The sequence below is a fragment of the Martes martes genome (genome assembly GCF_963455335.1).
Source record: "Martes martes genome assembly, chromosome: 1".
NCBI classification, from domain to species: domain Eukaryota; kingdom Metazoa; phylum Chordata; class Mammalia; order Carnivora; family Mustelidae; genus Martes; species Martes martes.
In genome coordinates, this window is record NC_137888.1 from 207394327 (window position 1) to 207455274 (window position 60948).

Below are 60948 nucleotides of genomic sequence, written 5' to 3' on the forward strand. Positions count from 1 at the left end.
TATATTCATTGGACAAACAAAAATATTCAAAATGCTTCATGAATACCATTACATGAGTAACTGATCAGAACTGGCACCTTCTTTGATGAAGGACGGAAGGATGGAAGGATGAGTAACAGCCACCCAAAGATGTCAATATCCTCATCCCCTGGAACCTGTGAATATGTTACCATAAATGCACGGGGGAGGGAAAATTTCACCACTGCCCTCTTACGGTGTCTGGCTGAAAGTCAGAATTAAGCTGACATAAGACAAATTATACAAGTTTTATTGAATTGAAACATGTACATGAAAGCCTTCACAAGAGAATGAAGACCCAGGGAAATGACCAGAGCACAGAGTTTTTGTGCCTTTTTGACAAAGATATGAATTTGTGAAAAGGCAAAGGGGTTAGGAACGGTGAATTGTGAGAAAATAACTAGGAGTTCCGTCAGAGGGAAAACTGGAGGAAGACAAGGGCTGGTTCAATGAGTGTGTTTGTACACATCCATTTCTGTGTTCATTCCCAGTCTCTGGTGATAAGGACATGATTTTCTTCCTGGCACAGGGAGGGCAGCCTTGTCAGGGGAGATTTTATGGCCTGATTTTAAGTAGAAAAAACGAGGTCAGAAAGCCCTTCCTACATGTGCTGTTTCTCAGGTGGATTCCACTCCAAATAACCAAGATGCCAAAGCGGTATATTTGGGGGTGGCATGTCCTGAGAACTTCACATGGTCAAAGGGACTTTAGAGATATGGATTAAGCTAATAATCTTGAGATGGGGAGATTATCCTGGATTATACAGGTAGGCCCGTTATAATCATGAGGGTCCTGGTAAGAGGGAAGCAGGACACGAGAAAGGAAGGTGCTATGCTGCTGGCTCTGAGGATGGGAGAGGAGACCGTGAGCACGGAATGTGGGTCACCTCTGACAGCTGGCAGTGGAAGGAAATGGATTCTCCCCTAGAGCTTCCAAAAGGAAGCAATCCAGCTGACAGCTTAATGTCAGCCCAGTGAGACTAACTAGGGATGTCTGGCTTACAGAACTACATGGGAATACATTTCTGTTGTTTTTAAGCCACGAAATTCAGGGTAATTTGTCAGCAATCAGAAACTCTTACAGGGAACCAAAGAGTTAGTACTGTCCTCCCTCCCACACTTAAGGGTCACTGCTAAGCCCATAGGGCTTTGTCTTCCAAATCCGGCCATCGGTTTAGATTGCCCCCAAATAACCAAGTAACCTATCACACCTCCTACTGGGCTATAACATCTAGGGAACTACGTCTACTGGAAGAAAAGGCACCCTTACCCTAAGTCACTGCCCTGGAAACATGCCAATCTCAACACCAGCCCTTAGGCACGCAGCTTGTATGGGATTTCTGCAAGACAGGTCGTGGGGGATGGTGGGTGGTAGGTTATCAGTAGGAATCCACACCTGAGTTTAATCTCAGCTCTGCCACTAACTAGCTCTGGGAAATGGAGCAAACAACTTAGCCCTTCTGTGCCTCTGTTTCCTAATATTCACAACCAGGATCATGCTAATAGCACTCACCTGCTAAAGTCGTTGCAAAGCTGAATCGAGTTCATTTGCCTGGTGCTTAGAATAATGCCTGGCATGTAGTAAGGGCTCTTTTCCCCTTAGATGTTGTAGAGGCTGGCCTTTGTATTTTGCCCAACTCTCCACCAAGGAAATCCTCTCTCCAAGACATAGTATCCCTCTCCAAGGAAGGTTTCATTGGTGTGTTTGTAGGCAGGGTGGAGGGGTGGTTGCATCGCGTAGGGCATGCTGCATTTTACTCCAAAAATTCCCATCTCCTCCAAGTCTTGCTTCAGAGACACCAGCTGCCACATCTCCTGGGCTTCCCCAGGGAAGATACACACCCCCATCTTCTCCAGTCTCTCAGCCTCAGACTGTTCTCAATCACCTGATCCCAGTCCTTCACGCACAGGAATCGAAGTGACCCCAGTCCCACCTACCTAGTCCATCCTGACCTACACCTTTCACACCACTTGACCCTTCTAATTACCAGGACCCACTTTCTTTTTTTTTTTAATTTTAGCCTTATTGAGGTATAATCAAGACACAAAAAAAAATTGCACACATTTAATGTATACACCTTATGAGTTTATATGTATACATACACCACACACCCATAATACCATCATCACCACAATGAAGTCGTCAAGCATATCCATCACCTCCAAAAATTTCCCTCCGTGTGTGTGTGTGTGTGTGTGTGTGTGTGTGTGTGTGTGTTTGGTGAGAACACATAACATGAGATCTATTCTTTTAACATATCTTGAAGTGCACAACACAGCATTGTTAACTATAGGTACTACATTTTATGGTAGAATTCTAGAACTTATTCACCTTATGTAACAAAACTTTATACGCTAGCCCCTGCTAACCATCAATCTATTCTCTGCTTCCGTGAGTTTGACTACTTTAGATATTTCATATAAATGCAATTGTGCAGCATTTGTCCTGTGTTTGACTTATTTCACTCAGAGTAATGTCTTCTAGTTTCATAGATATTGCCACAAATGACAGGATTCCCTTCTCTTTTAAGGCCTAATAATATTCCATTGTGTATATATACTCTACATTTTCTTTATCCATTTATCTGCAGGACCCACTTTCTCAAGGGGTAACCAAAGTTGCAAATAAGGTGACTGATCACCAGAGTAAATGTCAACCAGTACACACCAGAAGAGCCACTGATTGGTTGTTCATGTTGAAATATTTCCACACCATTTGTAAATAATCCTTGTCCAGAACTAGTTCCCACCACACTCCTGCCAGCCCAGACCCTGCCCTGAGACTCCGCCTACCTCCCCACAATTCAGCAGCTAAAATAATATCTGCTGCAGCAGAGAAGGGTCTCCAGTGTCCTCTGATTGGCCAATTCCTGCACCATACCAGCTGTTAATATTGTCCTTACAAATGGCAAATTATTCTAGACACTAGTATGTAATAAGGAAATGACAAGAAGGTGAGGAGAGAACTAGCAATCAGAGTGTTATCGGATTTCTCAGGAAAGGGAAAGAGAAGTCACCCATCCATCCAGTAATTTCAGGTCTTTGCAGAAACAAGAACATGGCTGCTGACCCCACCAGCAGGTAGGAAGGTTTGGGGAAGAGAAAAGAACACTTTATCAACCACGGTAAAGGCAGTCTGAATTTCCCAAGAAGACAAAAAAATACTTCCCTTCCAAGAAATGTTTCTAGAATCTCACCAGTCCTCCCCCAAGAAGAGGACCAATCCCTCTCCATTTGAATCTTATAACCAAAAGAATGTGGTGGAAATGGAGTTGCATGACTTCCAGGGCTGGATCTTAATGGGAGATGTAGTCTTGTTGCCTGGGGCACCCCTACTTAGAGCTCTGAATTATCATGGGGTCTGCATGCCTGAGGTCATCATGTTAGGAGGAAAGCCAAATTCCCCAAGTCTGAGGCTACGTGAAGGGATGGCAGCTCCCATCCAGTTCCCAGCTGCTCCAACCCCAGACACAGCCTGACTGCGACTGTATAAGAAACCCCAAACCAGAATCACCCACCTGAGCTTTTCCCAGATTCCCAAAACACAGAAACCATGAGAGATAAGAAAATGGTCATTGCTGTTTTAAGCCATTACATTTTGTAATGTAATTACATTTTAGGTGGGACTAGGGTAACTTCAATTCCTGTGCATAGGGGCGCCTGGGTGGCTCAGTGGGTTAAAGCCTCTGCCTTCGGCTCAGGTCATGATCCCAGGGTCCTGGGATCGAGCCCCGCATCGGGCTCTCTGCTCAGCGGGGAGCTTGCTTCCTCCTCTCTCTCTCTGCCTGCCTTTCTGCCTACTTGTGATCTCTGTCTGTCAAATAAATAAATAAAATCTTTAAAAAAAATTCCTGTGCATAAAAGACTGGGATCAACAGCTATGGATAACTGACACACAGCCTTTGGAGAATGTCCTGGAATCTTTCCTCATTCAGTTCATGTGTCTCCCTTCTGCTTCCCTGTTCCAGGACTCTGTTTTCTGCTGAGTTTATCAGAAGTTATGGCTCAAAAGACCAGAGGTAAGTGCTCAATGCCTGACTTCCCCACAGCCAGAGACCAGGAAGGGTGTAGACCAAGGGCACACCTGGAACCACTCACATCCAGCACGGAGCTAGAGCAAAGGGTCTTGTTCTGGCAGTAGAACTCAGGGATGTTGGCTCCTGTCATGCTTTTTAATTCATCATTTCATCAAATTTTAATATATTTTTTAAGTTTCATTTATTTAAGTTATCTCTACACCCAACGTGGGGCTCAAACTCATGACCCCAAGATTAAGAGTCACATACTCCTTCCCACTGTGCCAGCCAGGCGCCCCTTAATATATCTTTTAACTTTACAGTCCTTTGTCTATTCATTTGCTTTCAGTAACCACCATATGCTCAATGTGGGAATAAAACAGCAACTGACACGCACAAAGTCTCACAAAGTGAGCATTCCAGTGGCAAGACACAGAGCATGATGGTAACCATTCCATTCTGATCATAAGCAAGCCCCCCCGCAAAAAAAAAAGATGAACAAGATGACATCAGGTTAACTTTAAACCCTCTGAGATCTCACTAGATTCTGATTCAGCAGGTCTAGAGTGGGGCCTGAGATGCTGCCTTTCTAGCCAACCTCCAGGGGATGCCTTCTGAGTAGCCAGACTGTCTGCTGTGGCCCCCATCATGTTCCCAGCTCCCACTCCCCATGAACACTGCACAGTTCTCAGATTTCTCCACTGGACCCAAAGCTTGAGATACTTCCTCAGCTCAGTTCATTCCCAAGAGGGCTCAAATTAAGATTTTTCCTGTCTCCTTGTCCAAATGAAGTTATACACAGGGTTACAAAGATCATGTGTACCCATATCAGGATATACCTCCTGTGGACCCCTACGAATTCGAATTTTTATAATCCTAGCTGATACTTTCTATGTGCCAGGCACTGCCCAACACACTTCATATGTATTAATTCAATTACTCTTCACAATAACCCAGTTTACAGATGAGGGTATTGAGGCACAGAGGGGTTAAGACATTTGTGCAAAGACACACAGCTGGTAAGTGGCAGAGTCAGGATCGAACCCAGGGTCTCAACCAATTCTTTCCCCCTTTTATAAATTCTGCAGTGATCTTGAGAATAGCACAATTTCATCACCTTGAAATTTTTGTGTTAAAATTATTTAACACCAACCTCTGTCCTTTATCATGCAAAAGAATCTCACTTTTTTTGTAACTTAGGTTTGGTGTCTCTCACTTTTTAATGTACTGAGATCTCAAAGGAGACAAAGAGTGTAGGCTTCCTCATCCTCAAGAGATCCCGGTCGGAGGCCAAGTCAAATGATAACAGGACATCTCTTAACCCCAGTGGACGTTTGACCTGCCTCTTCTTCTCCCTGCAGTTCACTGTGATTGCCCCCAGCATGCTGACTGTGTCAACAGCACTTATTGTACTTGCAAACATGGATACACTTCTATGCATGGGCAGGAATTCTTCACATATCCCTTGGCTACATGCGAAGGTAAGGGATGATTTTCAAACCATCCAGAGGCAGGAGTGGAAGGAAGACAGCGTAAGGACTATCTATGGGGAGGCAAATACCAATAATGCACACTGCTAAAAAAAAAAAAAAATCTAACAACTCCACCGTGGTCAAGAAAGAAATGCTTTCATGAAATCAGTATTTCTCCTTTTTTTTTTTTTAAGAGAAAGAGCAGGAGTAGAGGGTTGGTGGAGGGGCAGAGGGAGAGGGAGGGAGAGAGAATCCCAAGCAGGCTGCATGCCCAGCAGAGCCCAACATGGGGCTCAATCTCACCATCCTGAGATCATGACCTGAGCTGAAACCAAGAGTCGGATGCTTAACTGACTGAGCCACCCAGGCACCCCATCATTTCCCTTTATTTACTTGGAAGTCCTAATACACTATTCCACCCCATTTATGACTACCTTCTCTTAACTTCATATTCAAACATGTGTTTCTCAACTATTATTTTTTTTAACTCATCAATTATTTCCCCTTTCAAGATGCATTGTTTGCCCTATCATTTCAGATGAAGGGAGTGAAAGTACCCTCACCATGATGAGTACTGAGTGACATACAGAATTGTTGAATCACCATATTGCCCACCTAGAACTAAAATAACACTGTATGTTAATTATACTGGTACTTTTTTAAAAGATCCTTCATTTCACCCTCACTTCTGCTCCTCCAGTGAAGAGATAAGATCTTTAAAATATCGTAATTTCAACCCCTCCCCATCTCCCCTGCCACACTCCCCCTTAATTTTAACTTTATCTCAAGGTTCACTGCTCACCCCTGCTTCCTCTTCCCTTCATCTCCCCCTACATTGAGGTTTCTGTACTTCCTCGTTTCACACTCGTTAATCTGTTGTTTGTTTGGAGAATTTTCTCACATGCTTTCTTCAAACTGGCCCACATAGATAATGTCTCTCTCCATGAATGCACCATCATGTATTTCTTTGGCTCTAACGAGTAGGTTCTATCCTGCCTCGGAGGGAGCTTTTCATTCCATCCTCTTATCCAAGTGACTCATCAGTGAATATCCCAGTGATCACAGAACCAACTGTCTTCAAGCTTACAGGGTCGCAAACAAAAATCCCAACGCCAATCTGAATCTCTTCCCTTCGCAGTGACTTCTGTCTCAGGCTTAGGTTTCTTGCAGACGCCCCAGGAAGAACATCCCTACTCTTCATTGGCTGGGGGTGCGACATGAAAACTGGAAGGGAGGCTGGGGAGAGAGTGCCTGGGTGATGGGAACAAGACAGCCTCCTCAAAACAGAACAGTGGTTGAACAGACAACCGAGAGCATCTGCTCTATTATATCACAACGTGAAAATTCCCAGCTCCGTGTTTGCCATACCAGATGGGGAAATCACACATCTTTGCTATCCACCTGACATTTATAAAGGGGCTACTGTGACGCTTAGGACTGGGGACACGTGGACTTCATCAAGACATTCTAACTCAATTAGTTAATCTAGCAGGTGTATTACTCTGCTTGGGCTGCTACGACAAAACACAGACCGAGTGGCTTAAACAACAGGAATTTATTTGCTCACAGTTCTGGATGCCGGGAAGCCATGATCAAGGTTCTAGCAGTTCCACTTTCCCAGGAGGCCTCTTTTCCTGGCTTGAAGATGCCTGTCTTCTTACTCTATCTTCACACGGTCTTTCCTCACTCTGTGCACATAGTGGTCAGGCAGGTGGAAAAGCTTTCTTGTCTCTTCTTCTACAGACATTAATCCTACCAGATCAAGGCCCCATTCTTACAACCTCATTTAACCTCAGTTACATCCTTAGAGGCCCTATTTCCAAATACAGCCACACCAGAAGTTAGGGTTTCAACATGTTGAAATGAGGAGATATACATATGGTTCATAACAGCAGACATACTCAATTTCCCACTTATATGCTCTCAGCACTTGCCATTCTTTTGCACACCAAATCTAAGGCTCTCTCTGTCTACTGGAGACCACTCAGTTCATGCTCAAAACAGGTGGACGTACTAGAGAGTTAATTATCCCTGCAAGCAGTTCTCTGTCGATAAATAAGATTTGGCAGATAAAAACATTGCCAGCAAAAGCCAAATTATGGAAAGACCCCAATGTCCATCAACTGTGAATGGATAAAGAAGATGTGGTGTGTGGGTGTGTGGGTGCATATGCATGCAACAGAATATTACTCAGCCATCAAAAAGAATGAAATCTTTAAAAAAAAAAGAATGAAATCTTGCCATTTGCAATGACATGGATAGAGCTAAAGTGTATTATGCTAAGCAAAATAAGCCAGTCAGGAAAAGACAAATACCATATGATTTCACTCATCTGTGGAATTTAAGAAACAAAACAGAGGAGTGCAGAGGAAGCAGGGAACAGAGAGAGGGAGGCAAACCATAAGAGACTCTTAACTACAGAGAACAAGCTGAGGGTTGCTGGAGGGGAGGTGGGTGGGGGGTGGGCTAGATGGGTGATGGGGATTAAGGAGGACATTTCTTGTAATGAGCCCTGGGTGTTGTGTGTAACTGATGAATCACTAAATACTACTCCCAAAACCAATATTACACTATGTTTTAACCAACTATGATTTAAATAAGAACTTAAGAGGAAAAAAAAAGATTTGGCAGATAAGTACCCCATCCCCCCTCACCCCCTGGGGAGTCACACTGCAGCATGTGCTCTACACTGCCTCCCAGAGGGTCCCAGGGGTATCAAGTCCCAGTTGCCCACAATGGAAACTTCCCTCTTTACTTTCTGCCTGGCTTTCCCTGCCTTATTTCACCACTTCCCTTCCAAGGTTTTCTGGGATCACCTCCCACATAAAGTACTTGAACATGAATTCTTGTCTCAGTGTCTACTTCTCAGAGAATCCAACCAAAGTCAAAGAGGAAAGAGAAGAACAAAGACAACCCACTAACTTAACTGAGTTGTCCTGGAAAACCAGGACAGATTGGGTAGAAAGAGTATGGCCTCTGGCACATATTAGATGTTCCATAAATCTTTGTCAAATTAATGGCCAAATTCCTCCTTTGTGTTCCAGATATTGATGAATGTAAACCACCCATTAGTATATATTGTGGAGCAAATGCTGCATGTCAGAATACCGATGGAGGTTTCTACTGTCACTGTAATCCTGGATACAAACTTCTCTCTGGGGCTCCACAATTCCAGAATTCCAATGAAAACACTTGTCAAAGTAAGGAAATTCTTGTCTTCTTTTTTCATTGAGTCTAACACCAGATAAGTGTGTGTGTGTGTGTGTGTGTGTGTGTGGTGTGTAGAGAGGCTAGTACATGTTTCCATTTTCTGGAGGTAAATTGATGATGGAAAGAGGATACAAAAAGAAAGAAGGAAATTTAGAGAAATAATGGGGCTAATAAGACAAGTGGACTTTGGAAATAGAGATAACAAGGTGCTGACTGAGACAGGATTCTTTGAGTTGCAAAGAAGAGCTCACTCAAGCTAACTTAAACAGAAAAGGTGAGTTCATGATAAGGATGCATGGTTGTGTCTTGGAACTCAAGAGCAAGAGCAAAACAGGGCTTCTAGAATGAACTGAAATAGGGACTCTTATCAAGACACTTCAGGCTCGGAAACTCTTTGGGTCTGCTCCTTTCTTCTTGTTCATTGCAAACTGGCTTTCTCTGCCTCTTTAGTCCACAGAACAGGAAATACACCCACTGAGAAGTCCAAATTTTACCATTGTTAATGATCAAACCACCCAAAGAGAGATCAACGGACTCTCTTTTGGACTTAATTGTAAGTTCTTTGGAAATGTACCAATTAGTCCAGTTTGAGTTATATGCCCACCCTTAGATCTGTGTTGAGGGGGAAGCACCATATTGTATAAGCATGAGCACTCTCATGGAAACCACATAGACAGGGAAATCTATGCACAAGAAATGTGGGAGATGTAACTGAGAAACACAAGGGGAAGATGGTGGGGTAGGAACATCCTGAGCTCACCTCTTTCCATGAACACACCAAGGATGCAACTACGTAGAGAGCAACTCTCTCTCTCTTTCTCTCTCTCCAAGAGTGACATGAAGACTAGCAGAGCAGCTCTTCCACAGCTAAAGAAAGAGCTAAATCCACATCAAGAAAGGTAGGAGGAGTAAAGACATGGTCAGGTCAGGAACCGAAACCCCCAGTGAGACAACCACAAACTGGAGGAATGTTACAAGTGCAAAAGTTCTCCCTGAGCCACAAAGAGTTCAAGCTCACACCCACCTGGGGACCTGCACCAGAAAGGCAAGCTCCCATAATGTCTAGTTTTGAAAATCAATAGGGCATACTGATCAATAATTACTTTAAATGTAAATGCTCTAATCAAAAGACTTAAGGTGGCCAAATTGATTTTTAAAAATCCATCTATATGCTGCCTGCAAGAGACTCACTTCAGACCTGAAGACATATATGGATTGAAAGTGAAGGGATGGACAAAGGTATTCAACCAAATGTAAACAAACAAGCAAACAAAAAGCTGGGGTAGTGATACTTACAAAGGTCGTCCTTACGTAATGATAAAGGAATCACTCGAACAAGAGGATATAACAATTGCAAATATCTATGCACCCACCATTGGAGCACCTAAATATATAAAGCAAATATTAACAGACATAAAGGGAGAAATTGACAGTAATTCAATAATAGTTGGGTACTTTAACACTCCACTTACATCAATGGATAGATCAGACAGAAAATCAGTAAGGAAATAGTGGCTTTAAGTAATCTCTGCACCCAGCATGGGACTTGAACCCGTTACCCCAAGATCAAGACTAAGGCTCCAGCCAGGAGCCTCAGACCTAAAATCTTCAGAACACAGTAAAAGCAGTTCTAAGAAGGAAGTTTATAATAATACAGGCCTACTTCAAGAGACAAGAATAATCTCAAACAATAAAACCTTAGACCTAAAGGAATAGGGAAAAAAAAAAAAGAACAAAGCCCAAAGCTAGTAGAAGGAAGGAAATAATAAAGATCAGAGAAGAAATAAACTAAACAAAGACCAAAAAAAGCAATAGAAGAAAGTCAATGAAACTAAGAGTGGGTTCTTTGAAAAGATAAACAAGAAATAAACCTGTAGTCAGGCTCATCAAGAAAAAAAGAAATTAATTCATTAAATGAGCAGATAGACCAGGTTATATAACCCACAGAGCTGTTGCGAGGACTAATTGAGGCTTAAATGAAACACTGCAAACAGGGCACTTAAGACAGTGCCTACAAATGTTTGCTAACATAGTTCATATTTCATCTGATTCTCCAAAGTGTGTATGTAAGTGTGTGTATGTATATATATATCCTTGCTCCTTGGGCAGAAGACATGAATAGACATTTCTCCAAAGAAGACTTACAATGGTCAACAGACACATGAAAAAATGCTCAACATCATTCAGCATCAGGGACGTACAAATCAAAACCACAATGAGATACCACCGCACACTAGTCAGAATGACCAGAATGGCTACAATGAACAAGTTAGGAAACAACAGACGTTGGTGAGGATACAGAGAAAGGGCAACCCTCTCACACTGTTGGTGGGAACGCAAACTGGTGCAGCCACTCTGGAAAACAGTATGGAGGTTCCTCAAAAAGTTGAATATAGAGCTACCCTACAACCCAGCAATTGCACTACTAGGTATCTACCCTAAAGATACCAATGTAGTGATCTGAAAAGGCACATGCACCCCAAAGTTTATAGCAGAAATGTCTCCCAAGACATTTCCCAAGATAAAGAAAGAGCCCAGATGTCCACTGATAGATGAATGGATAAAGAAGACGTGGTATGTATGTGTGTATACACACACACACACACACACATACACACACACACACACACACACACATATATGTGTGTGTGTATATATATATAATGGAATATCACTCAGCCATCAAACAAATGAAATCTTGCCATTTGCAACGACATGGATGGAGCTAGAGGGCATTATGCTAAGCAAAATAAGTCAATCAGAGAAAGACAATTATGTGATTTCACCCACATGTGAAATTTAAGAAACAAAACAAAGGAGCATAGGCAAAGGGAGGGAAAAATAAAACAAGATGAAATCAGAGAGGGAGACAAACCAGAAGAGACTCAACTACAGGAAACAAACTGAGGATTGCTGGAAGGGAGTGGGGTGGGGGGATGGGGTAACTGGATGATAGGTATTAAGGAGGGCACAGGAAGTAATAAGCACTGGATGTTATATAAGACTGATGAATCACTGAACTCTACCTCTGAAATTAATAATACACTATATATTAATTAACTGAATTAAAAAAAAAAAAACCTCCCTGCTCCTACTAAAAAGGCCATGGGGAAGTTCAGGCAACTGTTTAGTATCAAGATTATAATTCCCACCAATAGGTAGTGCTCCTGCAAGATTCAAGCCCAGGTTCCCATATTTCCCCAAGTCCAAGCTGGTCCTGGAGGTGCATAAGCTCCAAAAGTGAGCTGGAGTCCATATGGGGAAGGTGAGAGACAAGAGCACAAGCTGGTGGGTAGGGGTTGCTGGGCCATAAGCCCACCACTAACTCAATCAATAAATAGTTGTTGAATGAATTAATATGATTGAACCCAAAGTGAATGAGCCTTTTGCTAGGCAACAGGCCCCTCTACTGACAATGTACAAACTGGAATTCTACCTGGGTCCTGGTGTTGATCTGTTAAATGCGCTCTCTTGTACAAGGAAAAGAAATGCCTTTGGTTATTTTCCCAATTTTAAGAGCTCTTCACAGTCCTCACACATGGATTGAGTCCATCTGGAGTTAGTTGTCACCAAGGTTGGAGGTCCAAGAAAGCCCCCTTAAAAAAGTATGCAGCTTTCAGCCAAAAGTGCTGTTTTTGACAACAAATATGGTTTGCAATAACAAATGTATTCTAGACTCAGGGTTGTAAGTCAAAATTCCTGAACTCAAGATAAAAAGGACGAATGGGTAAGGAAGATGTGGTCCATTTACACTATGGAGTATTATGCCTCCATCAGAAAGGACGAATACCCAACTTTTGTAGCAACATGGACGGGACTGGAAGAGATTATGCTGAGTGAAATAAGTCAAGCAGAGAGAGTCAAGTATCATATGGTTTCACTTATTTGTGGAGCATAACAAATAACATGGAGGACATAGGGAAATGGAGAGAAGCGAGTTGAGGGAAATTGGAAGGGGAGGTGAACCATGAGAGACTATGGACTCTGCAAAACAACCTGAGGGTTTTGAAGGGGTGGGGGGTGAGAGGTTGGGGGAACCAGGTGGTGGGTATTACGGAGGCCACGGATTGCATGGAGCACTGGGTGTGGTGCAAAAACAATGAATACTGTTACGCTGAAAAGAAATAAAAAATTAAAAAAAAAAAACAGACCCTTAGCTATAGAGAACAAACCAACAGTTGCCAGAGGGGAGGCCGGTGGAGGGATGGGTGGGACAGGTGATGTTGATGAGCACCGAGTAATGTACAGAACTGTTGCATCACTATATCAGACACCTGAAACTAATATAATGCTGTGTGTTAATGATTCTGGAATTTTTTTAATTAATAAATAAAAAAATTTTTAATTAAAAAATTGTTTCACTTACTTGTGGAACATAAGAAATAACACAGAGGACATTAGGAAAAGGAAAAGAAAAGTGAATTGAGGGAAACCAGAGGAGGAGATGAAGCATGAGAGACTGTGGACTCTGAGAAACAAACTGAGGGTTTTGGAGGGGCGGGGGGTGAGGGGATGGGTGAGCCTGGTGGTGGGTATTAAGGAGGGCACGTATTGCATGGAGCCCTGGGTGTGGTGCATAAACAATGAAACTTGGAACACTGAAAAATTAAAATTAAATTAGAAAAAATAAAATAAAGTATGAGTTCAGCCCTTCTAATCACCTTTCTGTCCACCTCTCCACCCTTTTACTCTCGGTTCCAACAGTAACTTCCCTTGATGTTTTTTTACAGAAACCACTTCCTCAGCGACAACCAAAGCCATGAAGGATGTGAGCACAAGCCCAGCCCTTGAGCCGAGTCAGGTAAGAAATGTTTACAAAGCCCAAAATTAGCAAGTGGATGTGGATACTATATATTATATGTCTACTATCCATTGTATATCATCTGTGTACCATAAGTGTGTGATATGTCATATATATTATGTATTCTATGTTATGGTATGTAACATAGCTTAATATAATAGTTTTTAATTCTAATATAATAGAAATTAATTATAACACAATAATACTCTGCAATATATAATTTATATTATGTATAACTGTGAAATATACAAATGTATTTCACCTTGTTTATCACTCTATGTATACTGCTATATATCTCATAGTAGAGATAGAGTGTGTATGTACATACGGATGTGTGTGTGTGCACATGTACACACATGTGTGTATACTGCCCCCTAAAGATAGGACTGATCCCAGATCAAGAAAGAGTCTAAGTGAAATTATATTAGAGTATGCTGATCTACAACAAAGAGACCCAAATATCCAATAGCTTTAAAAAGATGGATCTTTATTACTTTCTGAGTTAACAGTCCACGCTGGTGAAAGGACTCTGCTCCATGAGGCCATTAAGGGTATCCACATTCTTTCCAAACTTCTGCTCCACCATCCCCTGGCATCTTGTCTTCAATGACATGACCCAAACCGGGTGGCTGCAATGTGGCATTTGTACCGGTGGGTAGAGGGGAGATGAGTCCAGGACAATCTGTCTAGAGCACAAAGTGAAGAGGGGAGAGTGGAGAAAAGGGATACATCTACTCGCTCGATTACATGCTAATGAGGTTATAATAATTTCCTTGGAGATATGTCTTAAAGCAACAACCCAGAAGTTGGAGGTATCACAGCCAAAACTAGATGCAAGGGAAGCTGGGACAGTGTGGTCTGTATATGGGGAACATGGTCCGGATAAAATCTAAGGAATTCATTCAATTAGTAAAAGGAGGGGGAAGGGGAATGGATATGATAGGCAGTTTAAAAACACAGACCAAGAAAGTGCCTTTTAAAACAGAGGAGCATAGAAGAAGGGAGGGGAGAATAGAAGAGGACAAAATCAGAAAGGAAGGCAAACCATAAGAGACTCTCAGCCACAGGAAACAAACCAAAGGTTGCTGGACGGGAGGGGAATGAGGGATGGGGTAACTGGGTGATAGGCATTAAGGGCAGCACATGATGTAATGAGCACTGGGTGTTGTATGAAACTGATGAATCACTAAATTCCACCTCTGAAACTAATACTACACTATATGCTAATTAATTGAATTTAAATAAAATTGAATTAAATTTTGAAAAGTGCCTGTTAGGTAGTAATCACTTAGTGTCTGTAAACTGACTCTGAATGTTAACAGAGAGAATGACCAGTGTCTCTGAGAACCTAGAGTCTAGCAGAATGGGCTCATCCTTTCCTCTCCCTATTCCCCACCCCTACCCTGCTCTACTCCAGAGGGACCATTCACATCTTGCCCTCCAAGCTCCAGGCCTCCAAGTACATGCTGTTCTCTCTGCCGGCAACTCTGTTCCCAGTTCCTCACCTGGCTGGGTTTCTTCTACCCTTCTCTGCTCAAGACTCAATCCAGGTTTCACATCCCACTGGATGGTCTCCCTAAACCCTTCCATATGAGTTTGTATCCATTTCTCCATGTTCTTCTACGGCGGTCAGAAGAGGTTCAAATCACAGCATCACAGTGACAAGTAACATGGGCAAAATGACACAACCCTCTGTATTAGGGTTCTCCAGAGAAAGAACCAACAAGAGACATAGATAAAAGAGATTTGTTATAAGGAATTCACTTATGCAATCATGGAGGCTGACATGTCCCAAGATCAGCAGTGAACAAGCTAGAGATCGAGGAGAACCAATAGGGTCATTCCAAGTTCAAACTCAGAGATCTAAGACCACAGAGAGCTGATGTTTCAGGCAAGCCTGAAAAACAACACCAAAACAAACAAACAAATAAACAAACAAAAAAACATGAAACAGTGTCTTAGCTCAAAGCAATCAACCAGTCAGGCATTCAGGAGGGAGATAATTCCCTCTTACTCAGACATCGTGTTTTGTTCAGGCCCTAGACCGACAGGATAAGGCCCACTCAAATTGGAAAGGGCAATCTGGTTTACTCCATCTACCCATTCAAATGTTCATTTCATCCAGAAACTCTCTCACAGACACACCCAGAATCATGTTTGACCAACTATGTCTGGGTACCCTCTGGCCCAGCCAAGTTGACACATAAAATTCACCATCACACTCTGCAAGACTGATTTACTCATCTGTAAGATGGGGGTCTTCATGGCACCTTCCTCCTTGGAAGGATAGGAAGGTTAGATGAAATACTGTATGTAGAGCACTTAACACAGTGGCCTGGCCCAGAGTACACCCTCCATCCAGGTTACCCATCGTTACCTCTGGCGGACTCGCAACATTTCCATGACGTGTTGTCGCCACTTAGACAGTGAGCTTTCTGAGGGCAGGAATCAGCCCAAGCCCACAAAGGGAGTTCAACAGTGTTCATGGAAGTAGTGAACAATCATGTAATTAACAGGAACATTTCATTATGAAGGTTCACTGTCCATTTCCTCCAAAAGTTAAACATATGCTGGGTCCCGTATGACACAGCAATTCCACTCCCAGGAATACACCCTAGAGACTCAAAACATATCATTGCAAGCCCATGTTCATAGCAGCATTATTCATGGTATCCAAAAGGAAGAAACAGCCCAAATGTCCATCAGTAAATGAATAGATTTTTTAAAAAGTGGTATATCCATATGGTGGAATATTATTCATTCATAAAAAGGAATAAAGTTCTAATTCATGTTACTACATGGATAAACCTTGAAACCATCATGTTGGGTGCTAAAAGCCAGACATAAAGGTCATACAGTGTAGGATTCCATTTCTATGTGACATGTCCGAAACAGGCAAATCCATAGAGACAGAAAGCAGATTAGTGGTTTCCAGAGCCCAGGGGAAGGAAAAATGGGAAGTAATTGCTTAATGGGTTTTATCTCAGGATGATGGAAATGTTCTAGAACTACATGGAGGTTGTGGCTGCACAACACTGTGCACATATACTAAACGGCCGTTGCATTGTGTACTTTAAAGGGGGGCATTTCATGTTGTGTGACGTTCGCCTCAATTAACAAATGCATTACCAGGAAAAGGTACAAAGCCTTCATGCTGGATCAGACACTTCAATAGCAATTCTGAAGTGTAAATACTTTGGTGCCTACTATGTACGAATGAATTTAAACCAAGATGATTTCTGCTGTCATTTAGAGGACAGAGATATGGTTTCTATATTGGGCAGGAATGGAAGTTGCTTGTAAACTAGCAAACTCAGCTCAGAATTTTCACAAAGACTCAGAGCCAAAGAGCAAAACCTTGAAAAGATTTATTTGAACCCTTGTTCTGAATGTTCCTCCAGCCCTTTTGATGATTGCTCTACTTAAAACGCTTTCATGTAATAACCTTTTTTTCCCCCAAGAGCATTCATGCGACCTATGAACACTTACTGAGCACCTACATTTGCCAAGGACAGTTCTAGGTGCCATTTTGTGAGTGAGACAAAGTCCCCATCCTGTGTAGTACTTTAACATACAGGCATACCTCACGTCATTGTGGTTCATTTTCTTGTACTTGCATTGCGATTTTTACAAATTGAAGGTTTGGGGAACCCCGTATGGAACAACTTTATTGGTGCCACTTTTCCAACAGTGTTGACTCACTTCATGTCATGTCTCTGTGGCACATTTAGATAATTCTCACAGTATTTCAAGCTTTTTCATTATTGTCATATTGGTTGTGGTGATCTGTGATCAGTGATTACGACTCGCTGAAAGCTCAGGTGGCAATTAGCACTTTTTAGTAATAAGGTATTTTTTAGTTAAGGTTTGCACATTGTTTATTTTGATTGATCGGCTTTTTTTAAGTTTTTATTTTAACTCCAGTTAGTTAACATACGGTGTTATATGAGTTTTAGGTGTCCAATATAGTGACTCAACACTCTCACACATCACCCAGGGCTCATGGGTGAAATAGGTGATGGGGATTAAGGAGTGCACTTGTTGTGATGAGCGCCGGGTGATGTGAGGTTTGTACGTTTTTTGGACAGAATGCTGTTGCACTCTTACTTTTATATGTCCTGGGAAACCAAAAACTTTATTTGAATAGTTTTACCGCGATCCTCACCTTATTGTGGGAGTCTGGAACCAAACTTGCAATATCTCCGGGGTGTGTCTGTGCAACAAATCCCCTGGGGAGCTTGTTAAAGTACAGATTTGGACTCAGGACCCCAAGAGACTGCATTCCAAACGAGCTGCCAGGTGATGCTGATGCTGCCGGTCCAAGGACCACACTTTAAGTACAAGGATGTGGGGATTCGCATAAAAATCATCTTTCAAGTCGCCTATATTGCAATTATATTACACCGATATTTATAAAAATTCACCTTGGCTCTTCATTCTTCTCCCCTCTGGCTTGTCTCTTTGTTTTACTTCATAGATAAATTTCTTGACTTAAAAAGACCAGTTAGAATGTCTTTTGAGCTATAACTCTACTTCACATTTTCTCAGCTTTGGCACCATTGACACCTGAGTTTGGGTCACTTTCCAGAGGGGTCGGGGAAGTGCTGTCCTGTGTGTTACAGGGCATTGAGCGGCATCCCTGGCCCCCACCCACCAGATATCAGTAGCATCCCTCAGTGATGACAATCCAAATGTCTCCAGACATTACCAAATGTCCCTGTGGGGTCAAAATCGCCCTAATTGAGAACCACTGGTCTATTTCTGGCAACCTTACCACTTCCCCTGTCAGTAAAAGACGTTCATAATAACGAACCTTCATCTGGTGTGTAGCAGCCAAAGAGACTGTTCAATAAAGGTAGCATCTCTTAATTCATTTAATATTCCCCAAAATTCTATGGGGTCCTTTTACTGTGTCCATCCTAATTTGGGAAAACTGAAGCACAGAGCAATTGGGTGATTTTTCCAAGTTCGCACAGCTGGTCAATGGTGGATTGAAACCAGGTCCTCTGGTTCCAGAAGCTGCCTTCTCATGCTTTCTACATTCCCTCCGGGTGTGAGATCTATCAGATTGGATTTGTTTTCTTGTTCTTTGTATCTTCAAAGCTGCAACGTGTTGTTGAGACATTCGAGTCACTTCTCACTAATAGAACTCTGCTGGGAACGGGAGAGAAGGAAAAAGTCGCATCTTGGGCCACAGGTGTTCTCCAGACTTTGGAAACAGATGCTCTAGACACTGCCTTGAAATCCCCAGAGCAAAAAGTCCAGAAAATCCACAACAGTACTGTGGGTAAGAAGAGGATATGGCCTGATACACACAGGGGCTAATTATGAGCTGGAGTCTGAGTTACATAATTAGAAAAATAAATAAATACCCTGCTTGAGTCCATTTATATAGACTTCTAGAAAATGCAAGCTAATCTACAGTGATGCGGGGAGGAAGGGGAAAATTTGAGGAGACTGTTGGGGATGAGAGACATGTTCAGTATCTTGATTATGGCATTGGTTTCATAGGAATATAGTATATTCACAGGTATATACAGTCAATAAAACTCATCAAATTGTACACTGTATTATGTACAATTTTTTTCACATTAATCACAGCTCCATAGACCTGTTTTAAAAAAAAAGAAAGAAAGAAAGGGGGTGCCTGGGTGGCTTGGTTGGTTAAGCAGCTGCCTTCTGCTCAGGTCATGATCTTGGGGTCCTGGGATCGAATCTTGTGTCAGGCTCCCACTTAGTGGGGAGTCTGCTTTCCCTTCTGTGCCTCCTCTGCTCCTTCTCTCTCTGCTCTCTCACTTGTTCTCTCGCTCTCTCTCTCAAATAAATAAATAAACAAATAAAATCTTTAAAAACATAAAGGAAAGACTGCCAATAGTTTCCAATCCTGAATCTGGGATTTGGGCTTAAAAGTAATTTTTTTGGCTTGTTTGTTTTTTTTTAATCCAAAGCCTACTGCCTACTGGCCCATATCACAGTTCCATCCCAGAAGGAACATCTTACTGCTTATTTTTGAAATAAAAATACTTTTATCATACTTGTCATACGTATTCATACATATTCATAATGTAACCACATGACAAGACATGTTAAACAGCTTGATCTTAGTAATCATTTCGCTCTTATAAAAAATAAAAATAGGGGTGCCTGAGTGGCTCAGTGGGTTAAAGCCTCTGCCTTCAGCTCAGGTCATGATCCTGGGGTCCTGGAATCGAGCCCCGCATCGGGCTCTCTGCTCAGCAGGGAGCCTGCTTCCCCACTCCCCGCCTGCTTCCCCACTCCCCGCCTGCCTCTCTACCTACTTGTGATCTCTGTCTGTCAAATAAATAAATAAAATCTTAAAAAAAATAAAAAATAAAAACAAATAAAATAACAGAGCCAAGTGTTAAATTTTTTAAAAATAGGAAAAAAACACATAAACGAAACTAAATTTAAACCGGCCAAATCTGCCCACAGCCCAGTCTTCCTATCCTATAACCACATAGATGCATGTCTGATACAGATGCATATTTGCTGTGTTTGTGACATTGTACATACAGTTTTTACTCATTACATCACCAACATCTCTCTGTGTAAATTATATACATCATCATTCCCTACATTATTGTTTTCAATGGTTTATCAAATTGCATTGTATGTAATTTATTTATATTGTATGTTTATTTATACTGTAGTTCCCTATTCTGGGAAGTGTGGGTGGTTGCCAAGTAACCCCATGAAAAAGACCATTGAAAATTTAACTGTTTGTATTTTTTTTGTATTTTCTTTTTTTTTTTAATTTTTTATTTATTTTCAGCGTAACAGTATTCATTGTTTTTTCACCACACCCAGTGCTCCATGCAATCTGTGCCCTCCCTAATACCCACCACCTGGTTCCCCCATCCTCCCACCCCGCCCCTTCAAAACCCTCAGGTTGTTTTTCAGAGTCCATAGTCTCTCATGGTTCACCTCCCCTTCCAATTTCCCTCAACTCCCTTCTCCTCTCCATCTACCCTTGTCCTCTATATTATTTGTTATGCTCCACCAGTAAGTGAAACCATATGATACTTGACTTTCTCTGTTTGACTTATTTCACTCAGCATAATCTCTTCCAGTCCTGTCCATGTTGCTACAAAAGTTGGGTATTCGTCCTTTCTGATGGAGGCATAATACTCCATAGTGTATATGGACCACATCTTCCTTATCCATTCATCCGTTGAAGGGCATCTTGGTTCTTTCCACAGTTTGGCGACCGTGGCCATTGCTGCTATAAACATTGGGGTACAGATGGCCCTTCTTTTCACTCCATCTGTATCTTTGGGGTAAATACCCAGCAGTGCAATTGCAGGGTCATAGGGAAGATCTATTTTTAATTTCCTGAGGAATCTCCACACTGTTCTCCAAAGTGGCTGCACCAGTTTGCATTCCCACCAACAGTGGAAGAGGGTTCCCCTTTCTCCACATCCTCTCCAACACACGTTGTTTCCTGTCTTGCTAATTTTGGCCATTCTAACTGGTGTAAGGTGGTATCTCAATGTGGTTTTGATTTGAATCTCCCTGATGGCTAGTGATGATGAACATTTTTTCATGTGTCTGGTAGCCATTTGTATGTCTTCATTGGAGAAGTGTCTGTTCATATCTTCTGCCCATTTTTAATATGATTATCTGTTTTGTGTGTGTATTTTCTTAGGATAGATTCATAGAGGAAGAATCATTAGGTCAAGGAGAAAAGAAACATTTTATAGACTTTGACACATCTCACCAAATTGGCCTCCAGAAACACTGCTGTGTTTCTATTCAACCCAAGGATATCTAAGGATCAGTGTATGCCTATCTAATCATTTTGCTTTACCAATTTGTATGATAAGATAGTTTATGCTCTATAAAAATAATAATAATAATTTTTTAAAGATTTTATTTATTTATTTGACAGAAAGAGAGAGAGATCACAAGTAGGCAGGCAGAGAGAGAGGGTGAAGCACGCTCCCCACTGAGCAGAGAGCTCGATGTGGGACTCGATCCCAGGACCCTCAGATCATGACCTGAGCCGAAGGCAGAGGCTTAACCCACTGAGTCACCCAGATGCCCCTATAAATTTTTAAATATAAAATAAAACCCCATGCCTAACCTTCTTGGAAAACTAAAATCAGGACTCATTCATTCACTAGAATCAGGACTCATTCATTCATTTCACTCAAAATTAAACCATTTTTGAGACTACAATAAGCTCTCATCTTTCCTGACCTGGCCAGGTCCTAACTGATGGGACAGACCAGTGCCCTCATCTCACTGGGTTTCATTCCCCTCATCAGGGAATAGACAGACACGGGAGGAATGTACCCATCACCCAGTTTCAACAATTTCAAACCCACAGCCAGCCTCCAGCCATCTGCTAATATTTAAGTTAAATATTTTCATGATCTTGTTTCTTGATGGCAATTCTCCTGTGACTTCATTTTCATCGGAAGCATGGTTCCCTATTGTAGAGATAAGCCATCAATTATTAAATCAATCCTCCTTGTTGAACATTTAGATCATTTCCTATTTTGCACACTATCATCTCTGCTGCTGTGAACTTTCTTGTAGCTAAATCTACCCTCCCATCCATGATTGTTTTCTGAGAATAAATTCCTAGAAACAGAACTGTTGTTTCAAAGATGATTGCTAGAGGGGGCTCCTCGATGGCTCAGTCAGTTGAGCCTACCACTCTTGATTTCGGCTCAAGTCATGCTCTCATGTTCGTGAGATCGAGCCCCACACCAGTCTTCGCGCCTAGGACAGAGCTTGCTTAAGATTCTTTCCCCCCTGCCCCTCCCTGTGCTCATACTCTCTCTCTCTTTCAATAGGTAAATAAATTTTAAAATTTTTAAGAAGATGATTGCTAGAGAACAGTAGTTGAGAACTTGTATTTCAAGAGTTATGGTCTTACTTAACTTTTGAACTTCAGTTTCCTCATTAGAATAAGGGTCCCTCACAGGTTATTTGACAATGTACGGTGCCTGGCATGTCCTAGACATTCAGTGATTGTCACCCGTCCATGTTGCTATGCATGTTTAAAACTGATAATAATGGCAAGCTTGCATATTGCTTTTCTCACCAGCTATTGAAACTCGAGTTGTTACAGACAATTGCTCTGAAGAAGGACAGATCTTCAGCTTAAACACCCACATGAACTCAGTGGACATCCATTGCAATGACGTCGTGCGGGGAAACATACAAGGTACACTTGGTGGCTGTGTTCAGAACGTCTAAGACACACGGATCACTATCGCTGTATGAGTCATGGGGAGAGTCACCAACAGGCTCCTCCCAAATGGGTTTGTTACCCTAAGACTGTGTCATTTGAGTCTTTTCCTTAAAAAAAAAAAAATCTTCCCAAAGTGGAGGCTTTCTATTGTCCAGCATGGAAGACCTTTCTTTGCAATTTGGGGGCTGCTCTGTCCTGGTCTCAGTTGGGGTTCACCCAAATGCAGTCCCTGAGAGAAGGGTAAGGAGTTTATTTGGGGGTGATTCCAGAAAGCATCAGTAGGTGTATTAGTCAGGGTTCTCCAGAGGAACAGAATCAATATGGTGTGGGGGGGGGCAGGGGAATGGAGGGAGAAACGGGGACAGAGATTTTAAGAAATGAGCTCCTGTGATTGTGGAAGGTAACACGTCTAAAATCTAGCCAGCAAGCTGGAGACCCAGGCAAGAGTTGATGTTGTAGCTGCAGACAAAGACAGGCTACAGGCAGAATTCCTTCTTATTTGGGAGAAGGCAGTCTTTTTCTTAAGGCCTTCAACTGGTTGGAGGAGGCCCACCCACATGGTGGACAGTACTCTGCTTTACTCAAAGTCTATTGATTTAAATGTTACTCTTGTCTTAAAAAATACCTTTACAGTAACACCTAGACTCACGTTTTACCCAATATCTGGGTAGCATGCCCTAGCCACACTGACACATAAAATTAACCATCCCAGTAGGGGAGAAAAGAAATGAGACAAGGAAGAGGAGACAGCCAATACAGGCATTAATTATTATGGTAGTGAGTAAGTCACTGCTGGTGGTAACCATGACTCATCTCACTGAGCTCTCCCATCCTAGGAGAGAGCACTGCTCTGATCCATCAGTGGTTGAGGGCCCTGCCATTCTGCCCTGTGTACCAATCCAACACATTCACTGCAGGCAGTTCTCCTAAGCAGAGAGTTGCCATTGCTTGCAGGAGAATCCATCAACATATAAGGAACCCCAGAGTGCCAAGCGAATAAAGTTAGGATGTCGACAGCACCTGCTACAGCTTGTGTATGAAGGAATGGACTGTTACCATTAATGGTCCCAGTATTGCCAGACTTTCTATTTTTTCAAGAGAAACCAAAAATTGGGTGGGTTGCACCTTCCATTTTTAAACTTGGTCTTACAATAGCTGGCCTATCGTTATAATTGCTGTAGCATGACAAATGGGGTCTTAGAATCCAATCCTGTAAACGTGGGGTACAGCTGGTTTGTACTAACAGCGAAATGCCCCAACTGAAAGGATCAAATGTGGACAACCAACCACATGCTGAACTGAGGAAGTGTCATGAGACAATCAGTTCCTATCACTTCCTCTCCTCCCCCAAAGAAGATAAGAACTCGAATCCCCCGTGTTTGAGAATGGGTCGGGCAGAGGGTGGAGGCCAACCTCCAACCACACAAGTTCACACTTGCCTGGTCACCAGGAGTTTCTTCTGAATTTCACAATTTGTAGAAAGTGTGCAAAACTCCACAGCGCAAGCCATACAAAGCACACCTGCAGCCCGACATGCTCTCTGATCACTTTCTGGGGTACTGGATTAGGATTTCACATGTGAATTCAGTGACAGCACAGCTCAGCCCACGAGAACAGCCTACATTGAATTGTTTAAGGGAGTTACAGACCTCATAATGTGATTTCATGTGCCCGAAGGGGCACCTGGCATCGAAGTACCCCGTGGAGGACTATTTACCCTCCCCCAATGGGCCCTATAGTCTCACTTCCGAGCATTTGCACTGGCTGTTCCTCTGCCAGGAATGCCACCCCCAAGCCACGGGGTGAACTATTACTCTTCAACATGGTTCAAATGTCACCTCCTCTGTGAAGCATCCCAGGACTGCCCACTTCCACCACAGCACCAAAGTCGGACCCTCCCTCCTCTGCACTACCCCCGTCTCTTGAACCTGCCTTATCCTGGCATCTAACATGTTGTGTTGTGTCTTGACTGTCATGTCCTTGTCTCCCCCACCATGCTGGATCCCCATACAGATGGCAATCATGAATTATTTTTCTCCGGTCACCAGTATGGGCTCATTATGTAGAGAACACTGATGAATGTTCACTGACTTAAATCCATGTTTAGGTGAAGGGCTCCATGTTCCTAATGAGAGAAAGCAACCCATTGAACGATATGTGACAAGCTCCCAGAGGGACATTTCTCTGTCCATGTCCTGTCTAGGGCAGGATCCTTCTTTGTCATGGGGACCACCCTGTGCCCCATAGGCTGTTTAGCAGCACCCTGGCCTTTATTCACTAAACACCAGAAGCAAACACCCAGTGTGGCAACCAAAAATGCATCCAGACATTGCCCAATGTCCCCAAAGGGGGCGGAATCGCCCCCCGCCCAGTCCCATGGGAACTGCTTGTGGAGAGTGACCTTATACCTGACCTTCAAACAGTAACAACTTTAAGACTGAAAGGAGGTGCTATCGAATTACACCAGACACCCACCAGAGGTGGACCCAGACGGTCCTTGGTAACCCGAAACATACAATCCCATCACATCCTCTCCCTGTAAAACCTCCCGGAGAACAAAACCCAGGCTCCTGGAAGCTGACTGTGGACATCCACAACCACCCTTCTCTTTTCTGCTTGTGATTTTGCTCTTAACCAGAATACTTCAGCCCCAAAATAAGTTATTTCTATGCACAAGAACAGGTGGACATATCACCTGCCCGTCTTTTCCAACCACCCACCACTGTTTCATTCTGACAAATGGAAACTGTCATTAACTCAGAGAAACAGAAATGAATTGCTTCTGACCCCTCAGGCAGGACCAGAGAAACCTGATTAGAGAAACCTACCAAGGAATTTATTCCGATAGGATGAGCTGCATAGGTAGTAAGGGGCAAGGCTGGGATATTAATCCAGAAACCAATTAACCTATTTCCTGTCCCTACAATCCTAACTGCAGTGTGGGCTTCTTGGGAGCTACAAAGAGTAAAGAAAACTAAGTCATAACATCTTATAATCCCATAATCCATAATGTAGCCCTTTAACCCACTATATTCAAACTAACTACAAGTATATATATGTTAATTTATATGTTTATATATATGTTAGTTACTAACTTATTATCATATATAAACAAGAGAAATCTATTTTCTTTTTTTTTTAAGATTTTTTATTTACTTTTTAGACAGAGAGAGACACAGCGAGAAAGGGAACACAATCAGCGGGAGTAGGAGAGGGAGAACCAGGCTTCCCGCCAAGCAGGGATCCCGATGCAGGGCTCGATCCCAGGACCCTGGGATCATTACCTGAGCCAAAGGCAGACACTTAATGACTGAGCCACCAGGCACCCCGAGAAATTTATTTTCTTACATTCTGGAAGCTAGAAATCTGAGATCAAGGCATTGGCAGGGTTGGTTTCTTCCGAGGCCTCTCTCCCTGGCAGAGGGCCAACTTCTCCGTGTCTTCACATGGTCTTTTTTCTGAGTGCATATCCCTGGTATCTTTTTGCGGGTCCATATCTCTTCTTCTTTACTCTTAGATGCAGGTTAGCTTTCATCTCTTCCATGAGGCCTCCCAGGATTGCCCGTTTCATCACAGCACCCAAATCAGGCCCTCTCTCCTCTAGCCCTATCTTTATAAAGGCCCTGTCTTCAAACACAGTCACATTCTCAAGTACTGTGGGTTCGGATTTCAACTTGATTTTGCGGGGGACACAATTTGGCCCATAACTCTATCCTATTGATATATGTCATGTGCATGTCCTTCTAATATATAATAAAATTATAAATATGTGATATAAAAATAGCCTGTACACATTTATTTTTTAAGTTTATTAAAGTGTGTTAAATTAGGGTACCTGGGGGGTTCAGCCAGTTGAGCATCCTACCCTTGATCTCAGCTCAGGTCAGGATCTCAGGGTTGTGAGGTAGAGACCTGTGTCAGGCTCTGAGCTGGTCATGAACTTGCTCAAGATTCTCTCACTCCCTTCCCTCTTCCCAACCCCCCAGAACAGAAAAAAACAAAAAAGTAAAAATTTAAAAATTAAGTATGTTAAATTATGGCACTCCTTTGCTTAACATCCTTCAGTGGCTTTCCTCTGGTTTAAAATAAAAGCAAAAGTCCTCCTCGAGGCCCATAAGCCCTGCAAGATCTGCCCCCATCACATCCCTGCCTTCACCTCCTCCCACTCTCACACACACACACCCCTCTTCAATCACACTGACCTCCTCCCCCTTCCCTCTTCCCTGAACTGTCTGGGCACGTTCACGTCTCTGAGATTTTGTGCCTGTTATTTCAGATCTACCTAGAGCGCGCTTCTGTAGGATACCCACGTGGCCCTCCCTCCCTTCACTCTGCTGTCTGAAATCTGTCTGAAGTAACATCCCCTTACCTCACTTAATTTTATACCTAGGACTGATCATTCTCTGACATATACTTTTACTGATTTGTTTATATTTGTTTGTCTCTCTCCTGCACCAGAAAGTAAGCTCGGTAAGAGAGGAAATGGTTTCTTTTTCCCCCACTGTATCCCCAAAATAGTGTCTGGACCTGAGTAGGCATTCCATCAAAAAAAAAAAAGTTGGGGCGCCTGGGTGGCTCAGGGGGTTAAAGCCTCTGCCTTCGGCTCAGGTGATGATCCCAGGGTCCTGGGATCAAGCTCTGCGCAGAGCTCTCTGCTCAGCAGGGAGCCTGCTTCCCTTCCTCTCTCTCTGCCTGCCTCTCTGCCTACTTGTGGTCTCTGTCTGTCAAATAAAAAAATAAAATCTTTTAAAAAAAAGTTGATAGAGAGATATGTAGATAGATAGATAGATGATAGATAGAGGTAGTGGCATAGATTTCTATATACATTATTTCTAGATCTGGTTTACATATATAATATATAGGAGGGGGTGATTCCGTTCATACATGCATACGAATAGATAGACATACATGTAACCCAACTGTTAATGGATTTCTTTGAGTCCAGTCTCAACATTATGCTTCATCCAAAAGGAATGCAAAACCAATTCTAAAAGTCTTGAAAAATAGATCAGCCTTCCTGGAAGTCTCTTCCGGAGGCAGCAGAGGAATGGAATGACATCACAGAAGACTTACCTAACCCCCTAATCTTCCTCTTCACGACTGACCCACCTGGGGTCCCCCACCTCCTCCCTCAAAATTCCAACTGCCTCTTAATTGCCCCCCTCCCATCTCATTTTACAGCATTTTCTCCTAAAGCTATAGCCACGTCGGTTCTGATGCAAATCAGCTTAACCTCTCTTGGTTTGTCCAGTTCTTCTCTTCCCCCAAGTTTCACCCCATTCAATACAAAAAAAGGATTCAAGGCCACAAGCACAGTATCTGTCTCAGAGGTGAGAAAGGGAGAGACGGTGAGAATCTCTACTTCATTTGACCTTCATGTAGGTGATGAAGCGTGCACATGTATGTCTGTGTGCATATCAGGTGTGCGAGCGTGGAGGGTGTGGGAAGGAATGGTGGCACTTTTGAAGACCCCCATTTTTCTGTTTTCTCAGGTCCCATGGCAATTGCCCTTATTTCCTATTCTTCCCTTGGAAACATCATAAACGCGACATTTTTTGAAGAGGCAAATGAGAAAGACCGAGTTTACCTGAACTCTGAGGTAGTGAGTGCCGCTATTGGACCCAAAAGGAACAAATCTCCCTCCAAGTCTGTGATTTTGAGTTTTCAGCACGTGAAGGTGAGTCAGAGCTACAATCGGAACTTGCTTAGGTGTCTTGGAGGTAGAGCAAACAATATGTATACCCCCCCAGCCAGTGTCTCTGGGTTGTGCTGTCCAATACCTCGGCTAGGAGCCTCACGTAACAATCAAACATTTGAAACATGCATCTGAATTGAGATTTTGAAGACTTAGTATTTCTGGATTTAGACTTGGTAGTTCCAGATTTTGAGGCCTTCATAAGAAAAAAAAAGGCATGCAAAATATCTCATTAATAATTTTTTTAACATCTTAATTTTTTTTTCAGTGTTCCAAGAGTCATTGTTTATGCACCACACCCAGTGCGCCATGCAATACGTGCCCTCCTTAATACCCACCACCTGGTTCACCCATCCCCCCACCTCCCTCCCCTCCTAAACCCTCAGTTTGTTTCTCAGAGTCCACAGTCTCTCATGCATTAATAATTTTCAAGGGGTGCCTCACTGGCTCAATCAAGGGAGTATGTGTCTTTTGGTCTCAGGGTCATGGGTTTGAGCCCCATGTTGGGTGTGGAGTTTACTTAAATAAAATAAAATCTTTTGGGGCACCTGGGCAGCTCAGTTGGTTAAGTGCCTGCTTTCAACTCAGGTTATGATCTCAGGATACTGGGATCAAGCCCCACATCAGATTCCCTGCTCAACAGAGAATCTGCTTCTCCCTCTGCCTCTGTCCCTTACCCAGCCCCCCACTAATGATCTCTCTCTCTCTCTCTCTCTCTCTCTCTCTCAATTAAATAAAATAAAATCTTTTGGGGCACCTGGGCGGCTCAGTTGGTTAAGTGCCTGCTTTCAGCTCAGGTCATGATCTCAGGATACTGGGATCAAGCCCCACATCAGATTCCCTGCTCAACAGAGAATCTGCTTCTCCCTCTGCCTCTGTCCCTTACCCACCCCCCCCCACTAATGCTCGCTCTCTCTCTCTCTCTCTCTCAATTAAATAAATAAAATCTTTGAAAAAATAAAATTTTTTTAAAAAATAATTTTTATAATGACTGCTTATGTTGATTTATATTGACATACTAAAAGATAGCATGTTTTTTTTAAAGATTTTTATTTTATTTATTCGACAGAGATCACAAGTAGGCAGAAAGGCAAGCAGAGAGAGAGGAAGGGAAGCAGGCTCTCTGCTGAGCAGAGAGCCCGACACGGGGCTTGATCCCAGGACCCTGGGATCATGAACTGAGCCGAAGGCAGAGGCTTTAACCCACTGAGCCGCCCAGGCACCCCAAAGATAGTATTTTGAATATAGTAGGTTAAGTAAAATATATTGTTAAAATTAATTTGAACTGTTTCTTTAGTTTTTTTAATGCGGCTAGCAGAAAATTTCAGATTACACAAGTAGCTCACATACATACAAGCAGCATAATTCTAGTGCATGCGATTATTTTTGTTGGAGGTACATCCAATTTTATGTCCATGAAATTTGAACTGAGACATGGTGTTCATTCCCACACAAAAGCCTGGTATTAATTATTAAGCCTACATAACTTGATCAGAAAAAAAATTTTATTGAATTCCTTCCCTTCTCGGCCCAAACTCTTCAAGGCAGGAAGGTGTAGCCAGACCCAGATGTAATAAAATTCATCTGTTCCCTTGCCTTTCAGCTTTGTTGTAAAAGTAAGAGTTGAAAGCAATCCTGCCATTTGCAATAACATGGACAAATCTTGAGGGTATTATGCTAAGTGAAATAAATCAGAGAATGACAGCCTCTGCATAGTCTTATTTATGTGTAGAATTTCAAAAGGCCAAACTCATAGACAGAACATATTTTTGGTTACCAGCGGTGGGGGATGGGAGGAAAAAAGTGCAGAAAGTCAAAGGTTTCTGCACAGTCAAAACTTTCAGTTACAAGTAGAATGAGTTCTGGGTATGTAATGCACAGCATGATGGTTCCAGTTAACAATACTATATTGCATACTTGAAAGTTGCTAAGAGAGTAGATTTTTAAGTTCTCGCCACAAAATAAAAATTGTAACTACGTAAGGTGATGGACATTGACTAACTTCATGTTGCAATATATGCATATAATAAAAACTCAGGTTATATACCTTATACTTACATGATTTATGTCAGTTATATCTCAATAAAGCTGGAAAAAATAAAATTATTTTTTAATTTTAAAGAAAATAAGAACGGGGGAGTGGGAAATGTAGGTTTTTCTCTATCATATGCAACCTAAGTATGGAATTTTTCATATATGGCATGGGGCAGTAGGAGTGGAGCAAGAAATCTGGAGGTGGTCTAGTGGGTTATCAAAAGAGATATGGCCCCCCAAGAGGAGAGTGTCTGACTCATCTCCTTGGTCCCATGAAGTGAAGCTTGGGACAAAAAGAACAGGTTAAAGGCTAATTCTATTCTCTCTCTTCATTTCTTTCCTAAACTTCCCCTGCCCTTGCATGAGCAATCTTTGTGTTGTAAGGGGTCAGGGACAGAATTGGTGTGAAGAAATCAGGGAAATCTGTCCTAGAGAGTGTTTAGGAGAAAACTCTGTATGAGCCACAGACTTTTTTATTTTTTACTTTTTTTTTTTTATATCTGACTTCCATGGTAGGGGTAAAGTCCTGAAACCAATGACATCCTGTAAAATTCTGTCTCTCAGAGAGCCTTGATTCGCTTTATGGTATGTGGAACCCCAACAGAGCTGGGACTATGGGGAGCAGGGGTCCTGGCAGCCATCTTCTTCGCCCAAAATAGAAATCACCTGAGTCACTTCTAAGCCATGTGTCTCCTCGCTTGCCCCCCACCCCCGTCCCGTGTAGACTGACATTCTGAGGGTTTTCCCTCCCAAGGAAGAACATGATGAGCCTCTTCTACTTTCAGATGAAACCCAATAGAGGAAAGGCCTTCTGCGTGTACTGGAAAAGCACAGGGGACCACGGCCAGTGGTCCAGGGACGGCTGTTTCCTGATACAAGTGAATGAAACTCACACCGTATGCAACTCCACCCACCTGTCCAGTTTTGCTGTCCTCATGGCCTTAACCAGCCAGGTACAATTTAATTGTTTAATTGTTCCAGCTAATCCTATGTGAGCTCCTACTGGATAAGTACTCTTTTAAAAGAAAAAGAGGGAAAAACACCAGGGACTAGAATGAATGATGGCAGAAAGCATGCTGGTTTCCATAGAAAGGTCAGGGTGACCTCTATAAGAATTTGAGCTGCAGTCTGAATATTGAGTCAGGAAGGTTATAACACAGGTGAGCCTCGAAAACATCATACTCAATGAAAGAAGTCAGACACAAAGGGCTAACTGTTATTCCACTTATGTGAAATGTCCAGAACAAGCAAACCTAGAGAGTCAGAAATGCACTTAATGGTTGTCAGGGGCTGGGGGAGAGAGAAATGGGGGCAAGTGCTTAATGGGCATGGGATTGTATTTTGGGGTGATGAAGATATTTTGGTACTAGACACTGGTGGTGGTTGTACAGCATTGTGAATGTATCAAATGCCACTGAATTGTATACTTTAAAATGGTTAATTTCATTGTTTGGATTTTACCTCAATGGGAATGAAAAAAAAAAGCCAGGAAAAATCCTTGAGAAAAGCATCCCAAGAAGAGCTGTGTGGGTAGATAAAGGTCCTGAAGAGACAACAAACTTAGCATGTTCCAGAAAGAAGTGTGGTGGGAGCAAAGTGAATGATGGGCAAGTGGAAGGAGATACAGTTAAAGAGACAGGAGCAAAAAGAATGTGTCAGACCCCCAACACTATTGTTGGGAAATTAGGTTTCATTCAAATGGCAGTGGGATGGCAATGGAGGGTCTGCATCCCAGATGATGCGTATTTTTGTCACTAGAACATTCCTCTGGAACATTCCTCTGGCTCCCAGATTGACCATGCATCATGACACAGCAGGAGTGAACTCATAGAAAGATGATGGCGACCAGTATTTGGGTGGCAGGAGTAGAGGTGGTGGAAGACTGGACACATATCCTCAAGGCGGGGTCAGAGGAGTCACTAATAACATGGGCTAGGAGACAGGACACAGGAAGTCCTGAATCCCACCCCTCCTCACAGAGATGGAAGTAGTACCCCCAGAATGACACCTGGGGGAAATCTCTGACCTCTCGTATCACAGAGGGCAGCAGGCAAGCTAAAATGGGTTTGAAAACATAAAACATTCCTTTCCTTCATCATTACATCTGTGAGCTGTGTATGGCTTTGGTTCATTTATTTTCATTGCCATATGATATTCCTTTGCATGGATATACTACAGTTTATTTATCCATTCTACAGTTAATGTGCATCTAGGTTGTTTCCCATTGAGGGCTATTAAAAACAATGCTACAGGTGGGTGGGGATGAGCCAGATGGGTGATGGGTATTAAGGAGGACACTTGCTATAATGAGCATGAGATGTTGTATGTAAGTGATGAATCACTGAATTCTACTTCTAAAGCCAATATTGCACTATATATCAACTAGCTAGAATTTAAGTAAAAATCTGAAAAGGAAAAGCAATGCTACTTTTCTGGGATGAGACATAGAAAATCCCTTGTGGGATCCCCCAGGGTAACAAGGAAGCAACATTCTCCAGATGGTGAAGCCTCTGTTATCATGGGTTTCTGAGTGACTGTGTGGAGCCGAGTGTATTTCCATCTGTACAAAGTTTAAAAACAAACAAGACTAAGCCATATTCTCAGGGGTTGCATATTTTGGTAGTAAGACTATAGACATAGACAGGAACTGCTTATCATAAAAGGATCATGGTTACCTCTGGGGGAGAAGGTGGTTTGCAATTGGAAAGAGCTTCTGGGATAATGTCTACAGACTAATGATCTTACCAATCATTGAATAACTTTCAATCATGTGATACACTTATGTGTATGCTCTTTTCTGTGTGTGTATTATATTTCACAATTTTTTAAGGTTCAAAAAGCAAAGGATTAAAAAGTTCTATAAAGTGACCTTGAAACAACTGAAAATCCCTTTTCATTATAAGGGATGGCAACTATCATTTCCTATCTGTAAGTCTTAACTAAGTTTGCATGGCTTGGCAGATTCCTGGCTCCTGTCCTTAAGGAAATGAGTCACGAGGAGCTAAATTATATAGATGTCTTGGTTTGAGATCTCCTAAAGGCAGATCCTGAGACAAAAATTTGAGGGCAAGTAGTTTCTTTGGGAGGTGACCCTAAGTCACATCAGTAGGACAATAGGGAAGTAAGACAGAGAAGAGAAGGCAGCCAGTAAAGGATGTATTAAGGAGAAGGTTACCCCCTCAGACAACTGGGACTCAATACCATTGGGTACTCCTGGGAGATATCACAGAACATGCATCTCAGAGCCTTCCCACATAAAGGTGAGGGAGCTGGGGTGTTTATCCACCAATGCCATAATTTTATTGCTTGAGGGCAGCTTTCAAGGGGCATTCACATCTTGGTACTTGTGACTCCTTCTGGCATGTCCAAGCATGTTCATATGGCAAGAGAAATATTCTCAGTCAGGGTCACTGGATTTCACAGAAAGCAGCCAAAGGGCAGGTACTAATGGGTGTGAAGAAGTTAACAGCCTCTGCTACACAGGGTTTCCTACATCTCTTGGGTACATGACTTAGCCTAGCATATTCATTCATTTCAATGTGAGTCTGCTGTACAATGCAGAGCTTCTAGTTAATACAGTGTTGTGGACTTAAAAACTTATTAACAGAATAGATCTTATGTTGTTTCTTATCACAGAAAGGAAAAATCAAAGCAACATAGATCTTGAAAGTGATGGATATGTTTATTACCTTGATTGTGGTGATGGCATCATAGACATGGGCCTTTGTCCAAATTCATCAAAATGTGTGCATTCAATAAGTGTAGTGTTTTCTATATTAGGTATCCCTCAATAAAGCTGGGGGGAAAAAACTCAGTCTGAAAGACACATCTTACACTCTATCATCGGGAATCATGCCTATGCTTGGGATGCCCCTTTCCAAGAGGGAGGGGGATTAATCCTGGAGACTGACTATGATATCCTCTTTGCTGGGTCCCAGGAGAAAGATCCCAGGCTGACTGTGATCACCTATGTGGGGCTGGGCACCTCTCTGCTGTGCCTCCTCCTGGCAGCCCTCACCTTCCTGCTGTGCAAAACCATCCAGAACACCAGCACCTCGATCCACCTGCAGCTGTCAATCTGCCTCTTCCTGGCCCACCTGCTCTTCCTCACAGCCATCGACCAGACCGAGATCAAGGTAATGACACTGTCACAGAGCAGCCCCTGCTCTGCCCCAGGAGATTTCATGGAGCCGTGTTGCAATGATACCTTAATAAAATGGTCTTGGTTCCCAGGGAGGTTAGAGGTATAAGTAGCCTATTTCACATTGACTAAAGAACTAAAAGACAAACCCTCTCCTGACAACTCAACCATATACCTGAGAGTTTTTCCAATGGCAAGGTATGGGACAGGTCTTAGGACCACCCTCCTCCCTGACAATCATTCCTGGTGACACCATTCTCCTCCCCCAGGTGCTGTGTGCCATCATCGCGGGTGCCCTACACTATCTCTACCTGGCCTCCTTCACCTGGATGCTGCTGGAGGGTCTGAATCTCTTCCTCACTGCTCGCAACCTGACGGTGGTCAACTACTCCAGCGTGAGTAAGATCATGAAGAAGCTCATGTTCCCCGTGGGCTATGGAGTCCCGGCTGTAATTGTGGCCACTTCTGCTGTGATCAAGTCTGACCTTTATGGAACACCTGATCGGTGAGCTCAACTCTCACCCTGTGCTGTGGACAGTTTTAAGGGCAGTGTTAATGATGATTGGGATATCCACGTTGAACCCACTCTCCTTTCCCCTCGGCTGTTAACAGCTCTAACTTCTTTCCCAGTGAGGCAGGGAAAGATGACAGTAAGATCATGGAAGGTTTAGGGTGCCTGGGTAGCTCAGTCTGTTAAGCGTCTGCCTTCAGTTCAGGTCACGATCTCAGGGTCCTGGGATCGAGTCCGGTGTCCAGCTTCCTGCTCAGTGGGGAACCTCCTTCTCCCTCTCCCTCTGCCACTACCCCTGCTCATGTTCTGTCTCTCACTCTCAAATAAATAAATACAATCTTTAGGAAAAAAAGAGTGTGGAAGGTTCTGGAAAGAAGACATTTTGTGGTTAACTCCCAGCTCCATCTTTCCCATAGCTTGGGACCTTGAGTCCTCAAATCTCAGTGTTAGCAAAATGGGGATAACAGTTGTCCCCCCGGTCCCACGTTCACAAGGCTGGTCAAAAACCTCAGCAGGACTATGCTCGTAAAATGTTTAGTGTAGCATTAACACATGATAATGAACAATCAAAACCTTCGTTGTCATCCACTGACATTATCAGGAGATGCTAGAGATGCTGCATAAGCATTAGGACAAGGTGTTCATTTCATGCACTTTCTCTGATCTTTCTTTGTGCCCCTTTTCCTTTTGTTCCCAGCTGCTGGCTCAACCTGGACCAGGGATTCATCTGGAGTTTCCTTGGCCCCGTCTGTGCCATTATCTGTGTGAGTGAGTGTGTTATTCCCAACTGAAGAAGAAGCACCAGGCATGCTGGGTGCAAGATAGCATAAGGGGCATGCATTTTCTCAGTTGTATGAACTGATTTTCCACCTGCTACCAATTCAATCCCCCATGCTGGGAGGTGGAAATTGTGTGCAGTTTACAGCAGACACGGTGCATTATTTTAACTTGTGTTCTGCATGAGCTGTGTTATTCCTGCAGGTGAATTTAGTTATTTTTCTCCTGATCCTTTGGATTTTAAAAAGGAAACTTTCCTCACTCAACAGTGAAGTGTCAACCATCCAGAATATAAGGTAAGGTGGGGTAAATGGTATTTTCTGATTCCCTCTTTTCTCTACTTATGCCCCACTGGTCCTTTCTACATATCCACACACACGTACACCCACAACTAAGTTTCAGGAACTAGCAAAGCCACTACCATCTCCTAGTGTCACGGTTAATGAGAAGCTGTATTAGCTGTAGTACAGGCTAAGCTTTGGTGACAAAAAGACCCTTAAAAAAGAGTGAAATAGAAGTTTATTTCATTTGCATGTCACAGTCCAGAGGTGAGCACTCCAGGGCTAGTGGGGAAGCTTGACTCCACAAAGTAATCCAGAGACCTGAGTCCTTTCCATTTTGTTGCTCCACATTCCCCAGGATGTTTCTTGCCAGTATCCCATCCATGGAAAGAAGGGGCTTGTTCCACATCTGCCCGTATCTCAAGGGCTAGACCTGGACCACACAGTGACACCTACCTTCAAGGCAGGCCAGAAAATGTAGTCTCTAACCAGGTAGCCATGTGTCTCCTTGGTACAACTCAAAAAAAGGAAGCATCCAGCTATAAAATGAAGAAGAGGAGAATGGGGGGAAAAAACAGCAATTTCTGCCAAATAACACAAGATGCAATAGGTTTGGGAAGAATTTTGATTAAAATATATTTTGTATGATATTATTTCACGATATTTTGAATGATGAGGACTTTTTCATTTTGCAGTATTCATTTTATGTGAACATGTAATTTGTTTTTTTCAATTGTTTTTTACAATTTCATTGTAATCACAAAAATAGTGCATTTGTTAAACATTTTTTAAAGGTTTTTAAAATATATTAAGTAAAATCTGAAAGTGGTTATCTCCCCCCTTTCTTTGCTACTTTCACTTCTCAGGGAAGCCAGAGGTAACAAACTGTATGATATGTATAATATTTTCCCCAGACCTTTTTCTGGGCTGTGAATTTTTGGTAGAACAGACAGGCATGCACCCAATAGTGTCACATTATGCAAATTGCTCTCCAACTAGCTTTTCTCACGTATGTATTACTATATATTCTAATCAGGGATATATAGATACGTAAATAAGATGACCTTATATCCAAGACTGCCTGGGACAGTCGGGCCTGTTGATCCATTGTAATTGTTAATTAGCACCACATCTGCCTCAAAAGCCTCTCTGTCTATTCACCTATAAATGATATGATGAGAGAGATGAAGAGCATCTAGTTTTAGAATGCTTTATATATGCACTAATTTTGTTCTACATACTTTCCTAAATACTTTTCATATGTTAAAATCCCACTTAATCTTGGCAACAACCCTGTGAAATAAGGTTGTTATAGAGATGAGGGAACTGAGTTACAGAAAACTCAAGTTAACTTGCCCAAGGTCACAAGCCAGTTAGTTCTGCCTTGGGTTTAAACCCAGCCAGTCTAGCTCCAGAATCCTCACCATTGATGACTACTTGATAGGGTATCCATGGCCATTATTAGCTTTTTCACATCATTGTGTATGACTCTGCTCAGAATGCTGACACTGAAAGCAACAGCTCAGCTCTTCATCCTGGGCTGCACCTGGTTCCTGGGCATCCTGCAGGTGGGTCCAGCTGCCCACGTCATGGCTTACCTCTTCACCATCATCAACAGCCTGCAGGGCGTCTTCATCTTCCTGGTCTACTGCCTCCTCAGCCAGCAGGTAAACAATGACCCCTTTTGTTATTGTCATAAAGTTAAGAACTATTTGGAGGTATGTGCTTTAATGAACATTTAAATCTATGTTCTTTAAATTTTCATATCAGCTCTGAGCCATGTGTAAAACTCTCCAATCTTCTCTACTCTAAGCTGTTCTTGATTATAAGATACATCAATTTACTGAAAGTTTTCAGAAAGTAAATAATTGCTACACCAAGGAAATGTGTTTTTCTTCAGCTTTCCCACTTGTAATAGTCAGCTATTGCTGGGTAACAAACGACCTAAAAAATCTCAGGAGCCAAAACACAGATACTTACTTTTCTCATACTCAAGTCTGAAGATTGATTGAGGTTCAGCTGATCTTGTCTGGGTTCAGCTTGGCTTGGCCCCAGAACACAGATCATGTTCAGATCTGCTCCCTGTGACTCATCCTGAGGCTTGGCAGAAAGGGAGCAGCAACCTAGGAAATGTTCTTCTCATGACAATAGCTGAATCACAAGAAAACAAACCCTATAAGGCAAGGCCATTTCAAGCCTTGTGGTCCTGCTTGCATCACTTCCACTGATACTCATCAGAAAAGTCACATGTCTAAACCCAAAGTCAAGGGAAAAGAACCTTCCACCCACCATGAGGGTGTAATACTATGACAGAGGAGTGAGTAATTGAAATCCATAATTAAATGAAATCCATAATCTGCCACACCACTTAAATACATGAATTTAAACACATTTCCATGTGATAGTATTTTCTCCATACTAATATGTTTTAATAGCTCTATGATGGCATTACATAATAAGTTAACTTTTCCAACATGTTATTATGCACATTTTCAAGTATCCAAAAAGTTAAAAGAATTATGCAGTGAACACATATATCCCAATCACTTCGATTACCTTTGTGCTATATTTCTTATCACATTGTCTATCCATATATCCATTCTTCTATCCACTCTCCACTGCTAAGGCCCTGATAAACACTATTCTATTTTCTGACTCAACTAATTTGACTATTATGGGGATCTCATATATGTGGAATCAGACAGGGTTTGTCCTTTTGTGCCTGGCTTCTTTCACTCATCATGATGTCTTCAAGGTTCATCCATGTTATAGACTGTGTCAGAATTTCCTTCCTTTCTAAGGCTCCATAAATAATATTCCTTTTTACATATATACCCCATGTTGTAGCAAAATGTTTTTTTAATAATGTCTTTATTCTCTTCCTGACTCACTGGTTTTTCTCTTCACCGATGTTAACAAAAATGATTCCAGTATTTTCTTCGGTGTTCCAGGTCCGAAAGTGGTTTGGAGAGATCACGAAATCTAAATCTGAGTCTGAGGCTTACACACTTTCCACCAAGTTTGGCGCTGACTCAAAACCCAGTGAAGTAAGAGGGCTTGTGACTTACTCTAATGCTTCTCCCCCCAACACCCCAAATCCCCTCTCCCTGTCTTAGTACAAGCTCCCTTACCCAGAGGGAATGGCAAAGAGCTCTTCCTGATGATCTGACTTGCATTCCCCATTCTCACTGTATTGTTCCTCAGTGACTCTTCCCTGATCACTGATAGTGTTTAAGCTAGCTTGTGTATATATTTTTGTCATACAAAGGAACAGGGGAAGACATATCACCAGCACCACTACCATCTAAAGTAGAATCTTCTGTGGGGCAGACGTACAATCTCTGACATAGCACAGGGGTCATCATCCTCTGAAATCCTGCTATCCCGTAGAGAGGTGAATATAAGCCCAGTGGGGTTGGTAGATACCATAGAAAAGAGAGGGACCCCGCCCCAGCTGTTCACATAATTATAAGGGAGGAGTACATGGAATAATGTAAACTTCCTGGGAAAGGAAATGGTCCTGTTAGAAAGAAGACCTCTGTGGAACTCAATGGCTGGTATCCATCCATTCTTCCATTGATTTAACTTGGGCTCAGTGCAGTATCTTGTACCTCTCTACAGTGGTCCTTTATTTGTCTTTTTGGAAAAATGAGAAAATACCCTTCTTTAAGGGCATGCCCCTAGATGAGCAAGTTGGGCTCCAAAACTCATAATCCATAAAAATTTTCCCAGTCTCATTTGTATACTCCATGTACACCCACTACATCTGCAAGCCAAGGAGTCTTAGAATGTGTTGTTTTTAAAATGAACAAAATTGAGAAAATCCCAACATATTGTCTTCTACTTTTCTTGAGCTAGTGTGTGATATTCTCAGCACTGGAAATACTGAGTCACTAAAAACTTATCTATCCCTATTTGGAGGACAGAAAGGAGAATTCATTCTAAATCTTTCAAAAAGGACCAAAAGGAAAACAGGGCCAGGAAAAAAGGCTTAGGGCATGTCAAGCAATCAGAAAAAAATTTTATAAATATAAGGTTTAATCATTCCCAATAAGAGTCAAATTGTAAAAGGTGCTGGCTTTTGACTGTGACCTTTGAAAGACATCTCAGATAATCCAAAATAATTCCCAAAGCTTCCAGCACTCCAGTAACTAGAGATTTTTTATTATCATTACTTAACATTGTGGAAGTTTAATAAGATGCTTGTATCTTTGAAAGGGGAATATATATATTAATTAACTGTAAGAAATACATTCACTTTAATTTTTTTTATATTTGTATCTGATTTTTTTATTATGTTCAGTTAGCCACTGTGTCGTACATCATTAGTTTTTGATGTAGTTCAATGATTCATTAATTTGATATAACACTCACTTTAATTAAAAGAATTTCTTAAGCTTTTATTTTTCTAGGCACAGGATATGATTAAAAAGCTTGAAAGAAAATCCTTTCACTCTCTATGGACAAATTTGTCCTTGGTTTAAATTTCTAGCTCTGTTCCCTAGAAACTTGTTAACCTTGAAAGGCCAGTTGTGTAACCAGGCAATATTGTTTGTGGAAAAAGTCATGTTTGACTGGGCAGGGAGTTCTGTGAATGAACCATAAATAGTAGGAGGGGAATGATAGCTTTGGACTGTCTGCATACAATGACTCATTCCTCAACCAGGCCAAGAACCTCTATCTTTATGAGTTGCTGTAGGAGGTACTGATTTTCTTGTGGGACTTGGGGCTTTTAAACCAGGCTATAACGTGTGGGTGGTGAAAACTATATTTGTTGAGTCCTACAATGCATCAAGATACTATAGTAGGCAACGGACCTACAAAAGGAAAAAGACCAACAGTCTCTGCCTTCACAGGACTTTCTTCATAGACACAAACCAACTTAAATTCTGGAGCAGGATACCGTGCCTGAAATTTTAAAAAAAGAATTCTTCATCTGGGATTTTTGAGAAGTCCTCCCATATAAGTTGCAGAAGTCCACACCTGACCTAGGATTCCAAAATGCTAGATCGTGTCATCCTTGAATGCTGGATGGAGCTCTTGTCACTAGGGACTTACTAACAAGCTCTGAACAAGCCATAATAACCCAGGTTTTGACCAGTCTGATCCAGTTCAGACACTATGTTAACCCTCCAAATGGCCCCAAGATCATTACCATCTAATTGTAAAAACAAAAAACACACCCACCAGCAATAGGACAGACCCCACTGTGCTCATTTAAGAGAAGAACAGAGGTGGCACTCTGATTCCTAGAAACTTCTTCCCCCTCCCTTGAAGCCCCCCCCCCATCATCTTGCTTACCAGTCCCTTAATTACCCAAACCCTATAAAACCCTAACAAAGACCTAACTGGGGAAAAGGTGCCTTTAGAACATGAGCTCCCCTCCTCTGTCCTCTGGCCATTGAATAAATCACCTGCTTGCCATCAAATACTGTTTTTGTTATTTGGCTATTTGGTGAATGGTATTGAGTCGGAAAAGAACCTACCCCTTCGGTAACATTCTTCCAGTTCTGCTCTTTCTCTCTCTTTTGTTGGTGGTGGTGGCTTGTTTTGTTTCATCCTTACATCTACCTTTAATCTAAACACCTTCTGTGGGCGGATGTTTTTCCAGAGCAAGTGAAGAGAAAATATTCAGACTAGAACATTCAACTCCACATGGAAAGTCACACCCCAGGATCTGATTGTCATGGTGAGGAATAAAGCTGAAGACAAGGGAAATCATTATGGAAGTCATCCTTGGAGGAGAAAGGTTTAGCCTTTACTTCCTGAAATGTCGGGCTCTCAATAAATGTGTGTTTCATTGGATTTCTCTTCACCATCATGTGTTCAGCCAGTTCTTGTCCCTGGATGCCCAAATAATGGGCAAATACTCCCTTGATGTTTTGTACACAAGGAGGCCCCTTCCAACGCCTTTCCTCACATTCTTATACTCACTCATCCCGACCTTGCTCTTTAAACTTATCCAGTCCTTCAGACCATCAGTTTCACCCAAACCGTCAGATTTATCTCCTTTCTTATACAGGCTACCTATCATGATCAACCATGTCAAATGATTTTCTCCCATACTTTCAACACCTTGCTCCCTCATTCTGATTCCATAACTACCTGGAAACACCTCAATCCAGAAACAATCCAACAAGGGCAAGACTGCAGATTGTCTGCTCCACGGTCTCCACCAAACATATGCTCCTTATTAACAGAACCATCGTTGTTTGCAGACTTGGGACAGCAATATGCTTGGACATGGAGGCCAGATGAGATTGGTTTAAGCCCAATTATTCTCAGCTAGAAGTGATCCCCCCACTAGGGACATCTGACAATGTCTGGAGACATTTTTTGTTGTCATGACTAGAGAAAGATGGGGGAGGCTACTGGCATCTATATAGTAAAGGCCAGGGATGATGCTAAACATCCTACAAGGCACAAGACAGCCCCTACATACACACAACAAAGCATTATCAATCCCTAAACATCAGTACTGCTGAGGTCGAGAAACCCTAGCCCAAACTAACCACAGAGACTGTATTCCTATTTCCTAGAAATTGTTGTAGGATGGGTGCATTTGGACCAATTCTAGATAATGAGATATAAGAAATACCCACTGGAAAATACTGTTTCTCCTTGATAAAAACAAAGACAAATCAAGAAGAGCCTGCTCATGACTTCCTGTTTGGGGCTGTTACACAATAATATGCTTGGAAAGAAGGTACCATGTAAATACTGAGGATGGAAAAGTGAAAAGATGAAAATAATCTGGGCTTTTATGACATTGTTGAGCTGCTGAATCAAACCTTGGACTTCCTCCTCCTATCTGAGACAAATAAGCCCTTATTTTTAAGCCACTTTGGGTCAGGTAATGGTACTTGCAGTCCAAAGCATCTTTCTTTATGAACAAACCACATCTCTTAACCACTTCTCCATCAGGGCAGTGAGATCCCAGACTCACTCATCTTGGAGTTATTATAAATATATGCCTTCTGATCTAAACAAGACTTTCCATGCTACCTGGAACTTGCTGTTCTTATCCCTAGTCAACTTCCCCTCATGGAAGTTTACAGTTTTTCACTTCCTTCCTCAATCCGCATCACCTTTCCCTTTATGTGAGGCAGAAGACCTTGTCTCCTCTTCACAGAGATAATAAACACCAGCTGATGGGAACTACCTCAGCTTCCTAATATTCTTTACAAATATCCACATCCATACCCACCCTTGCTTCCTTTCCTTGTCAATGCCCATAGTCCTCTCTTCCATTCTTCTACAACAGCAAAGGAGTCTCTCCTCTTGTTTAAGGTTAATCCTTCCATCTATACTTTGCTCATCCCCTCCTGCCTGTTTGGGGACCTTTCTGGTACCTCCTCTCTCTGTCTTGAGTCTTCCCCTTCTCTGATGTCCTCTCCTGGTCCTCCCAGTGGTATTTAAATATGCTTAAAAGAGGTCAGGGAACTTTTTCTGCAAAAGGCCAAATAACAGATATCTTTGACTTTTCAGGGTATATATGTGTGTGAGTGTCCCTTAGAAATATAACAACCATTTCTAGCTCACTAGCCATACAAAAACAGGCCGCACTCAGGATTTGACACGCCTACCCCCCAACCAAGCTATAGTTTGTTGGCTCCTGTGCTAAAGAAAGGGAAACAATAGATGTTTCTCAAATGGCCACTTGTACATTTCTCAATTCCTCTCTACCCCCTACACTAACATATCTACTTCTTTGAAGCAAAAGTCTTCTGGGACCAATGACAGCTGGGTAAGAATGAGGGTCGTATCTCTGGGGGTTCCCCATAGGAAAATCTGGGGTTGAAATGTCTCCACCGTGCACCAGGTGGAGAGTCCCAAGATAAACTGAAGAATTCTCTAGGCTGAATATCAGACACCAATCATTCCAGGAAGAGTCTGGCACACAGGGGTCCGTGGACCTCCTGGGATAGGCCAGCAGCAATCCCGTGTGTGTGTGTGTGTGTGTGTGTGTCCCCCCATATGTGTGTGATCCCTCTTGTCTCCAAGAGGAATCCTTCTCCCAAATCTAGAAGGGAATAAGGAGGTGCCAAGGAGATGGAGAATCCATCTCCTTCCATCACTTAGGAAGCTGCTCCTGCTTAGAGTTCTCAACCCCCAGGTCTGAGCCCCAAGAAGAAATGACAACATTGAGGGGTCTTAGAAAGTGGAAAAAGGATGGGCCAATGTAACTGACACCCATCAGAGCTGCTGGAGCAGGTAGACAACTTAAAACAAGAATAATTCCAATAAGAATTGAACTCAATAAGAAAAGAACATAAGGAGATTTGAGTACAGCACCAAAACGTTTTATGGAACTAAATAAAAATGGAATAATTAAAAAGGGAAATTTTTCTGGGATGAATTAAAGAAGAGTGTGGTCACTGTCAGGAGCCTCATTAGTGGCTTAGAAGACCACATGAAAGAAATCTCTCGAAGCAAATAGCAAAATGCCAAAAGATGAAAATTAGGAAGGGAAAAAAAGTTTGTCTGAGAGTCCCAGGAGATCTGACATGAGAATAATAGGGGGTTGGGAAGAGTAGGAGGCAGGCATTCTAGTTCCTTCTACCCAAAAAATCCTCCCTGCTGCAGTTACCTCTCTTTCTCCCTTTCTCTCTCTCTCTCTCCCTCTCCCTCTCTCTTCACAGTAAAAATTCTAGAAAAGTTGTTTATGCTCTGCTGTCCCCACTTCCTCCCACCCCCTCACTGCTCAGCTACTATGGTCTCATTTCTGCCTCCAACACAACAAGGAATGGCTCACTGTCCCAAATACGTCCTCAGTGTTAAGGGTGGAGGTTTCTCAATCTCTTCTAACTTGACATTTGGGTCACAGTTGACTCCACCGGTCCTCCTTATTTTTATAATCAAGGAATTTTTCCAGGTTTTCCAGATTTATTTTTATTTTTTCCAGGTTTTTTTTCCAGATTTATTGGCACCTCCTTGCTTCCCAATCTCCTTGCTCCCCATTTTAATTAACAGATAAAAGTTGTACAATATGATGATTTGATCTGCATATGCATGATCCCCTTTTCTTCTGGAAGCTTTCTCTTCTCTTGGTTTTCCTGGGATTGCATTATCCTATAAGGGCAGTCAACTCATCCCAGTCTGCCCAGCACTTGCCATCTTTAACACTGAGAGTCCCATGTGCCAGGAACCCCTCCATCCCAGGCAAACCAGAACCACATCACAAGCCCGTCTTCTCCTGTCCCAGAGTGTCTCAATTTGGATTCCCCCAAGAGCAAACACTGAGACAAGGATTCAAGTGTAAGTAGTTTATTTTGGAGATAACCCCAGGAAACACCAGCAGGAGGGTGAAGAAGTGAGTCAGGGAAAGAAAGGCAGCCAGTACAAGATGTGTTCAAAGATTGTTATTGAGCAGGCTACCACAGTAGACAATGAAAGCTCAATCCCAGGGTGGACCTCTGGGTAAGCACAGGGGATACACCTCAAACTCATCTCATCTGAGGGGTGAAGGAGCTGGGGTATGTGTACACAGAGTCCAGGCTGTGGTTGAGAGCTCTTCCAAAAAGCATTTCCCTGCTGGCACTTCTCACTTGCCATGTGCCAGACCAGGAGGACTCTGGTGGCAGATGCTGGCCATTAGAAGTTGCTGAAAATGTGAGGATCAAGGATCTAAGTATGCCATGACCACATCTGCTGTACACAAGATTCCATTCTTGAACTTCAGCAAGAGTTCATGAACCACCTAAATCTAAATGCCTTCAGGGGCTCCCGGCTGGCTTAGTTGGCAGAGCATGTGACTCTTGATCTCAGAGTTGTGGCTTCGAACCCCACACTGGGTGTAGAGATTACTTAAAAATAAAAAAATTGGGGGTGCCTGGGTGGCTCAGTGGGTTAAGCCTCTGCCTTCAGCTCAGGTCACAATCTCAGGGTCCTGGGATCGAGTCCCACATCAGGCTCTCTGCTCAGCGGGGAGCCTGCTTCCTCCTCTCTCTTTCTCTCTGCCTGCCTCTCTGTCTACTTGTGATCTCTCTCTGTCAAATAAATAAATAAAATCTTTTTTAAAAAATAAAATAAAAAATAAAAAAAATCAGGGCACCTGGGTGGCTCAGTGGGTTAAAGCCTCTGCCTTCGGCTCAGGTAATGATCTCAGGGTCCTGGGATCAAGCCCCTCATCTGGCTCTCTGCTCGGTGGGGAGCCTGAGCTTCCCCCTCTCTCTCTGCCTGCCTCTCTGCCTACTTGTGATCTCTGTCTGTCAAATAAATAGATAAAATCTTTTTTAAAAATAAAAATAATAAAATAATAAAAAAATTTAAAAATCTTGGGGTTTCCTGGGTGGCTCAGTGGGTTAAGCCTCTGCCTTCAGCTCAGGTCACAGTCTCAGGGTCATGAAATCAAGCCCCACATCGGGCTCTCTGCTCAGCGGGGAGCCTGCTTCCCCCTCTCTCTCTGCCTGCCCCTCTGCCTACTTGTGATCTCTCTCTCTCTGTCAAATAAATAAAAATAAAATCTTTTAAAAAATCAAAAATTTAAAAACTTAATAAATAAATAAATGTATGGGGATGCCTGGATGACTCAGTAGGTTAAGTATCTGAACCTTCATTTCGGCTCAGGTCAGGAACCCAAGGTCCTGGGATCAAGCCCTGTGTTGGGCTCCAAGTTCAACAGGGAGTCAGCCTGAGGTCTCTCTCACTCCCTCCACCCCTCCCCCTGCTTGCTTGTGTACTTTCTCTCTGTCTCTCTAAATAAATAAATCTTTTTTAAAAAATTTAAATAAGTAGGGACGCCTGAGTGGTTCAGTCGTTAAGCATCTGCCTTTGGCTCAGATCATGATCCCAGGGTTCTGGGATCGAGTCCAGCATCAGGCTCCTTGCTCAGCAGGGAGCCTGTTTCTGTCTCTGCCTGCTGTTCTCCCTGCTTGTGTTCGCTCTTTTGTTCTCTCTCTCTCTCTTTGACATATAAATAAATAAAATCTTTTTTTAAATTTTAAATAAATAAATGTGTTCATAAGCATTTTTTCTTCTTCAGCTCCAGGTAATAATAACTCCATCTTTCCTGTTGATTCAAGTTGAAAACTTTGGGGTAATTCTTTTTTTTTTAAGATTTTTATTTATTTATTTGACAGACAGAGATCACAGGTAGGCAGAGAGGCAGGCAGAGAGAGAGGAAGGGAAGCAGGCTCCCTGCTAAGCAGAGAGCCTGATGGAGGGCTCCATCCCAGGACCCTGGGATCGTGACCTGAGCCAAAAGGCAGAGGCTTTAACCCACTGAGCCACCCAGGCGCCCCTGCATAATTCTTTACTCCTCTCTTTCACACCCCATTATCTGATCCATCCACAAACCCCATTAGCTTTATCTTCAAATAGATTAAATTTCTTCCTAGCTGGTCCCTTTCCTCTCTCACCTGCATTATCATAATAGTCCCAGGAGAGCCACACAGATTATTATCAGTAGACCCAGAACTCCATTCCTAGTCTCCAACCTCAGCCCAGGATGTCTGTTCCACCACACCACACTTGTCCCTTCCCATAAGTGCCAGCCAAGATAAGAGCTACAAGACTGGAGTCTCAGGAATAATTCAGGTTTCCAGACAGTCCCTTGAAAGGTGGCAGATGGTGCAGAAAGAGATCAAGTATTGTAGGCACAGACCGAGTCAATATAACAGCTCTGCAACTTATTCACTAAGTGACAATGGGCAAGCCTCAGTTTCCCCAGCTACAAAATGTGGTTGGTAATTGTTTCAACCTCACAGAGTCATTGTGAAGATTCAGTAGGAGCTGTTGTGTCTACCTAGCACACCATACATGCTTGATAAACTGTGGTTTTTGTTATTTTTATCTACCAAGAATGCCCAACCTTTGCTTTCCTGGACCCAAAGTGGTAAAGGGGACCTCCTTCACATGTATCTCTCTACCCAAAATTAGACAATCATGAGAGATGTGGAAGGGAGATAGGTTTGAGCCAGCTCCACTGTGGAACGCCCCCAGCATGACTCAAAGACGTGACCACAGCCCTATTTCCCCATTTCTCAACACACTGGGGGAAGATGAAGTTTCCTCTTCTGAGACGCAGAAACTTCCCCTGACCCAGATAAACAGTCACTTGGACCAATGGCCCCCTTGGGTAGAGGGTTTAGAACAGGATGCCCACCCACTCTGCAGTCTGTAGTCTACTTGGGGGGCTAGTTTCAGTACTGGTGAGTTGGGGCAGGTGTGGAGGTGGGCGGAGACAAGTAGAGATGGAACAGGAAATTAGGTGAATGCTAACCTCCCCCCACCACCTCTCTGCTCAGAACTTCCTTGCCATGATCACCTGCTCTCAGTCAATGCAAGAATTCTTCTAGTCATCAAGGATAGTTGTTGATCAATAAATTGATTGGTCTGGAGAATGTCTATCTACCTTTGGATACAATTCTGGGATTGTCCAAAAAGATTTCCATGTCGACTTCTGTTCAGCTGCAGGATAGTACCAGCCCCCTAGGGGGTGCTTCTCATTGTCATAATCACTGGAGGAGCACCAGTCAACTAGTGGGTATTAGAGGCTGAACTGCATTTCCCCAAAAATTCATGTGTTGAAGTCCTAACCCCAGTATGTCAAAAATATGACTGTATTTTGAGGTAGGGTCTCTGAAGAGGTAATTAATGAAAATGAAGTCATTACCATGGGCCCTAATCTGATATGACCTTCCATAAAAGGAAGACATTAGGACACAGATACAGACAAGGCGAAGTTCATGTGAAGACATGGGGAGAAGAGGGTCATCTAGAAGTCAAGGAGAGACACCTCACCAGAAACCAAGCTCTTCAACACCTTGATCTCAGACATCAGCCTCCAGAACAGTGAGACAATAAATTTCTCTCATTTAAGCCAGTCTGTGGTGCTTTATTATGAAAGTCCCAGAAAACCAACACAGTGGCCAAGGACCACACCATGAGCTGACATTTTGAGTTCTAACATTGCAAGAGCTGATAGCCCAGCAAGGCCTGCTCAGAAGTAAAGTGAATTACTTCCTCAAAGATCTTTACAAACGACAAACAGCCTAGAGGCACAGGCGGGTAGATAGCACTGCTGCAGTCCTGGGAATCTGACCACACACTGGGTGTAGTCCTGCCTTTCAGCTGGTCTGCCTTTCTAGAAGTTTCATAAGACACATCTTGGCAAAGGCCTGATTCTGCCACATAGGCTGGGCAAACCGCACCTGAGACCTTGAGAAAGTTGCCTGTCAAAAATAATTTTTCCCCACCTGTTTCCCAGAAGCTGCTGCACATCGGGCAGGCTCCCCTACTGGGAGCCCTGTCCAGGCACACCACGGTGCAGAGAAGTTTTCAGCTCCAATTCAGTCATTGTCAGACCCAGAGCCCCCAGGCCAGCACTGCTTCCTAAGAGCCATGATCAGGGACTTGGTGAGTTTCCTCAGACCCCAGAGCTGGGAGACAATCTCTAAGACCTCGTCCCTCTCCAGTGAACTACCTACTACAGACTGCATTATGGGCCCTCACCCAATTCATTTGTCAAATCTGAACCCACAGTGTGATGGGCCTTTGGGAGGTGATTAGGGCATGGGGGTAGAATTCTTGTGCCCTTATAACAGGGACCCTAGAGAGCTCTCACCTCTTCCAGCATGGGAGAACACGGCAAGAGGATGGCCATCTATGAATCAGAAAGTGGACCCTCATTACACACTATATACCTTGATCTTGGGCGTCCCAGCTTCCAGAATTTCAATAAACAAATCTCTGTTGTTTATAAGCCACCCAGTTTAGTTTTTTGGTGTAGCAGCCTGACAAACGAAGACACCATCCTATTGAAGGAGCCCACTGGGCATCAGGGTGGTTCAGCCAGTTAAGTGTCTGCCTTCAGTTCAAGTCGTGATCCCAGGGTCCTGGGATCAAGCCCTGTGTGGGGCTCCCTACTCAGCAGGGGAGTCTATTTCTCCCTCTGCCTCTGCCGCTACTTGTGTGCACTCTCTTTTGCTCACTGTCTCTCCCAAATAAATAAATAAAATATTAGGAAAAAAAAAAAAAAAAGAACAAGCCCTCAATCCTCACCGTAGAAATGCTCTCACTTGCACCCAAGGGGCCTTGCAATATCCAAGCTCCTGGTTCCATCTTAGCTACATCCATGTCGGCTCATGGAAAGGCGGTCTTCCGTGGAAGGGCAGAAGGTTCTCACCCCCAAGAGCCAAGGAGCACCGGATAAAGAGTCAAACCCACCCTCAGGCGTGAGGTTCAACAGGAACATTTCCGCTCACAGATCCAATATGTAGTCTTGTCACAAGAGAGGTCATTCCAGGTGCCACCTTTGTTCATGCTGGCACAGTCCTCATCAAAGATGTTGTTGGGTTCCTCTGGGTCCCAAAAGCTGGAGGGAGGAAAAGTGGGCATGGGGAGGGATGAATAGGTAGAGCTCAGGGGGGTTTCAGAGCATTATATGTGATACTGTGACAGTGGATACATGATGTCACACATTTGTCAAAACCAGTAGAATGAAGGAAAAAAAAAAACAGTAAAATGCACAGCACTTAGAGTAAACCCTAATGTAAACGATGGACTTTAGTTCATAATAATGTATCCATATTGGTTCATCACTTGTAACAAATGTGCCACACAAAATGCAAGGGGTTAATAATAGAGGAGACTGTGTGCAGAAGAGAAGGAACATAGGCAACATTTCTCTGTACCTTCTGCTCAAATCTTCTGTAAAAAAACAAAGTCTATTAATTAAAGAAAGGATATGGCGGGAGTGGGGGAGAGGAGGAAAGTGGAGGAAAGGCCTTCATGGTTCAAGTCTCTTGCATCTTAATCATCTCTTCAGCTTTTCAGAATTACCTGAAGCTACCACATTATCCCCTTCACCCCAGCTTGTCCGCCTTAACTCCGCCCCACCTCCCGCTCGCAGGGGATAATCTCCTGCTCCTGAATCCCTTTCCTGCATCTGGTCAGTTTCTGCTTCTTACAAAGAACCCTTCCTTCGCCCCTGCAATCCTCCCAACCTTCCAGGTATTGTAGTGTCTTGGATCACATTCCCTTAAAGCAGAGCCTGATTTGGTGATTTAGGTGCACGGGATTTATTAAGGGATGCTCTCAGGAGAGGACCGGGAGAAGCAGGATGGGGCAGGGGGAGGCATTGAGCTGGGACGTGGGTTCAGTCTGATCTAGCCCCAGCCTGATCCGACAGGGAGCTCGGGAATATGAATAGCACCACCGAGTTATCTCAGTGTGTGACAGGGGATCCAGGCTTCTCTCAGCCACTCATTGGCTATGGGCTGACCCCACTGGGAGTGGAGTAACCTTCTAGCTGAGCAGGGCCCCATTCCCCTGAGGACAACTCTCTAGAGAGAGCATAACCCTGAGCCTTTAGCAGTCAGTGCCCCCTGCTGGGGGAGGGCTGCACCAGCCCATATGAGGAGTCTGAGCACCCACAGCATCACACTTTGCCTTCTCTATTCACAGAGCTGTGCCTTCCTCCAGGAATTCTGTTTGTTTGTTTGTTTGTTTGTTTGTTTGTTTGTTTTAAGACTTATTTATTTATTTCAGAAGGAGAGAGAGAGAACATGAGCAGGAGAGGCAGAGGAAGAGGGAGAGACAATCTCAAGCAGATTTCAAACTGAGTGTGGAATCAAACAGGGGGTTCAGTCTCACAACCCTGAGATCATGACCTGAGCTGAAACCAAGAGTCAGATGTTTAACCAATTGTGCCACCTAGGTGCCCCATTCTTCCAGGAATCTTTAATAAAAAATGAGATCCCCATCAGGACACTAATATCTCTAATATATAAAGAGTCCTTAGAAATCAATAAGGGAAAAAATCCCAATATAGGGAAGCCTGGGTGACTCAGTCAGTTAAACGTCTGCCTTTGGCTCCAGTCATGATCCCAGAGTCCTGGGACTGAGTCCTGTGTCGGGCTCCCTGCTCACTGGGGAGCCCACTTCTCCCTCTGCCTGCCGCTCCCCTTGCTTGTGAAAATGGATAATGATAAGAAAATGGAAAATGACAAGAAATAAGATAAAATAAAATGGAGTTGATAACAGTACTCTCCTTACAGGATTATTAAAAAGATTAAACAAATGGGTTAATGTATGTAAAGTCCAGAGAGTCAGAGACAGACACAGAGATCCTGTTCATCCTCTTGGCATATCAAAAACTTCCTCTTCCTCCTGCCCTGTCACCACCCTTCCTTTCTTTTTTTCCCCCTTACCCACTGACCTGGGGACCTGATATATTTGAACAGTTGTGCCAAAAGGAGGAGATGTTGCAATGGAGGAAAATTTAAAAGGTTGAGGGACCAGAAGCCCTATCCGCAAAAAAGCACCCTTGGGCCTCCTCTGTCGGCCCTTGCCTGGGATTCTAGAGAATCTTCTGGCTCTAACTGCACAAAGACCCACAGGGAGCAGAGACCCCAAGAGCCCTCAATACTTGCCTCAGAGTAACAGGTGACCCATCCAGCCACTTCCAGTCCCCTTCACGGTCCCTGTCATTCAGCCCCAGCCAGTATACCCGTGGAGAGCCATGAGCCTTAGCCACAAAGTTCTGCAAGTACAAACTCCATTCAGCCATCAATTTAATTACTTCAAATATAAGTAGTCTAAAAACACCAATGAAGAGCTAGAAATTGTCAGATTGAATTTAAAAAACAAGATCCAACTATATTCTGTCTACAAGAAATCCACTTGAAAATAATGACACAGATAAAATAAAATGATGGGAAAAGATAAACCATGCAAACATCTGGGCTCAAATCCCAGCTCTGACACTCGCTAGTTGTAAGTGACCACAGGCAAGTTTCTTAAATGTACTGTGCCTCAGTTTCCTCATCTGTAAAGTACAAATAATAGGTACTATGTACAAAGCATTTTGCTCTCTAACTGTGGTAGCCTCAAATCATTGCAATTGCTTACAAAATGCCAATTCTCCTCCACAGGTGGAACTATTTCCCTACCACCTAAAAGCATAGGAGAACCCATGTGACTTGCTTTGTGAGTACAAGTAAGTGGACGCTTTCAGAGTTGCCTCTTCCATTTTCATCATTGAGCTACAGGGACTGTCTGTTACTTTAGCATAACATAACCTCTCCTGACTCACACACTAACCTACAGGGTTGTAACTATGTTAATGTAAGATATAAGGTGTTTGGAATAGAGCCTGGAGAATAGAAAGTGCTAAGAGACAGCCATTATTATATCTCCAGGTTAGAGAAAAAACTGAGACTCAGCATAAGAAACACAAACAGGATTTAAACTCAAGTAGGGCATGTCCTCACAACCTTGTTATTAAAAAAAAGTCTTAGTGGCTCAAAAGCAATTCCAATTTCTCTCCATCCAGACCGGGGAAGGATATGTGAATCCCACTGATTCTCAAGGGCTTGGAAGGGATAGATCACCTGTTCAGCAAAGCTACTGATGATGACCAAGTGAGAATAATTCTCCTGGCAGAACTTCCGGGCTTCATCCCATGACTTGGTGGTTGGGGAGAAGTAGTAACACTTTCCCTCAAAGGGGACCCAACCCTCTGGGCAGGTGACCCTGGTACAATCTGGAGACAGAACAGAATGCTGTCAGAATGACCCCTGAGCCAGGGTCATGTACATGGTGTGCCATATAGAGTTGTGCAGGCTGTGTACTGCTCAACTCCAGGTAGCACAATTCAGATAGACTGCAGTGTGAATCACCCCCACGGATTTGTGCAATGTGCCAGCTCTGTCATGCCCCCCATCTCAGGGCAGTTCCCCAAGTCCCACTCACCTAATAACCCCCGAAGTTCTCGGAGGGACTGGTTGGTGTTAGTTCTTATGTGGTCAATGTCTTTCTTCAGGCCAGCTATCCCTGCCATGCCAGTCACTGTTAGCAGAGATAGGCTGGAAGGTTAGAAACCCAAATCCCCATCTACCCACCCACCCACCAATGACTGCAAACACACAAGACAGAAGCAAGATCGGTGCTCCCCACTGCACCCTCTTTCTGGTAAGTGGTGCTAGAACTCAAAATGACATATGCAGTGACTAGAGAGGGTCCTAGAGTGGCTCAGAGGAGGGATTGATCTCTGGGACTTGGGGAAGAGTGGAGATGGTGGACTTCCTGGAGGAGGTGGGTTTTGAAGGAAGATGGTGACTCAGTATCTGTGAATGGAAGAGGGAGGCTCCACAGGCAGGGGCCGCCTTGGAAGCCAAGGTACAGAGGCAAGTTGGGGAAGACTGCTGTGGTAGAGATCAAGGTGAACCTCATGGAGCTAAAGCTCAAAATAGGGTGAGGTCTGATGTCCAGGTCCTTGAATGCTAAGCCAAGAGTTTCATGTTGGACTCTGGGCAGTGAGAAGCCATCACTAGGTTTTGGGCAGAACAGTGGCTTGATCTGAGATGTGCAGAGAAGGAATGCACATAGAATGGAACAATTTTCAGACTTCAACAAACATGGTGAAGGCCATGTCAACCCAGAAGACTTTGCTACAACTAATGTGTGTATTCCCCCTACTCCCACACAAACATGCCCTCTTCCAGCTTGACACCCTTCCCTCTTACTCACTGCCATTCCCATCCATCTCCAGGTCTAGTCACTTTTACCTCCTAAAACTTTCTGCTCCACCCACTTCTCTCCATCCTCATGGCCACAACTCTCGTTCAAGCCACCATCACCTCTCACCTGTTCAACTGCACCATCCTCCTCCCTTGTACTTATGACGCTGCCTCCTACCACCGGGCCTTTGCATATACCTGAAACCCTCAACATCTCACTTGATTAATTTTTTCTCTTCTCTCACTCAACTATAGCACTCTTTCCCTAGAGAAGCCCTTATTGACCCTCCCAAAGATAAGGTCAAGATCCCTAATTAGATTTTTTTCATAGAGTGATTTTCCTTTGGATAATTCATTGAGATTTGAAATTTTATACTCATTTGAGTGATAATTTGGTAAATGGTTCTCAATATCTGACTGTGCTGTCCAACAGAAATAAAATATAAACCACATACATAATTTTAAATGTTCTAATGGCCATGTTTTTAAAGAGTCAAAAGAATCAGGCAAAATTAATTTGAATGTTATTTCTTTACTTATCCCAATATATCCAAAGTATAATTTCAATGAGTAATCAATATTAAAGATTATTGTTATTAATATTGTTAGGATATCTTACATTCTTTTTTGTAGCAAGTCTTTGACATTGGTGTGTATTTCACAATGACAGCACATCTCAGTTCAGAATGACTGCACTGCAAGAGCTCAATAGCCAGTGACTCAAGACTAATGGCCACCATATTGGATGGTGGAGATCTAGACTCACATGCACAAACACACACACACTCCACAAGAACAGGAACTGTGCCTGAGGTGTTCACTACCCTACTATGCCCCAATACCTAACACAAGTCTTGGCAAAGATGGGATTGGAAGTGGTCTTGGAGTTGGGTTTGAGGGCTCACAATGAGTGTTCAGTGGTGCATGGGATGAAGAGACAATTGGAACCACTTACCATTTTCTTGCCATGCCATCTGCTGAAAGGTTAATATCTTCAGCTCTTCCACCATCTCCTGGTCTATGAGGAAGAATCCATCTTGAGCTCAAGTCCTCCCATGACCAATGCTCAGTTTCTCCCCATGCCCCATCCTCTTCCTACTCACACTTAATCAGGGTCACAGCCAGACCAGTGCAGCCCAGGACCAGGGACACCACCACCAGCAGGCACAGGTACACCACCAGTCTCTCCTCCTGATAGCATCCAGGACACCTGGACTTCTGACTGAGCTGGGACACTGGAGTTACTGGGGGACGAGGATGGGGACAGAGAGACCAGTATTAGTGTTTCAGAGAGTGAGGAAGAGACACTTGAGCCTGTCTCCAAAAGCAGAAAGATAGAGATCCATGGTCATGACTGTATCACCAGATGGGGTCAGCAAGAGAGGATCAGGGGAAAAGAACCGTGAAGAAGCCCAGAAGAGCACTTACTGTGCTCTGGGGCCACCCCTTCCCCAAATGTAGCCCCTCCCCATCTCCAAATGAAGCCACATCTCCATTCCTATCTCCATTTCCAAATCCAGCACCATCACCATAACCTAACACAACTACAACCTAACCTAGAACACTAAAGAGAACTTACTGTGTGCCAAGCAACCTGTCACATCCTTGTTATCTTATTGGATCCTCTCCCTTATGACACAGATGTAATTATTATTCCCAGTTTGCAAATAAGTAACCTGAGGGCTTGGAGAGGTCATGCATGACTTGGACCCAGCACTGCTTCAAACATTTTTGATGCATTTCTTATACTCTTCGGCAGCCCCTGCCCAAGCTGCTCCCCATTCTAGGACCTTTGCATCAGAGGCAAAGAATGTTTCCCATTCCTTATGCAAGTAGGAGGTGGGACCTAAAAATTATCAGCCAGGCACCTTGCATCCTTCAGGGTCTGGTCTAGACTCAGAGGGGAGGAGCTTCTGAAAGGACACATTTCTCTGCCCCCAGGGTCTCCCTCTGTGGCTAGAGGTCTGACTCAAGCATACATGCGACCATGAGAGGGAAGATAGGGATCCAGAGGGAGGGCATGAGGACTTACTAGCTAGGGATGGCTGGAACGGAGGATGCTCCAGATTGACACCTGGGAGAAAGGAGGGAAAAGGCTGATTCAAAAGTTGCTGGGGAAAAAAAGCTGCTGAAAGACCTGTCTTCCAAGATCAACACCTCCCTCATCCCATCTGATTTGTTCTCTAATCAGAATTGGGGAACTGGAGGGAAGACTTCCAGGTGTCTCCTCTCAGACTTCTTAAAAGGTCTTCCCACTGCTCACCCAGTTGAGGAGATTTTCGGGGGACAGGAGTGAGGTCCAGGCCTAGAAGGGGTCATAAAGACAATGGTTATGCAGACCAGGGCTTCATCCAGGTAAGCCAAAAGAGCCCAGCCCTAGATTCTCACCTTTGATCTTTGGGGGCTTGCAGGGAAGTGGGGGGTTCTCCGTTTTAGTTCCTGGGGGGAGGGGGAAGAATGGTTGCTCAGGCCCAGAGCAGGACAAAGCCAGCACTGGGTCTCCTGTACCCCCAGCCCCAGCTCACCTGCCCTCGGAGGCCTGGGTGGAGCCATTGAATCTGCAGAAGAGATGTTCAGGATTAGAGCTGGTATGAGGGTCGGAAACAGATCAGAGGCAGGGATGGAACCAGGACTGGGATGAAATGGAAAGCTAGGGATAGGGTTGAGCATAAGAATGGAATTGGGGGTAGGGATGGGGACAGGGTTAAGACAGAGTGACCAACCATCCTGGATCATCCAGGACTTGTCCAGTTTTAAAACTGAAAGTTCCACATCCCAGGAAATCACTCAGTCCTGGGCAAACTGGGACAATTGTTTACCCTAAGTTAAAGACAGGTGAGTTTGGGCTAGTGTTGGAGTCAAGGCTGTGGTTGAGATGAGAATGGGGTTGAAGATGGTTTGGGGACAGTGGTGGACATGGCAGTAGGGTTGTGAGTCAGGATGTGATGGAGATAAAAATTGGGACTGGAGTTGCACTGAGGTAGGGGGAAGAAGTTACAGTTGGGTTTTAGTTCTGTTGGAGTAGGGTGATGACTTTGGATCTGGAAATAAAGATGGGGTAGAGATTGGGCTGCAATTAGAGATGGGGAGGGGGCTAACTTTGGGGAAGGAGTACTAGTGATGGTCAGATGGTGAACTCATCTTGGTGGTGGGTTTGAGAACTGTATTGGTACCAAGTGGGACCCAGGAGACAGACAAACAGCCAAGCAAGTTCACCTCCTCCCTCCATCTGAGCCCCATGGTGCCTAGGGACCTCCCAGGTTGTTCTGACTCTGGATTAAGAAGTGGAGGATGCAGCACCCCACCCCACGTGGAATGGCCCCTCTTCAAGGACACTAGCACAGCACAGTCAACCCTCAGAGGCCCTAGTGGGATTTGGCTCAGGGAAACCACAAAGCCTTCACTTTTTTTTTTTTTTTGAAGCCTTCACTTTTATACCCACTTAATCAGATTCTTGTTGAGTCCCGGGCCAGGCATGAAGCACCCAAGTCTAAGATCTAGGTCAATCTGGGCCCAGAATGTGAATGCGAGGATGCTGGGGAGCCACTGGCCCACTCACAGTTTTATGAAACACCAGGTTTCATGTCTCAGGACCTTTACAACCCACCTGTTCTCTACTGGACATCTCTTCCTGACAAACTCCAACTCATACCTCAAGTCCCACTCCAGTAGCCCCTCCTCTGCGGCCAATCCTCCCACCACTCAATTCCCCCTGGAGATTTCCCCATTCTCTTGGTCCCTCCCTTCTCAGACCTGCTCCCCTGAAGCTGTGCCCAGAACTGCCTCTCCCCTCAAACAGAGAGATTCTCAAGGACAGCCGGAGACACAGATACTCCCACCAACATAGTGCCTGGCATGAGCTGGGTACACAGGAGGCTCACTGTGTGTCCATAATGTCCAGCTAACATCCCCTGGGGACCCTGATTTCCCCAGGCTATGAAACACACATTCCTTCACCTGGCCTCAAAGAAGTCATCTTACCTGGCTTGGGAGGAAGGTCCTTGTAGGGTGGTGCCATATTCTCATAGTCATCACCATCCTCCTCCTCCTCCTCCTCTCTGGTCCCTTCCAGAGGAAAAGCAGGTGAGAGTCCAGCCCATTCCCTCCTCTGTCCCTCAGGCCCCTGTTTCCAGCCACAGGGTGGGGAATACTGTAATCTGGGTCCCAACCATCCCTGACCCCCAGCTCAAGCCTGGCCAGGGCCATACCTGACAGGTACTGGCCCCCAGAGTTGGTATACATGTACATGGCTGCAGCTAACACAGGATCCTAAGAGGCAGAGTCAGGGCTGGACAGCTTCTGCCTCCTATGCCTCCTGCTCAGGTGCCTGGGGCTTCTCTCAGTTCCCTTTTTCATCAAAAGTCAAGTACATGCAAATCCACCTCAAGGGAACCACCCAAACCACACACACACACACACACACACACACACACACACACCCCTTTTTCCCAGGTTGGATTCATGCACAGAGGTGACAATGACAGCAACCCCTGAATTCGAGCACCAGGCCCTGGGTGGAAAAAATGGATAAGCTCCTTCCTTCATAGAACTTTCCATCAAGACAAAACAGACACTGAACTAGCCTAAACATAGAAATAAACAAATACGGTTTGGTTTTTTATTTTATTTCCAGCAGTCACTAAGCATTATTTAAAAATAAAATGGAGTAATGGGATAAGATAGGGGCCAATGTAGAGATATAAAGAAGATATAAAGAGGTCTCCTGGAAGTGACATTTGCAAACAAAATGTGATAGGTGCTAAGTCCTCCCGCATTCCACAGTGAGGTCAGAGGACACTGGCTCAGTTCTCTCTGACTGCGTAAGGACAGCAAGCACGTATTATCTCACAGTTTCTGTGGCTTGGAGTTCAAGAGTAGCTTGTCTGTGTGGTTCTGCCTCGGGACTTCTCATATGCAGTCAAGAGGCTCCCTGGGCCTGGGGTCTCTGATGGCTGGGCTCCAGCTAAAGGATCTGCTTCCAAGATGAAGTGCTCTCCAGAGGCCTGATTGAGCATCCCCCACAGTGTGGCAGAGGCCAAGATGGAAGCCATTGAGCCCCTTTATGATTTAGCCACCCAAGTCACAAACTATATCCTCTACTATTCTTTTCACATGGACCAGCTCAGAGTCATGGCGGGAGACAACACGAGGGTGTTAACAACAGGATGTAAGGATCACTGGGGGCTGGTCACCACTGTCATATACACAGAACTTGCAAAGGCAAGTTTTTCACCCTGAGCTTGACATTGACTGGAAGATATTTAAAAAGTGAAAATTAAAGACAAAAGTCTGTTCACCCCATGGGTAAAGCAAGGGATGAGGTTTTAACTCATATCTAAAACAGCAAGAAGCAAAAGCATGGACTTGGGGGGGGACGGTCTGCAAGAAGAGTGGCTGCTTCTTTCGGTTCAGCACGGATGTGGGAGTTTCCTGTGAGCCAAGTGAAGGCGGTAGAATAACCAGGCTGGAGCCATTTGGAGAACTATTCCCAAGAGGGCAGCCTGTCTGTGCTTCCCCAGGGGACCGCCATCAGCCTTTGGGGCCAGCGGCCTTAGGATCATGCATCAGTCCTCTCTTCTCTCATTCCATGACTCTGGCAAATTGAATTTTTAGAAGATGGCAGCAGGGGCACCTGGATGGCTCAGTCGTTAAGCGTCTGCCATTGGCTCAGGTCATGATCTCGGGGTCCTGGGATCAAGCCCCGCATCAGGCTCCTTGCTCAGTGGGAACCCTGCTTCTCCCTCTCCTACTCCACCTGCTTGTGTTCCCTCTCTCACTGTGTCCTCTCTCAAATAAATAAATAAAATCTTTTTTTAAAAACGAAGAAGAAGGCTGCAACAGTATCTCTTTGCGCTACATGTTCTTATGCAATGTGGCCTTGCCACTCCGTCAAGAAGTAGAGTCCAGGGACTACTGTTACTTGGGCACCCAACTCTTGATCTCAGCTCAGCTCTGTGATCTCACAGTTATGAGTTCAGGTCCCACATTGGGCTCCATGTTGGGTGTACAACCTACTTTTAAAAAAATTTTTTTTTAATTAAAAGAAGTAAAGTCCTGTTCTCCCCCCACCCTTAAATCTGGGATGATGTTAGTGATTCTCTTATAACCGACAGAATGTAGTGGAAGTGATAGCTGGCATGCAGCCTCCACCTAGCTGTCAGAACACACACTCCCTGCCACCATGTTGTGAGGAAGCCCAAGCCTCATCAAGGCAACCTACTCAACAGTCCCGGCTGAGGCCAGCCTTCAAGTCATCCCAGCCTAGGTGCCAGGCATATGAGTGAAGGCACCTCCTGATGTTTCCAG

The 60948-nt window shown here is 43.6% G+C and overlaps 2 protein-coding genes across 2 annotated transcripts; one reads left to right on the forward strand and one right to left on the reverse strand.

Annotated features, from left to right (window-relative positions):
• Positions 1 to 4017: 4017 nt before the first annotated feature.
• ADGRE3 (adhesion G protein-coupled receptor E3) lies at positions 4018 to 40877 on the forward strand (the record flags this gene model as incomplete). Its single annotated transcript, XM_080819633.1, has 15 exons — positions 4018 to 4036; positions 5395 to 5514; positions 8550 to 8705; positions 13446 to 13516; positions 18620 to 18803; positions 22593 to 22712; positions 28232 to 28416; positions 31254 to 31421; positions 34407 to 34604; positions 34879 to 35114; positions 35818 to 35884; positions 36102 to 36193; positions 37677 to 37845; positions 39130 to 39225; positions 40845 to 40877. 15 exons carry the CDS (start codon positions 4018 to 4020, stop codon positions 40875 to 40877), a joined length of 1914 nt encoding a protein of 637 aa, XP_080675759.1.
• Positions 40878 to 50362: 9485 nt separating this feature from the next.
• CLEC17A (C-type lectin domain containing 17A) lies at positions 50363 to 58890 on the reverse strand (the record flags this gene model as incomplete). Its single annotated transcript, XM_080804124.1, has 12 exons — positions 50363 to 50495; positions 52555 to 52664; positions 53515 to 53666; positions 53876 to 53971; positions 55598 to 55660; positions 55746 to 55877; positions 56675 to 56716; positions 56906 to 56947; positions 57031 to 57081; positions 57168 to 57200; positions 58624 to 58707; positions 58851 to 58890. 12 exons carry the CDS (start codon positions 58888 to 58890, stop codon positions 50363 to 50365), a joined length of 978 nt encoding a protein of 325 aa, XP_080660250.1.
• Positions 58891 to 60948: the final 2058 nt, after the last annotated feature.